The sequence below is a fragment of the Branchiostoma belcheri genome, unplaced genomic scaffold, assembly GCF_001625305.1.
Source record: "Branchiostoma belcheri isolate BF01 breed outbred unplaced genomic scaffold, Haploidv18h27 scaffold4, whole genome shotgun sequence".
Classification (NCBI taxonomy): domain Eukaryota; kingdom Metazoa; phylum Chordata; class Leptocardii; order Amphioxiformes; family Branchiostomatidae; genus Branchiostoma; species Branchiostoma belcheri.
The window spans coordinates 2,406,456-2,478,140 of record NW_017804020.1 but is presented as its reverse complement, the minus strand read 5'-3'; the positions used below and the strand labels follow the sequence as shown (position 1 = coordinate 2,478,140).

The 71,685-nt window shown below is 42.9% G+C and overlaps 5 protein-coding genes and 2 pseudogenes across 5 annotated transcripts in view; 5 read left to right on the top strand and 2 right to left on the bottom strand.

The window, feature by feature from the left end:
- LOC109477060 overlaps positions 1-6,620 on the bottom strand; it is a 12,276-nt gene extending 5,656 nt beyond the window's left edge. The window contains exons 1-3 of the mRNA XM_019778100.1: positions 6,518-6,620; positions 5,902-6,031; positions 4,815-5,032 (exon numbers count right to left, since the gene is read on the bottom strand). Of these exons, the coding sequence (XP_019633659.1) occupies positions 4,815-5,032; positions 5,902-6,031 (348 nt within the window). The 5' untranslated portion in view covers positions 6,518-6,620. The remainder of the gene's footprint in view (positions 1-4,814; positions 5,033-5,901; positions 6,032-6,517) is intronic.
- Positions 2,167-4,117, top strand: LOC109477031 (tripartite motif-containing protein 3-like). The gene has a single exon (XM_019778056.1). The coding sequence runs from the start codon at positions 2,208-2,210 to the stop codon at positions 4,017-4,019; it is 1,812 nt and encodes a 603-aa protein (XP_019633615.1). The 5' UTR covers positions 2,167-2,207; the 3' UTR covers positions 4,020-4,117.
- A 3,949-nt stretch (positions 6,621-10,569) lies between the features above and the next one.
- LOC109477066 lies at positions 10,570-14,033 on the top strand. Its single transcript, XM_019778106.1, has 7 exons — positions 10,570-10,688; positions 11,170-11,299; positions 11,816-12,067; positions 12,197-12,291; positions 12,563-12,655; positions 13,018-13,111; positions 13,813-14,033. Exons 2-7 carry the CDS (start codon positions 11,170-11,172, stop codon positions 13,917-13,919), a joined length of 771 nt encoding a protein of 256 aa, XP_019633665.1. The 5' UTR covers positions 10,570-10,688; the 3' UTR covers positions 13,920-14,033.
- Positions 14,034-15,288: 1,255 nt separating this feature from the next.
- LOC109477063 lies at positions 15,289-19,933 on the top strand. Its single transcript, XM_019778102.1, has 7 exons — positions 15,289-15,391; positions 15,847-15,976; positions 16,590-16,856; positions 17,775-17,869; positions 18,089-18,181; positions 19,023-19,116; positions 19,724-19,933. The coding sequence occupies exons 1-7, from the start codon at positions 15,320-15,322 to the stop codon at positions 19,828-19,830; spliced, it is 858 nt and encodes a 285-aa protein (XP_019633661.1). The 5' UTR covers positions 15,289-15,319; the 3' UTR covers positions 19,831-19,933.
- A 2,821-nt stretch (positions 19,934-22,754) lies between these two features.
- Positions 22,755-31,185, top strand: LOC109477082 (annotated as a pseudogene).
- Positions 31,186-43,917: 12,732 nt separating this feature from the next.
- LOC109476899 (transcription initiation factor TFIID subunit 3-like) lies at positions 43,918-45,778 on the bottom strand. Its single transcript, XM_019777915.1, has 3 exons — positions 45,630-45,778; positions 45,168-45,227; positions 43,918-44,671 (listed from the first exon to the last, which is right to left on the bottom strand). Exons 1-3 carry the CDS (start codon positions 45,776-45,778, stop codon positions 44,344-44,346), a joined length of 537 nt encoding a protein of 178 aa, XP_019633474.1. The 3' UTR covers positions 43,918-44,343.
- Positions 45,779-54,565: 8,787 nt separating this feature from the next.
- On the top strand, positions 54,566-56,122 carry LOC109477040 (annotated as a pseudogene).
- The last annotated feature ends 15,563 nt before the right edge of the window (positions 56,123-71,685 follow it).

Here is a 71,685-nt window from a genome sequence, read left to right as displayed (position 1 = left end):
AGGCAAGATGCTTAAGATTCTTCGAGCATATGGCATACCTGAGCAGCTGGTGGGAGCCATAGCCAGTATGTACCAGGGCACAAAGGCGAAGGTCATCACCCCGGATGGAGAAACGGAGCTCTTTGAGTTGTACGCAGGGGTGCTGCAAGGGGACACACTTGCTCCATACCTTTTTGTGATAGTCCTTGGCTATGCACTGAGGGCTGCTATAGAGGGTGGGGAGGAAGAGCTTGGTCTGCATATAGAGAAGAGGAGGAGCAGAAGAGTGGGCCCGAAGGTAGTCACTGATCTGGATTTCGCTGACGACATAGCGCTTCTGTCGGAGGCAATCCAACAAGCTCAAGTGCTGCTAGGGCGTGTGGAGAGTTCAGTGGGAGAAGTCGGTCTTCGCATGAATGCTGGAAAGACAAAGTTTATGGCTTTCAACATTCCGGCTCCATACAACCTCACAACAAATGATGGTACCAACCTAGATGAGGTAAAGGACTTTAAGTACCTGGGGTCTAGAATGGAGAGCACAGCAAGGGACATCACTGCAAGGAAAGCAGCAGCCTGGCAAGCTTGCAACAAGCTGAAAAACATCTGGAGATCGAACCTCTCACGTGGATTGAAGGTGAGGCTCTTCCTCTCGACTGTTGAGGCAGTCCTCCTGTATGGATGCGAGGCATGGACTCTAACCACCAAGCTAGAAAAGCAGTTGGACGGATGCTATACGAGGTTGCTAAGAACTGCACTCAACATCCACTGGTCACAGCATGTTACGAACAGGGACCTTTACGCCGACCTACCAAGACTCTCTAGCAAAATTAGATCAAGAAGGCTTAGGTTTGCAGGACACTGTCATAGGAGCAGAGAGGAGATTGTGGCCGAGCTGGTACTGTGGACTCCCAAGCATGGGAGGAGGAAGGCCGGCAGACCGGCTGCAACCTACATAGACTGCCTAAGGAGAGACACTGGCCTGGAGGTGGACTACTTGGGTCAAGTGATGGAAGATAGGGAGTGTTGGTCAGCCATTTTGTCTCGAGGCCAGGGACACCAGGACTCGACATAAGTCAAGTCAAGTCTACCCTGTACAACTGTCGAGCAATAAATATATATCATTTATTAACATTCGTGCTCTTGCTGCTGCCATTTCTGTGGGTAAGGCCAAGTTGATTTGATTACATGGATGGCATCCCCTGGGAATGGAATCATAAAACTGACGCAAGCGTGCAAATAAAAAAGTTTGGAAAAAGTTGCCTTCATTATCTACGTATACCTGGTCATGAAAGTTGAACAAAACTTTGGCTGTGAATAAAAGAGTTGGTTGTGTAAAAAGAGTCTCTTTACTCAGTGACTTACCAACCTGATGTAACTATTCACGGATGTAAATTTGTCCACAAATATCTCAAGAAGAGAGAAGATGTAAATCATACTACCATATATTTTAGGTAATATATGTATATAAAACATAGCATAGTTTTCCTATTACTCTCTTGGAGCTAACTTAATTACTGCATTTAGCCCTATTGGGGCATGAATATATGAAGCACAAGACATTTAATATTCAGTAATGAGGTTGGTGAATGGTCACCTGAATGCTGCAAAAAGTTGTGTATGTAGTGAATGTCAGCTTGGATTATTAAATTAGCAAGGCCCTTAAACACACACTCTTTCTGTGCCAAGGCCACAAACCTTAAGCTTAGAGCATTGTTTACTTTGCCAGGTAAAGTCAAACACCTGATCAGTGTAAACAAACGGCCTGAATACAAATGCCATTCAGCCGAGGTGCGCAAGGCCTAGGAAAAAATGCTGTGTTTCCTGTTTCCCGACCGACCCTGGAAAAAACTGCCAACCCTAGCCCTTTTTTTGGGTGGACCCCACCTGCGCGGGACATAAATACTTTTTTGAGCGGATCAACCTTTTCTAGCTCCATGATCTGACACCTGAGTGATAAAACGTTGTAAAACGTGTTTTTTAAACATTGACGTTGAATGTAAAATGCCCTCATGCAAGTATTTTACTTTCAATTGCTAATTTACTGCATTGTACAGTTGGACCCGTATAGACATAAAAAAAATAAAACAAAAAAAAAAAAGACTAGTACTAACCTACCCATTGACCATAATTTTTTTCACGACTCTAACAAGAAACACAACATTGTTTTCCCTAGGCCTAACTGAAACTCTAGACGGCTCAGACGTCACGGGTTTGAAAAACACAGCAAAATGGCGGCTGCACCGTCTAGCTTGGGGACACAAATCCGTGAAGAACTGTCCTGCAGCATCTGCCTGGAGCTGTTCACCTGGCCCAAGGTGCTGCCCTGTCAGCACACCTTCTGTCAGGACTGTCTACAGGACCTTGCTGGGAGGGGAGGGACCTTCCAGTGCCCAATCTGTCGTCGACAAGTCACACTGCCACCCCAGGGGGTCACAGGATTGCCCGACAATCTCATGGCAGCAAATATGTGTGAAAGATTCCAACAGCAGACTACACTGTCAGTGGAAACAAGGGAACAACAACTCAAGTCTGCAAACAGGTGCAGCTTTCACCCTTCTGAGATGCTCAGACAGTTCTGTAAACAATGTCAGATTCCAATTTGCGAACAGTGTTTTGAAGAGGCTCATGACAATCATCTCACAACAACTGTCAAAAAAGCTGCACAAGAAAGGAGTTCCACAGTCCAGGCCTTGATCAATGATGGACGAAATATCATGGAAAGTTACTTAAGCTTCCTCAGAAGTCTGAAGGAAGAAGAGAAAACCCTCAACGAAAAGAAACAGCAGAGAGACAACAGCATAATTCAGGCCTACAACCAAATGGTGCAGAAACTCACCCAGAGAAAAGACCATCTCTTGGTTGAATCGGAGGAAAACCACACAAAAAACTTGGACAGCATACAGACTGAAAGGGACCGATTGTTGGCAGATATCAATGAACTGTCTGCTGCCTGTGATCGAGCAGAACAACAACTGCAGCAGGGAGGGGTCGAGTTTCTCAGTCAGCAAACCGCTCTGACAGAGGTGGTAGGAAAGTACAGAGGAAAAGCAGCACCAACTCCTGTACAAACCCAGCCTGCTGTCTTTCAGCCCACAGACACCCCCGTGCCAGTATTGGGACATGTGACGGTCCAGTCTCTCCCATCTGCACCAATCCCAGCAGCACCAGCAGCAAGGGGCACAGGTCATCACCATGGTAACCAAAGGCAACAGAAGCATCAGCCTCAGAAGGTGACATTTGGTGGACGGGGATCAGAAACGGGACAGTTTCCATTTGGTATTACATTGTCAGATGAAGGGGAGATCTTTATGGCAGACGTTTGGAATCAGAGTATCCAAGTCTTCACCCTGCAGGGACAATTTGTCCGACAGTTCCCAACAGTCGTGTCAGGTGAAGAGAAGATGTACCCACTTGATGTGGCCCTGGCTGGGGAGGGGAACCTGTGGGTGGTGGGGTACACAGACTCTACTAACTTTGCTGTGCAGTACAACAAACAGGGCAGGGCGCAGAGGAAGTTTGACCTACAGAAGACAGGGTGGATGAGAGGAGTTGCCGTGGACACCAGGAGGAACCACATCCTCATCACACAAGCCACGGGAGACGAGAACAACCGACGAGGTGAAGTTTTGGTGTTCAGGCCAGATGGGACACTTGTGAGAACTGTAGGTCAGCAGCAGGGGATGAAGTTCCCACGGTACATCACTGTGGACGGGGAGGGGAACATTCTTGTGTCAGACATAGACAATCATGGTGTCTATGTGTACAACGACGAAGGGCAGTTTCTGTTCCAGTTTGGAGGTAAGGGAAGTGGTGAAGGTCAGCTGAAGGATCCCCGTGGCATCTGTACAGACGGGGCAGGTAACATCATCGTGGCAGACAAGGGAAACAGCCGTGTGGAGATGTTTGACAAGACAGGGAAATTTCTCAAACACATCACTATAGGCATGAAGGGGCCTTGGGCTGTTGCCATGGCAAGACAGGGACAGCTGGTAGTAACTGACTGTGTGGAGTGTAACGTCAGCATATTCCAGAACTTCTGAATAATCTAAGTGAGGTGAAACTTAAAAGACTTGGTTGTTGTTAAAGAGTATGGCGAATACTGGCGGACTCTTCATTTTCATTTCTTCTCATTTTTTTCTAGAATTCTTTTCCTTTGGAATTGATTTTGTCATTCTACGACATAAGTACATTTTCCAATATTTGTTTTTCAATTTCCGACATATATTTGCTTATATTACAGCTGCTTTGTACGATTTACAGTATGGTCAAAAGTTTTTTTTGGAAACAGACAGAAATGCAAGTTCTATTTACATTACGCGTCTTCAGCTTTGGTGGTGGCATGAAAATATGTACAAAACTTGAGTGTGCCGTCACCATGTACTGTCATTCAATGCAGTGCAATACAAAAACCTGTAACTGTCTCCTCTTTCTACCCGACACCAGAGTGTTGAGCTCGTCGACGCCATCGATAGTCGATTTTACAGTCAACATGTGTCTACTACCCATTATCAGCTCCAGTTTACGTTTTTTAGTACCCTATAGCCACAAAACACACTTGTGTATGTGTGTGCACTCACTACGATACCTGTAACCTGGTATCCAGTCTATCGTGGTTGGGGCAGGCTGTTTCCGGGGCTCTCATATAAGTTTTCCCCCGCCCAGTACAACAGACCGCCCCGCAGGAGTTTTACACCTGCAGGAGCTCTGCTAATAGAGTTTGGCACGCCGTGAAAAGCCTACCGGGGGAACCTCGTTCAGGCCGGCGGGGAGGAGATTCAGCAGCCCCGGAGAAAACCCGCACCAACTACGATAGACTGGATACCAGGTTACCATACCTGTCTCCTCTTCCTGCCGGACACCAGAGTGTTGAGCCCGTCCCCGATCCCGTCGATGGTCTGTCCCACGGTCTCCTGCAGCGCCGCGCCGGTCTCCAGCACGGTCTGCTCGTCCACCCACCCCCAGTCCGTCAGCACGCCGCCGACCGTCTCCACCGCCGTGCCGGTCAGCTGCTGGGCGGTCTGGCCGATGATGGGCGTGTAGGTCTCCAGGAGATCTGTGGGGTAGGAAGAGACAGGTATGATTTCATTGGGTATACAAGTCTATGCATGTGCCTGTAACATTGTATATTATTGTATCATAGAAGTTAATCTGTGTTGGTAGTTACATGTTTGGAGTTAAAACTTCAGATCCAACACAAAGCGTTATCTCACGTATAGCTTTCGACCTGGTCTTGCTAAGTAGACTGACCCAGACCTGAGGAAGACCAGAGTGATTGGTCGAAAGCTCTAGATGAGATACCTGTTTGTGTTGGATCTAACGTTTTAACTCTAAACATGTATATTATTGTGTTGTAGTTTTCATGACTGTATTTTTAAATGTGTGTGCCCAGGGATATCTCAAAAACAGATCTGTATATCTGAGGTGAAATAAATAAATAAACTTGAAACTTGGTAGTGTGATCACATATGGCAAGTTTAAAGGCGTCAAAACAAAAATATTCTGGATGAGGATATATTCTGGATGTTGACATTTACTACCACTTCATATATAGCACATTTTCGTCATCAGTTTATACTTTTTGTAGTTTTTGCATTTGGAGTAGCCCCCAAACTACGTGAAGTCTCTCTTTAGTTTTTTGGGCACCACCCATGATAGCTAGAACCAGCCTACGGCACAAAACAAGCACAGTGTCCGTCAGTGACATTCCATATTGACTCTCAGATATCAGTATGCTGTGAGATAGGATTGATTCAACTTACTACAAAGAATGGCCAGAAAATTGCATCACTGCTATATATAGGTTTCAGTACTGTGACAAACAACTTTGAAGAGGTTTTGAGAACACCACAAGTTAAGAAGAAGCAAAGACAGCTCTAGCAATGCAATCAGTTTCAGTTAAAGCGGGACGTAGTCAGTACGTACCTTGGGCCGTCTGCTGTGCAGAGCCGAGAAGAGGGTCGATGAAGGTCTCGTGGATTGTACCGAGGAGACCCGAGATGAGTCCCGCGTTCGCACAGGCGAAGAGCGCGCATAGTACCAGCACTGTCTTCATCTGTAGGACGGGAAGGTAAAATCCTTATGAATGCCATCACTAATGAACAAGGTGTCCACAAGCTTTAAGGCTATTTTCTTGCAAGCAAAGCAATGGAAAGCATTCTAGGCTATGTAGCTCAAACGAAGAAATGCGATCATTCTTTCATTTCAAAATTGTCTGGTAGCCGTGTGTCTGCACATATGGGACGACCATTTTAAGGCATCCAATGCAATTCAGGACGGCAAAAGTAAAAATATTATGGATGAGGAAATCTGTAACACCCATGAACACCCATGGATTTTTGTCCGATAGATATCAGCCATATGGTAAAGAATTGTTTCAACTTACAACATTAAAACGATGTCCAGAAAATTGACATTAAAATATCCAGTTTTGCCGCCCTGAAATGCCATTGGAAGCCTATATATATTATTCTATGCATTGGATGCCTATTTCATTCTATGCAACATAATGCTTGCAGTTTATGTATTGCGTAAATAATACCTTGTCCAAATAGTTCGCTTTCGTACGAGAGAGAGGGAGAGTGAAATCGGCCTGTCTCACGGTTCAGATTCCCGCCAAAAGCTGCCCATTTCTCCGGCGGTTACATTTATAAGGCCACAGCAAGTAATTTCTATGGATGACGTCCACTGGAGACCTTAAATCTAAGTGCGAGAGCGCAAAAAAAAGACAAGAAGGGCCGAACAAAGCAAGATGCCTAGATCTGAAATATACTAAGGGATGACAAATGTTAGGACACAAATTGAATGACAGAACACAGTGTAACAACAAACAGGTCTTTTATTCGTCACGAAAACGGCAATAAATCAGTGGAACAGAAGTTGTCGTCCTGTCCTGTTTCTTTCCTTTATTCACATCTTTCCTTATCCCACTGTCGTGACTCTTTGGTCATTGTTACAACAAGCGGAATCTCTTGTTGAATGCCAATATCAATGCGTGCGCGGACATCATCCATAAAAATTACATGGTGTGGCCTAACCAACGTTTGTGCCGACCGTCCAAAGTTCGCCCTGACGCAACGGTGCCGTACCTCACGCCATCGGGCCGACATCCGAGGACAAATACAGCTGTTTACTTTCACAGTCGGTCTTTCCGGACGCAACATAGTTAGTAGCTCATGTGTCCTTGTCGGTATGATGTACAGCAACCGATGACTCGTAGCTGTATGTAGAATATTGATATACGAATTTCGTCACTTTACTCAGGGGAAAATGAGTATGTTTGTTGTCAGTTCATGCGTTTGTCAGCGTTGGTGGCATGGTGCCGTCACCATGTCTTGTAATAATGTCATAAATATATAAATATAATATTCATTCTTCAAGCTGACCAACATCTCGCACACACAATCATCTTGAGCCACATAGTTTCTGTTTAGAACTTTTAATCAGTTTGTCAATAGCTTGTAGCCGATTTATCAATTATCATGAATTCCTCTTAAACTCTAGATCATAAATGTCTTGTTCAACTGAAGGGATTATCGATTTTGTAAAGTTATATTCATCTTAGTATGCGTTTACCTCTCCATTGGGCAACAAACCGTAGTTTTGATGCCCGATTCCACCACTGTAAGAAACATCAGAAACAATTTAGTCAACATGAAAACGTTTGGGCTGTATGTGAGAAACTTTTTGCTAGGTGCTGGATGTCAGAAAAACTGGATGGGACAGAAAACGGCATCCTCCCTACCATCGACTAAGCTGTCAGGAATATTCTACTATGTTTTACTGCCTGCATTAAACTCTTCCTTCAAGTACATCTTAAAGCATGCGTAAAGGCAAACGTGAAGGAAGAAACCGCACATTTAAGCATGCATTTCTTCGCTTCATTTTTTGCAGTGAAATTTGAATTCTAATCATAAGTTTGTTTAATAGGACAACCCAACCCAAGGTTATACATGGTTTATTTTATCTCACACAACGTGTACCCAGCTGCTACGTCCCACGATCCTGCAGATTCCAATATAGCCTCTACAAGACAGTTTGCCACTCCCAAACTGTTCTCTTAGCGCGGACCAACTCCCCTGGCATATCATCTGTCTACTTGGCAATTTTCAACCCTTTCCTATCGCTTCCCGAAGCCTGGCAGAGGCTAACCACAATACAGTGTTAAACATTACTGCCAAGAAATTTGTTACATGAAGACGTAGGTATTAAAACTTATCCTATGCATTACTTGATTATAACATTGATCAGCCAAGTGCTCTATCGATTGTTAGATTCACTGATAGATAATAACATTTATTTATGGACTGTGCTGACAGAAAAAATCCACCTCCACACACCTGTTAGGGGAGGCTCCCTGAATATCACTGCAGTACCGATAAAATCCGCTGTTTGGTACCTGTTAATTTGTTTTTTTTTAACCATGACAATGCCACAGAGGACATCCTGAACGTGGCCGACCCGTACATCCAGGACGCCCAGACCATTGTGGCCTCCATCCAGAACCAGTACCAGCAGACCTTTGGCGACGATACCATCGCTTAAAGAAACAAGCATCGACGGAAACGAGTTGCAATAAGATACAACATCGAGATCTTGTATCTGAAACGTCTGACGTTTTCAAAATCATATCCAGTTGCTTGAGTAACTGCTTTTTGGCGTATCGTATTACCTGGATGTCGACGTCTAACCTTCATCGACGAGATCTTGTATCGATGACTAAAATTGAGTAAGACAAACGTCTGCTTTTCAAGTGTCATCTTTTGACGATGAGTGTTACAAAAATGAATACCATTGCTAAGACAGGTTACAAGCAATGTCTATGACCAAGTTGAAAATAGATATCTAATTGAGGGTCGACAGGAAGTAAGTAGACAAACAATCTACAAATTGGCTTTTCAAATAAGCGGCTTCCACTGTATTACACATTCTTAGGGACACCTGCCCTTAGTATGTGGTCTTTTCTGAATATTTCACCCACTGTTGTCACCAGACGTAAACTGAGCAACCTGTACTGTTGTGCAAATGGGCCCATCATAGCAGTTTTTCCGGACAACTTTAGAGAGCCACGTGACAAGTCACAGGCCTTGTAAACGTCTATTTCTATTTCATCATCACATGAGGCTCGTCAACAGTGTTTGTTCCTCCGGAACTGATTCCTACTCGATATCTGTTCGTTAATCGTTAATCCTCCGGAACATTCCTACTCGATATCTGTTCGTTTATCTGTGCGTATACTAAGTAAATCCTACAAGCGAGGCCATCAGGGATCCGGCGGAAGCAATCGCCGGTAGAAAACTTGTCCGAATGTTGTCCGAATGAAGGACGCCTCAACAGATGGGAGGAATACACAAAAACGTGGAAGTTTTTTTGTTAGGAACACACTAAGGACATGGGCAATGTGACGTACACTAAAGTTACAATTTATTTTGTTACGCCACAGACAAACAAATCAACAATAATCAAGTGGTTTATACAGTGCACCTCATCCCCTTACCGGATGTTCTAAATAACAAATAACTAATTACTATATATACATATATGAGTACGGAAATGTAATGTTTGGCTTCTATATCTATTTGACGGATATAAACATCACTCAAATAGAGCTAGAAGCGCTCAGTGCCTTCAATATATGTTTGTGTTAATAGTAACATTTTAACATTGTCATCGTAATGCATTCACCTTTGAGTAAAAGATTTCAAAACAAGACAATTTTGTGACTTATTGTGGTGGCTTTCAGACCTTTCTTTCGACTTATTTACACTATGATAGTATCAGCAACAAGGCTCAGTCCTAGAGACGTGTGCTGGGTTTCATGTTTGAATGAATTGCTAAAGTTTGTCAGTGACGACATTACTAAGGTCAAGGAGGTTAAATATAAGTATTTAACCTCCTTGCTAAGGTCGAAGGTGAATGACATAGGATGCCCCACCCGACTGATCAAATGATTTTCTGCTCAGTCATGGTGACCTCGAACAATAACGGATGGTACAGTAAAACGTTGCAGTATGGCCTTGATGAACTTTTATTCACAAAAAATGCGATACCACAAGTTGAACCATTGATTATTAGTTCATCAGATTTATACGACGCTGACATTATGTTTGTGTGTGTCACAAGGTTGGATCATACATAAAAGCCCGTGAAAAAGAAATGTTGGTTGTGAGGAATTTTTGCTTGCAACAGTAGTAATTCTAACGAATACATCGCGATGATTTTAAATCATTGCTATAATACGCCTTGTTAATTCAGAAAACTGATAACGCGTTTTGCTGCCTCCTACTTTTTTTTGTATGTGATACACCAGTGATAGCAACTCGCTGACCATCAAACAAAATGGATTAGGTACGAAGACCATCCCATGGGGAACACCAACAGTCGTGCACATGAGACAGAAATGGGCTTTACTCTGATCGCTAAAACTAGCATCTTAACTTCAAAGTATAGAATTAAAGAAAAAACATCGCATGATGTGACGACATCTAACGTCAGCCTTGACGATATTCTAGGAAGATAAACATTCCGATTTACCTCACTGTGTAAAGACAAACATTATTTTTTCCTCCCTAGGCCTATGAAGGATGTCACATCCTGATTATCACCTGTTCTGTCTCACACAACAGACATAAATAAGGTAGATGTACTGAGGACTGTCTCACAAACCTGCAGAGAGTTCTATCGTAAGGACCGACTCAAGACATTCATACAAGGTAAGCTGTGTTTTCTTTCGCAGTTTAATTCATGGAGTAGTAGTTCTTTCTGTGACTTTTCGTCGTCAATTGTTTATGAAGATTTACCACGTGGGGTTGCCAATGGATACTCACCTAGCCCCACAGAATCTGCTTGGAGATTAGAAGGGTTGACATAATATAACAGGTGACTATCACCTCGTCAAAGATGTCTGAGACCAGACTGTGATGTTTGAACCACTCACACCGGGAAGGACCCATGCTCTTTTCAATAAGTGCAGTGGGATCCTTGGCATGCTCGAGCCACACGGCTCTCCCAAACACGGGACCTCTGGATTTACGTCCATTTCGAGAGGACGTCCCTAACCGAAGCTAGGAACTCACTTACACCTCAGTCAAGTGAGGAAATAGGAGTTTAAAAGTGCCTTTCCAAGAACACAAAACTAATACAGAATTATACAAATATTGATATTATTATTTTGACTCTTATTTTGACTTGTAGATGAAGAAGTTCATCATTTTCTTCGCCCTGGTGGCCTGTGCCCGTGCTGACTTCTGGAGTGACCTGTGGGACGGCGTGCAGACCACTCTGCTCGATCCCATCATCGACACAGCCCAGCAAACCGCACAAAGTAAGTAACCTATAGCCTCTATCAGGCTTCAGAAACGGCGGGAAAGAGTAGGATTTGGCCAAATAGAGAGATAACATGCCAGGGAGCGGTAAACTTTGTACTCCTTTCACTCCGAAAAAAAGATTTCTTTAAGCACGCCTTTAAGCATGCGTAAAGGCTCCGTTTCTTACTGCTTGTACCTTTACGTATGTTTAAGGTATGCTTTAAGACTTTCGTGCAGTGCATTTAGCGCATCCCCTTGCATTATCTATCTATCCAAACTGCACAGCCTTTGAAACGATAGTCTATTATTTCAAGAGTAGACTGTAAACTTAAAGGCTCTTTCAAGAGTTTTGAATGTATAGGAATGTAAGGATAGACTTTCCCATCGCACTGTTCAAGAATATGCCTCACCTTTTTATACTACATCACAGACTTAAACCCCGTTTTTGTACTATGTTCACTAGTGTCATACATTGTACCGCGTACGAGTGTCGTGCCGCAATGAACGTTAACGTCTTTTTCTATCCCCTCCAGCCCTCATCGACACCTACGTGCCCGTGATCGGCCAGGCCGCCCAGCAGTTAATAGGAGAAGCGGTACAAAGTGCCGGCGACTCGCTGACCGACCTGGTCAGCGGGAAGCGCAGCCTGACCGACAGCATCGTGGGTCTGCTGCAGGAGGGCATCCAGTGGCTGGAGCAGGTGGTCATCGGCGCCGTACAGGAGGTCAGCCAGAGCCTGCAGAACACCGTGGCCAACATGTTCAGCGGCTCCAAGAAGATGCTGGGTGAGAGAACTTGTAACTCTTTATTTGTAACAGTTCTTCTGTGGCAAAATAGCTCTAACGTATCTTTCAACTCCGTCAACGTTACGTCGCTGGTTGTTGGAAACAATGGTTCTATTATTATTTTTTCAGTCGGCATGGCCTCCATCAACAAGAAGAGCAAGGTCATGATGAAGAAGCGCGCTCAGATGATGAAGGTGCAGCTGTCCAAGTCTCTCAGCAAGATGGTGAGCCCCGCTTATAACTAGAAAGCAATATGGACATTTTTGGCGACGCCATAGGGGCGGAACTAATAGCATATCTTATCGTGAAAGTTTTTCTACATTTTAGATGGAGCCATGTTAGGAAATACAGTAGAAAGGCTACGTACGTAAATTGTACATCAAATAGGATTGATATTTATAAGTAGACTTACAAATATTAAATGCTACATGATGTGTAGTGTTGAAAATGTTGATACAAAGTTTTCACCTTGCTTCTTCTCTGCTATAACGTCAGGCTAAGGCCCGTGGGTTCTTTGACGACCTCACCGCCGCCGCCGGTCAGCTGTTCGCGCCCGTTGTGGACGCCGCCACGCAGTCCTTCAACCAGGTAAGGCCGCTACAACTTTCTGTCCTCTGTGGACTAGTCGACTCCAAATTTCGAAGAAAACAAGGCGGGCAACCCCAAAGATCCCTACATTTTCAAATACCTTTGTAATCCAGGTAGGGCACGAGTAAAGTAATGTAAATCTTATGAATCTAGCAGGTGTGAAACGACCACTCTTGATAATAAAGTCCTTAGTTAGACTCATGATATCTTACACTTCATCTTTGAGCTAGAGGATCCCGTAAAGAAATGTTTTAAAGCATCTTGAGAAAGAGAATGTTTGCCTAAAATGTGTCAAATGAAAGGAAACCGCTGACTGCTGTGTGATGGCAGTGAGTTAATGTTTCTCCTTCCTCTGTTTCCAGCTTGTTGACGCCGCCACCGCTGTGGGAGCGCAGCTCGTGGACCACGCCACCAACTTCGTCGACAACGCCAGCACCACTTTCCAGGAGACCGTGGGTATGTACACATTTGCCGTCGTGAGCTAATCTCCAGGCAGATCCTGTAGGGCAAGGGAAGTATATTGGCCGCCTGTAACCATTTGCAGCCCCACAATATTAGATACTGCCTGGCCAATTGGATACTGTCTTGCCAATTTGATACCGCATTAGCCTGAGTTCCATCCTGGTTAGTTTACGTCCGCTCCCACAGTCTTGGTGGTAGCGACTGTGGCAGCGGACGTAAACTAACCAGTATGGAACCCAGGCTAATATTGTATTGCAGTCACCCAGAGAATCTGCTTGGAGATATGGCGTGAGCGTATGAAACTCTAAAAAACGTATGTAAAAATCACTGCTCGAACCCCTATCTTTAAGCACACTTTCAACATGCGTAAAGGTACATGCGAAGAAAGAAACGGCCATCTTTACGCATGCAGTGAATCGGGTGTAATAATCACGCACTCTCTCACTGGCAAACTGCTGATTTGTGCCAATGCAGTTCACATTAGTAAGCTATTACGGCTACTGTAACTTTTACCTCTACTTGTTACATGTACATCACCTGTACTTAGCTTGTAAGAATAAATGTACAGTAAACGTCTTTCATTTCACATCGTTGGACGGATAGGTGGACGGTACGTGTGAAATGTAAAGCTCACATTCGCACATTTTATCACATTCAGTGAGGTTACAATATGAACCTTCCCCCCTTACGTACAGACCAGCTCACTGGAGTTGCCCAGCCCTACATCGATGACGCCAACACCATCATCGACTCCGTTACCAACACGTTCCAGGAGAACTTCGGTGCCGACACCACGGCCTAAGTCTTAGCCTACGTAACACATACTGGGGGCACCATGACTGAGAACGCTTGGCCCTCTGGGTCTTAACATCGTTTTGTCTAGTACGCACAATAAAATATTTGTCAGAATATCAAAGCCATTGAGTCATGTTGTTCTTTGGTCTTGTATAAATATACATGGAATATCATGCATGCAGAACTTTATTGCACCACATTTGTACGGGGTGCAATGTATGGTAACAAGTTTTGAACATAGTGCACTAGTATTACAGTAGCTGTACGTTTGTAAAAGATCAGTGCAATTCAGTCCCCCTGTCAAGGGCTTCTGTGATACTACCTTTTGGACGTTCAATAAAACCAGTCACACGTAGTACCTAAAAGGGGTATAGAATAAGACTAAAACAAGTACTGGCATAAGTCTATGATATAGAGTTACCATATTAATTCTGGTCGCTTTTATCCCACATAATATCAGGTTGCCACGTTCGAAGCCTCATATTTAGAAGTTTGTAGATCTTCATGACTGAGAAGCGGCTAAATTGTTATGTGTTGGTCTGATATAGAAATAACATACACAATGAAGCTTAAAGCTTGCTCCATAGTGATGAAGTTCCACTATGAAAGAAGCTTTCAGCGTGAAACTTCCTCATGAGAAATGAAGTATTGAAGACTGGAAGGGTGATTTGCCTCCGTAGTAGCAAACGTGTCAGTATGCAGTGCAAATATCCAGAGGTACTCTGTTTCACCGATTTGTACCCCTTTGTTTCCTAGAAAATTCCGTTTGGTGGGAAAAAAATTCAGTGCAAAAGAGAAACCCTGATAAAAAAGCCTAAAACACGCTAAAAATACCCCCAAAACCCAAACCTCTGCTTGGAGAGTAGAAAAGTCCATCATCACGAAGGGCTCGTCAATGGTGTTTGTTCCTCCGGAACATTCCTACTCGATATCTGTTCGTTAATAGTTAATCCTCCGGAACATTCCTACTCGATATCAGTTCGTTTATCTGTGCGTATACATCCTACAAGCGAGGCCATCGGGGATCCGGCGGAAGCTATCGCCGGTAGAACACACGCTAGCGTAAAAGTTTTCAGAATAGTTTTTGTATACAACAACAAAATGGATTAGGTACGAAGACCATCCCATGTGGAACACCAACAGTCGTGCACATGAAACAGAAACGGACCATACTCTGATCGTCAAAACCAGCATCTCTCTTCAACAAAAGGGTATAGAATAAAAAAACTCATCAGATGATGTGACGACATCTAACGTCAGCCTTGACGAATTCTAGAAGATAAACATAGATAAACATTCCGATTTACCTCACTGTGTAAAGACAAACATCATTTCCCTCCCCCGCGAAGGATGTCACATCCTGATTATCACCTGTTCTGTCTCACACAACAGACATAAATACGGTAGATGTGCGGAGGTCTGTATCACAAACCTGCAGACTGTTCTATCGTGAGGATCGACTCAGGACATTCATACAAGGTAAGCCGTTTTTTCGCAGTTTGATTCATACAGTAGTAGGTCTTTCTTTGTTCGTCCCACTATTTATGAAGATTTAACACATGTGGCAGGATCGACATAACAGGTGACTATCACCTCTTCAAAGATATGGGTTTTTCACATTGATTCATGGAGTAGTAGTTCTTTCTGTGACTTCTGTGACCAGACTGTAAGATTTGAACCACTCACACCGAGAAGGACCCCTGCTCTTTTAGATAAGCGGCGCGGTGCTCGAGGTGTGGCTCTCCTCAAACACGGGACATCTAGATTTACGTCCCTTTCGAGAGGACATCCCTAACTGAAGCTAGTTACTCATTTTCACCTGAGTCGAGTGAGGCGACGAAATAGGTGTTAAGTGCCTTTTCCAACAACAAAACTAATATAGTATTGTAAAATATGTTTTTCTACTTTGACTCTTATTTTGACTCACCTTGTAGATGAAGAAGTTCATCATTTTCTTCGCCCTGGTGGCCTGTGCCCGTGCTGACTTCTGGAGTGACCTGTGGGACGGCGTGCAGACCACTCTGCTCGATCCCATCATCGACACAGCCCAGCAAACCGCACAAAGTAAGTAAACTAGCCTCTATCAGGCTTCAGAAGCGGCTGGAAAGAGTAGGAATTGGCCAAATAGAGAGATAACATGCCAGGGAGCGGTAAACTGTACTCCTCTCACTAAAAACTAAAAAAAGATTTCCTTAAGCACGCCTTTAAGCATGCGTAAAGTTTCCACGTCGCGTGTACCTTTACGCTTGCTTATGGTAGTGTGTGCTTAAAGATGGGATTTCTTTCATGGAATGAATTTACCGGACCAACTCCCCTGGTATAGCCAAATTGCACAGCCTTTGAAACGATAGTCTACTATTTCAAGAGTATACTGTAAAGTCTATTTCAATATGAACTTTCTCATTGCACTGTTCATGAATATGCCTCACCTTTTATACTATATAAATGACTTATACTAGCCCGTATTACATGTACTTCAGTAATGAGGATGTTGAATTTATTCTATGCTCCGTTTTTGTACTATGTTCAATAGTTGTTGTTGCCATACATTGTAGTATGATTGTACCGCGTACGATTGCCGTGCAATAAAATCCTCCTTCTTCTCCTTTTCTTCTCCTTTTCCTTCTTCTTTTCCTCCTCCTCCTTCACCTTCTTTTTCGTCTTTCATCCTCTCCAGCCCTCATCGACACCTACGTTCCCGTGCTCGGCCAGGCCGCCCAGCAGTTAGTGGGAGAAGCGATACAGGGCGCGGGCGAGTCGCTGACCGACCTGGTCAGCGGGAAGAAGCGCCAGGTCGAGCTGCAGACCGAGATCGGGCAGATCTTCCACGATGGCATCATGGGGCTCTTCGAGGGCGCCGCCCAGACCATCCAGTCCCTTCAGAACACCCTCACCCAGACCATGCAGGGCCTGTTCAGCTCCGACCCTGTTCCCGCTACCAGAGGTACAGCCACGGCAATACCCTGGAAGCCAAACTCGTTTTCCGGGCCGCAAGAGCCCTTCGCCCGCTGGTGTAAATTACCGCTACGGGGGAGTCTAGCCCCGGGGAATTTGGCTGGCCTAGCCTGGATGCCAGACCCAAAGCACACTGGACACAAAATATCTCAGTGTGCAAGGGTCTGGCAGGGTCTCTTAGGAAAGGCTCTCGAGCATAAGGAGGAGAAGCTGTGATTGATGACCCCTCACACCACAGGTAGCCTGTTACATGGTATCACCATTGGTCGGTAGGAGACAATCTTGGGCTCAACAGTTAATCATTAACCAGTCAACTTTCTAGATGTATTTGGAGTTTATTTTCCAAAATAACAGCAAAACTTAATTTAACAGTAGAAGAAGTGTACAACCCAGGCTTTCCTGTTTGTTTAGGTAACAGTCCTCTAACACATTAGGACAAAATACACCTTATCTACAGTTTTATCTCATCTGCTGGTGAAGATTCAAAGATCCAGCTGGGACTCTTTAACCAATCATAGCAGAGGTGTAAAATTGCTTCCTGCTGTGCCACCAATGGGGCCTTACGCTCAGATACTGAGCGTTCGAGTGGCAGGTCTATCTGACCCTACCAGACCCAGGCTCACTGAGATATTTGTGTCCAGTGTGCTATGGGTCTGGAACCCAGGCTAGGCTGGCCCTACTAGGGCCGAATACTCCTCGCGGGCTCAACTCCACCGCAGCGGTAATTTAGGTTTGCGGGCGAAGGGCTTCTGGCTGCCGAAGGAAACGGTTAGCGGCCCGTAAACTTGGCTGGCACCCAGGGTACCGCGGCACTGAATCACATCTTTACTCACACCTTGATCGAACATGCTGCATTACGTTGGTTGTTTCTCGTAGTCCATAATCATGATTATCCTCGATTTTTCAGTCGGCGTGGCCTCCATCAACAAGAAGAGCAAGGTCATGATGAAGAAGCGCGCTCAGATGATGAAGGTGCAGCTGTCCAAGTCTCTCAGCAAGATGGTGAGTCCCGTCTGCTAACTAGAGAGATCTGGGCATTTTTGGCGACGCCACAGGGGCGAAACATATTAGTCTATCTTTTTGCTGGTACTTTTAAGATGGAGGCATATTGGGAAATAAAATACGAAGACTGCATATTGTGTATCAAAAGACAGGATTAATATTTGTAGATATGGTTGATACAAAGTGTTCACATTTTTTTCGTTTTTGCTGTAACGTCAGGCTAGGGCTCGCGGGTTCTTTGACGACCTTACCGCCGCCGCCGGTCAGCTGTTCGCGCCCGTTGTGGACGCCGCCACCCAGTCCTTCAACCAGGTAAGGCCGCTACCTGAATGAATGAATTAATGAATTTTTATTTACGTGTCTTGCGACTTTTGTCGCCCAGCCCACATGGGCTTATAAGACACCAAAACATAAACATGAACATAAACATAGGTACAGAAATCATAGAAACATAAATCCAAGTCCGAATCAAAAGGTCAGACTGGAAACATCAAAGCTACAAGTAAAGTCCTCTGTGGTCCAAATTTCGAAGAAAACAAGATTCCTAATTTTTCAAATCCCTTTGTAGTTCAGGTAGAACACGAGTAATCTAAATCTTTTGAATCAATCAGGCGCAATTTTATTATGAAATGGAGTTATATTATCTTGAGTTAGACTCATAATAATATCTTACTGTTAATCATGTAGCTATAGGATATCGATCCATAAAGTAGATGTTTTAAAGTATCACGAGAGAAAGAATGCATGTATAAAATGTATCCCACCACCTTTAAAAGTTCGAGGAAAACGCTGACTAGCTATTGTGTAATGGACAGTGAATTAAGAAATGGGGTCGTGGGGTCGTGTGGCGCAACGTCAGCATGCCGTGCGCGACTCGGAATCAAGAGGTCTCGGGTTCGAGTCCTGACATGCCACCGATCTTGTGCCCTTGGGAAAGGCACTTTACACGACTTTCCTTACAAGACTCAAGTGAAAATGAGTATTGTCTGTCCAGTATTCGTTTCTATGTGCGGGACACAACACCAGCAACAGCTGCCTCTGTTCCGCATGTATTGCACTGTTGCAATTTCAATAAATCCAATCAATCAATCAAATCAATTAAGAAATGTTAGATTCACCTAACGTCGTGTGTTTCTCCTCCATCCGTTGCCAGCTTGTTGACGCCGCCACCGCTGTGGGAGCTCAGCTCGTGGACCACGCCACCAACTTCGTCAACAACGTCAGCACCACTTTCCAGGAGACCGTCGGTACGTAGATATATTATGCGGTCGTGTGACGTAACGACAGAGCGTCCCGTTTTACAAAACTTTAGAAAACGTCTGCGATAATCACTGCTCGAACCTCTTAAACACGCGTAAAGGTACACTGTGCATGCGAAGGAAGAGACCGAACCTTAACGCATGATTTAAGTCGTGTTGTAAGAATTTTTTTGCAGTGAATCGCGTGTAATAATCGCGCAATCTCTGACTGGCAAACTGATTTGCGCTATATCATTGTAGCTGACGTTAGTATGTATAGTTTTAGTAAGATACTACAGCTACTGTAATCTGCTTTATATATGAATTGTACGTATATATTAGCTCGTAAGAGAATACCTTACCTTACCAATTACTAGTCCCATACTCATACCGCTGAGGGTCGGGGTCTATGGTGGCATCAGCCTCCTCCATTCCCGCCTGTCTCTGGTCCTATGAGAATAAACGTACAATGGTTATCTTTCATCCATTCATCCATCATTCAGATAGGTGGACGTTGTACATTGTAATGCTCAAAGTCACTCACAGACCACACAAGTACGAACATTTACCAGATGCAGTGGTGTTAAAATATAAACCTCCTCCCCCCCCCCCACAGACCAGCTGAGTGGAGTTGCCCAGCCCTACATCGATGACGCCAACACCATCATCGACTCCGTTACCAACACGTTCCAGGAGAACTTCGGTGCCGAGACCACGGCCTAAGTCTTGGAATAACACATACAGGGGCATCATGGCTGGGAAAGTCTGGCCCTCTTAACATCGTTTTGTCAAGTACGCACAATAAAATATTTGCCAGAATGTTAAAGCCATTGAGTCGTGTTGTTCTTTGCTCTCCTTACCTACATGGAATATCATACAGAGCTTTATTACACGACAGTTGTGCGTGGTACATTGAACATTGTACCAAAAGGGTATAGAATAAAACGTAGCATCCTAACTACTATAACAAAAGGGCTAGCATATGTTTATGATATAGAGTTACCATATTAATTCTAGTCTGGCCAACATGCCCCCAAGGAAATAATATTACATCACCCTTTAGCTAGGATCTGATCCACGAGCTTTAGCTAGGATCTGGCTAATTCTTGGCCTAGCGTGTTATGGGTCTGTAATCCAGGCTAAAATATGGCATAAAAAGTCGTTCTAGAAAACTTAAAGAACAGTCTGATGCACTAGAAGTACTACAAAAGTGAAAAGAAATAAAAAGTCAAGATGAGTCAAGATGTGTATGTTGTTTCACTCGAAATATTCCACCACCTGATTTTTACATTGACAAATTTGAGACTTGGAAAATCACTAACGCTATCATTATGTTTATTCCGTTTAGATAGAGCCCTGTATCAAAAGGTAAGCCAACACAGGAACAAGCCTCGTGTTTGTTATCTGCTTGTGTTGTAGATTAAAGAACTGTGAGGTCCTTTAGGCATAGGAAATGATGAAATTATCATACAACAAACAGTACTGTGTGACTAACGCTCACTGCAGTAGCATCTTTTCTCACTAAGTCAGAAACATCCAGTCTGACTCAATGACTCAATAGTGGAAGCAAGAGTTACAAAGGCTACCTCATTTTAGGCCTTGAAAGTTGCAAACATTACTTTGAAACCACTTGTGAGCTCCCCCAGTAAGTATTTACTTCTTATAGACCACACCCACTTGGTGTCAACAGCATCAGTAGATAATTAGATTACGGTGCATCACCGTGCAAAAATAGTGGTCAGAAATTTGATAACGCGCGTCAACAATAAACATTGTTCTCCGGAGGTGGAGATGGGAAGATCGGAAGGGACAAGACACCTGCTGTTTGTGAGATCCAGGGATAAATACCCGGACTCATCGGACAGTCAGTCTCACTCATCACAAGTACGAGACTGACAGACATTTGGTGACATTTGGTTGTATACGTATCGCCAACTTTCATCAGGAATAGCACCTGAACGGCCTGAGTTAGGACCATGAAACTTGGAAAAAGGTGGAGAAAGCATAGCGAAACGAGCAGGAGCTGCCATAAAGAAATATGTCCAGACAGTAAAGCGGGTCGAGTTGACACGGGGAAAAGATAATATAGTTGCGCCACCTGTCGTGACTGTTTTGAGCTGCAGAATCACCCAGGGTGTAAGGTTGCACACCAGTAGTACGTCACTACAGGGGTGCCGATTGCAACAGTTGCTAATCATTACCTGTAGGTCTTCAGTCGGTCATGCCGAGTTAAGAGAATAGGACAACATCCTGACAGAAATCTGGACCAAATCAAGACAGGTTTTAATTTCGGGCCAACTCAGACATCTAAACTCTGCCTGGGCAGCTTGCCATCTTTCTTTTCCATTTGTCTCTTGCGAAGGTAAGGTGCTTTTCTTATTATTCGGAGCAATTCTATCATCTTAAAACAGAGCTGTGCGTACTTAAAATTAGCGCTAACATCATCTGTATCATGCCATTAATAGTAACGTCATGTGTGTCATGTCTGGATGGAAAAAGTTGTTGTATCGTGCAAGACGACCGGGTTGTCTGTCTACTTTCGTCGTTTTTTTTTTCGGCGATTTCAGATCACTGATTTGCTTCGGTACTCCAGTGGAATATATACCTGTTTGCAGGGAATTGCAGACTTCCGAGTTTTTTTCAGAGTCATTCGCAAGTGGAGTTTTTACGTAATCTAGAAAGGGACAATTGCAGCTATACGTTGTAAATTTTAAACAAGTTCATAATTACATGTATGCACAGAACGTTCTATGCAACAAACATACGCGTGATCGGCCATTTTTTCAGATCATGTAGACATTCCCACCTAGTGAGGAAGCAATGTAGTGATATTTTCCAGAAGAACTGCCTTACCTTATCTCCTTGTGTTGAGGACCTGACGACATTTAAAGTTTCTCAGAAACCTGACTAAGGCTACAGCAAGTAATTTCTGTGGATGACATCATAACGCGCATTGATTTTCACCTGAAAACAAGAAATTTTGTTCCCCTTTGACATGCCGATAATGGGCAAAGATGTCTGTTACCATGGCGGAACGTGGATGGCAGATAGATATGAAGAGAGGAGACAAGGCTCTGATTTATACATGTTTGTCCTTCACTTTAATGCAGTGCTGTATTTCATCCTTTTTGATGTGTGATGTTCCCACTGAATCAAAACCATCTGTACAATGATTGAAAAGTCAGTGACAAATGGATATTGTAATAGTTGGCAGTAAACATAACACAATACATTTCTTGTTTAACAAGGTTAAAATGTGAAAATGTAGCAATCTTGTTTTTTGGCCCTCCTTGTTTTTTTCGCCCTATCGCATTAGATTTGGAGTCTGCGGAGGACGTCATCCATAAAATTTACTTACTATGGCCTTTACCAAGTGTTGAAGACTGCCACTTTAGTCTTTGGGCCAAAGTACGAGTCACTTTTTCAATTGATACCAGCTTTGAGGTAGAATTCAAACGCCAAGTCGCACTGTGTGGTCGTAATTCAATGAGGTACTCTTGTTTTGGCAGCGCAAATAAAAGTCGCGAGACGACAAACTTCATTTGCATTGACAGTTTGCGTTGGCCGCATGTCGACAAGATTGTTCAAACATAACTGGTCTTCGGAACACCCTGAGAACAAATAGACAATGACCCGCTTTTTCCCAGTTCACGTGACTCAAGTGAAGGCTTAAACGTGCCTGAAAGCCAGTAGCGTCCGTCTAACTATTGGAAGAAGGCCAGAGATTTTTAGACAGCTAAAAATCTAGTAAGTACATTTCAGTCCTTTGTGGAAGGTAAGTAGCCTCTACCAGGCACCGCGGATCGCTGGAAAAATAGTAGAAATTGGCCGAAATAAAGGGATAGCATATCAGAGAAGATCCAGGGCCATTGGATATTCTATGGACTGGGATCTTCTCTGGTATACTATCCCTTTATTTCGGTCAGTTTCTGCTATTTTTCCAGCGATCCGCGGTGCCTGGTAGAAGCTAGAAGGTAAGTCTAAAGTTTAATCGCTCTACAGTCCCCCTCAGCACAAATACTGATGGACGTTTCAGTATATAGTTTGTGTCGCATGTTCATGTAACCGTCCAATGCCTGTTTTTTTTTCGGCGGGACTACTAGCAAGGCGTTGTGATACTAATATAATCTCCAAGCAGATCTTTTGGTGGGGGTAAGACAGTATCAAATTGGCCAGTCTGTAACTTACTTGGGTGGGGAAATGGTTACAGACTGACCAGTTTGATAATGTCTTACCCCCACCAAAAGATCTGCTTGGAGATTAATACTAATAGTACATCGATGAAGGTTAGGCATCCAGGTATATGAGATACTAACACGAAAAACTGCTACTCAAGCGGCTGGATATACTATGAAAACTGTCAGACGTTTCAGGTAGCAGTCACTACTTTTCGTCAGTGACTGTTACGATGTTGTAATTTACAATCACTGCAAAAGGTGTATGGAAATTGTTGGCTACCATGACCGCGGCCGCTCTAGATCTCATGCATGCAAGCAGCATTTTGAAAACTATCAGACGTTTCAAGTAGCATCCACTACTTTTCGTCAATGACTCATCAGTGATTTTGTGTCTATTATCACTTGAAAAAGGTGTAGGGAAATTGTAGGCAACCTTGGCCGCTGCTCTCATGCAATTTTCTTACGGCTCTCGGTGGCAAATGTGCTGATGTTGTCGCACATAGGCGCACCAAATCCGTAGTGTGTTTTTGCACACAGTTAGACAGATTAGCCTAAGAGGCTCAGTGGGCGTCACTCCATCGTGCAGGGACCTCTCATGCAAGTAGAATTTAAATTAAAACCTCAGTCTTCTTGTTTTGTCTTCACAGACTTGGCAAGGATGAACTTGGCGGCGTTCTTTTTGCTAACAGCCGCACTGGTCGCGGCTAGTCGGGGCCAAAAATGTCTCTGCCCAGACGCCGGCGCGGGGGAGGGTGGCCAGGCGGCGGGTGTGTACAGCCTCCCTGCCGGGCAGACGGTGTGCGTCGCCCCGAAGGCCTACACGACCCCGGCCGGTGAGGAGGAGACGGGGGAGGTGGAGCAGCTGCGGGAGGAGGTCAGGTCGCAGGCCGAGGTGATCGCCAGGTTGGAGACGGAGAGATCGACGATGCAGAACATTCTGCTGAACTACAGCACGTCAGCCATCACTCTGCTCAACCGCTTTGACAGCATGGCCGAGGTAAACAAAACCATACCACACATTCTGACGTCCTCATATAAGACCGAGAGAAACAAATGATTTCAAACAGATTTAGAAGATCATCAAAGGACTATGTTAATACTATAAAGATCACAAAACTCACTCATTACGCAAAACGTGGGACAATTCATTATCCACTGCCTTCAAAGAAGAAGTAAAACCCCATAACATGATTTACTATTTATTTTTGTATTATATTTTGATTTGTATTTTGGTTTGATTTTGTATTATATTTTGGTTTGATTTGTAATCCGTGACCCCGCCCTCACCCTCGACCTTGTTGAAAAGCGGTCATATGTATGTACCGAACAAGCTTTCGAGTGAAATAAAAAGGCTTACTACTACTACTACTACTACTACTACTACATAACATAAAACGACGTATACTCACACTAGTATATAGTAAAGCATTTAATAGTACAAGTTGATCAGACAGTAGTTTTCTTTGACTTAGTATAAGCAATTAGCCTTCGGGCATGATTTTCCAAATAAAGATTTTGTTTGATTCTATGAACCACTTTTTCCATGATGAAGCTTTTTACGGATAGATCAAGTTTTCCCGAATTCAAGATATCCTACGGAAACTTTGTGTGTGTGTAAATTGTGCCATAAAATTGCAATGTGTAATGAAGACCCGGGTGTTATCCTGTACTTAGGTGATAGCTCGCCAGGCGGCGCGCATAGAGGCTTTGGAGAAGCAGCTCCAAGAGAAGTGTAACCCTGGAGTGATCGCGTCCCCTACCGAAGAGGAAGAGTCCAGTGAACTACAGCCGAAACCAAAGCCCAGGCGAAGGCCTCCTCCAAAAGCCATAGCGCAAACCCGAAATAAAGGTCGGTATTCTTTGACAGGATTATTATGCGTTTGGAGCAGCCGGGGCGTGGTTGGCAGTCAACTTTGACTCTAATTTAACTCAAATTCGATTCAAATAGAAAGAGGAAGATAGGCGTGGCCTGAATCTGGTCAGATTGCTCTAGTACGTCAGCCAACCTTTGGTCTGCTGGTATTCGGAGGAAGGTCGGGAATGTGTGACAGGTGCTATAACAAAGTCAAAGTTTTTTGCACAACAATTGTAATAGGTACAAAGTATGGATAGCTACTTCAGAGTTGATACATATCTAGCTGATATCTACTCTAACGTCTACACTAATGCTTATAAGTTCTATGTATCGAAACTAACACTATAAACTTGTAAGCATTTTCCGCTCCACCCCAGACTGTGCACAGGTGTACCAGAGCGGCCGGAGAAAGTCGGGACCCTACACTATCCACCCTCCGGGGCGAGCGTGCAGACCATGGTCTGGTGTGATCACGAGGCAGAGGGGGGCGGCTGGACGGTCATACAAAGGAGGTCAGTGGGTCACTGCGCAAATCCTATACCTCACAGCATGCGTAAAGGTGCAGGCACAGGAGGAAATTTAACCTTTACGTACAGGAAGAAATTGAGCCTTTACGCACAGGAAGAAATTGAACCTTTACGTAATTACGCACAATTTACGGCGTGCTCAAAGAAAGGGTGTCTTGTGGTGGTGTTGCATATCTAGATACAAATAGATATATTTTGTTGGTTATGTTTACTGTTTTCTTCTTCTATGTCGACCAGAGGGGGTATTAATTCTATAATAAGATCTTGTATTGTCCAGGTTGAATGGAGAGGTGAACTTTAACCGGAACTGGACGGAGTACGTGCGGGGGTTCGGTTACCCCGACACCGAGTTCTGGCTGGGTCTGAAGCACCTCCACGCCTTCACCACGGCTAAACGGTAACTTTTTTTTTAGGTTAAGATGGCCAACTTCACTCGAGGATTATGCCCTAACCCTAAACCTACATGTACTGGGGGTTCTACTGCGAGCCAATTGCAAATTGTATTGCAGGAATCAAGAAGAATGTAAGATCATCTATCCGACTGGTCACACCCATGATCTAGTAGTTGCTTCCTTGGTTCGAATAAGAAGATGTGAAAAAACTAATTCATTATAAATCACTTGTAAAACGATCATCATTAACAGCTGATTTACAATTGATTCAGCTGCTTTTTTTTTCAAAATTCATATGTACTGTATTCATACTTTTCATAGCCATACCATTTCAAACACCGCGGGTTTTAATAGCGCAAACAGATGAATTACAGTTTGAACTGAACAAGAATACTTACTAGTAGTCTAACCTCAAACTACTGCTCTGTTTACTCTTTCTCAAACGCACTCATATATATGGTGACTAGCCCGTCCAACTTGCTACATAATGTTACCCAACTTCACAGGGTGTCTGCTGCAGCACCAGTTACCAAGGTGGCAGACGTCTGGTCTAGGTCATTGACCTTATTTGTCTACAGAAGCGAAGAAGAAGAAGAAGGAACCGAGCAAAAACAATATGTTTCTCTTCTTCGAAGACGAAAATCTTAGCCTGAGTACCATCCGGATTTTCGATCCGCAACGCTCGAAATAATTGATTTTTTTCGAGCGTTGCGGAGCGAAAATCTGGATGGTAGCCAGCTAGGCTACGAAAATCTGACAATGAAGAGAAAATCTGCACACAGGTACACGTTACGGATCGAGCTTTACGATTGGGACGACAACATGGCGTACGCCGAGTATGAATCGTTCAAGGTCGGCTCCGACATGCAGAGGTACAAACTGCAGGTGGAGGGGTACAAGGGCACCATCGGTGACGTCATTTCCGGCGACAGGTTAGTGCCGCCATTTTGTTTCTACGTCGAAGAAATCTGAAGTATGACAATGATTTCATGTTTTAATTACAATTTCCTCTACAAGCAATAACCTAGTCCCGAGCGTGATCATCACGTCAACATTGCTTTGTAGCTTATCACGAAAATCTTTTATCTGAATCAACATTGACAGAATTATTGTACATTACATAATTGTGTCTCCGAGTGCCGTTGTGGTTATCCCCTTCAAGATGAATTGATATGATGATATATTGTGCGATCGTTCTTGACAATGTTTTGGGCATAAGATACACAGATCTATTCCACTTTCCGTTGTATGTGTCGACATGTCGACAGAACGAAACTCATAATGTATTGTGCACAGCACTTCAGCAGAACGTATAACATCCCGTCCATAGATTTCAAATGTTGTTTTGGAAAAGATATCGTCTGCAATGGCAACATTTTGACCAAACATCTAACGGAATAATCCGTGAATCTGTCGACTTGCATCTCAAGATGTGATATCTTTTCCTACTCTCCAAGCAGAGGTTTAGGTGTGTTTTTTTTTGGCGTGTTTGTAGACTTTTTTATCGGGGTTTCTTTTTGCACTGGAATTTCTGTTGGGTAAAAGAAAAATTCCAGTGCAAAAAAGAAACCCAGATGAAAAAAAGTATAAAAACACGCCAAAAATAACGAAAACCCAAACCTCTGCTTGGAGAGTAATCTTTTCCCGCCTTTTTGTACTCCCGAGTAGATACAACAGCAACAACCAGCCCTTCAGCACCAGGAACTACGACAACGCCGCCAGCTGCGCCAACTACCGGGGCGGGGGCTGGTGGTTCAACCAGATGTGCGGGTACTCCAACCTCAACGGCGTTTACTATGAAAGGTACGTACGCAATAATGCCCTTTTAAACTATTTCAAGACCTACCGTCTACAAGATTGGAAGCGTCTGGAAAGAGTAGAAAATGCTAGCCTCTACCAGGCTTCGTGAGGCGGCAAACTGTACTCTCTAAAGGACCAATGCAACTCCCCTGGCATGCTATCTCTCTATTTGGCCAGTCTCTACTCTTTCTAGCCACCTCTCGAAGCCTGGTTGAGGCTAAGAAAATGCCAGGGGAGTTAGTTTTACTGAAGTACACTTTGCCGTAGACTTAACGTAACAACGTTATAACAACAAGGGCAGCAAGTACAAAAAATATATCGTGTTTCCAGCCTTACGTATACCAGAAGTTACTGAATGGGGGAACTACAAGGATAAATAAATGAAAGAGACAGCCACGTAATTTTACCACGTTAATGCATCATATGCACAATGCAGGCAATTACTGAAAAACTGCTGAATTTCAGGGCAATATTTCATCCTGTCACCGTGCCTTTAAGCGTAATCTCCAAGCAGATATTTTGTCAGTTGTAAAGTTGACTAGGCAGTATTCATTTCATAGGGAGCTAAATACAATTTGTCACTTGGCTGGCGTAATAAACAGATACCAGTACAAAAAGACAGCCCAATAAAAACGCCTAAACACGTCAAAATAAACGTTAAACCGCGACGGAGGCCGCCATAGACTACTCCCATATACAACACCCTCGCCGTCACTACCTTCCTAAGCACCTGAAGAATGGTGGTGGATGTCATCTGAAAGCTTCTGTGACGAGTCGTGTGTATCGGTCAAAATTGCTTCGTTTTACTACGTCAAAATAAGCCGAAACCTAAGACCCTAGCCTGCTTGGAGAGTGCTTCAAACCGATGATATAGGAATTTCTGGTGAACCACAGATAAATGACGTGGTAATACATCCGACATGATGAATGCAATCATCAGGCGGTACCCCGTAATTGCCTCTCCCGTCAGGAAATGAGCGGGAAACTGTACTCTATTAACGTTATGGCCGGGGGGAACGGCCGACAGGAAATGAGACCCAAATTCTGACAGAGATGATGACTTCTGTTAGTAGATGATGGAACGAGAAAGTAAAACAAGAAATGTCTTTTTAAAAAAGCTGGCCGGGGGTCACGATAGGATCCCAAATAGCTGGTTGGGCGGGGTTAAGGGTTAATTAGCCTCTACCAGGCTTCAGAAGTGGCTGCAAAGGGTAGAAATTGGTCAAATAGACAGATAACATACCAGGTGGTGAGTATATGAGATGACGATGTGTCACTCAAATGATTGATCACCTTGGGCTAATGCTAATAAGACTGCACTTAGATGCACAAACGTAATATATCACGAGTTCTTTCTAAAGGAGAAGAGATATTTTGTAAGATTTTATCAGGGGTAACGTGTGGTAAAGAATTGCGCTACTTCTTGTTTCATTCAACCAGTTTCATTTCCCCCTCACATCTTCTTGGTTTGTGGGCCTTGTGGGCCCGCCCTAAAAAAGAATAGACCGATCATGAAGCCCCGCCCACCTCCATCAAAACGCAGAAATGCAAATTAAAATGCAAATTGAAGTGAAAGTTGAAATGCAAGTTGACGGACATGAAGCCACTCTCTCATTGGTCGAGCCGCTAATTGCCCTTCTTTCATTGGTTGAACGTCAAACTTACAAACCAACAGTTGTACCAGGATCTACCTGCTGTCACAGACAAAATACGAGAACGCAGGATGAAAATCGCCGGTCACTGCATTAGACACCCGGACATCCTGGCATCAAGTCTCGTTCTGTGGGAACCGTTAAAAGGAAAACGGAGCAGAGGGAGACCCAGAGTAACATTCCTGGATAATCTGCGCAAAGACACCAACTTACAGGACACCAGGGAGATAAAGAAGGCCATGGAGGACAAAGTGCTTTGGAGACAACTCTCAGGATTGGTTCGAGCGGGAGCTCGAACTAAGTAAGTAAGTAAGTAATTGTTTGATGGACATTCGGGTTCGGTCTATTAGGGTGATGGGCTCGGAGACAAACGGGGCTACATTTCCTTTCGTTCGGATGAGACTCGTGAGAGTGATGTGCTTCCGTTGCGTAAGATTGACGACTTATTCTCAGGGTACTGGTTGCAACCTAATTGAACGTAAAATTTATCTGGAACAATTCATCTAAAAGACTGATGGGACATTGCGGTCTACCCGGTTCGCTAGTATAACAGGATGCAGGCTGGTCTCTCCTATAGCTCAACATAACTACAGTACTTGTATGGTGTATACAGCACGTAGTAATGCAATTTACACTTCAAACAGGCCTTTTACCAATGCAATTCCAAGGCGGCAATACAAAAACAATCTGTCTGATATATAACATTTTACTGCCATTTTCGTTATCATTTCACTTTTGACATAGCCCAAAAACAAGCTACGAAAATGGTAGTACCAAGAAATAGCAAGAACCAGTCAATGATATGAAACAAGCAACCTTTTTCCGTCAGTGACGTAATCGCATTTTTACCGCACAGATATCAGTATGCTATGAGATAGGGCTGATTCAACATTAAAGAAAATGACAAAAAAATCCACGAAAAATGACTCGAAAAAGTCAGTTCACTGCCCCGAAATCGCTTTGGCTGCCAAAAATTGGCAATCACGTTCTTGGCACATGTTTTGTTGCGTTTAAATTTATTCACATGTTGATCATTCTTCTGTCTAGGAGCGACGGGAACTTCAACAACAGGATCTACTGGGCTACTGTGGCCTACAGGATCAAGCGCACCGAGATGAAGATCAGACCAAGTGCTTAGATATATACAGAAACACGACAAACTAGTTACCATGGTGACAGACTGGTTACCGTCTGGTTCAGGTCATTGACCTTATTTGTTTGTAACAGAAGAAGAAGAAACAGAGCAAAAACAATATGTTTTCCTTCGGTAAACACAAATATCACATTACTAGAAGCAAGGAGGTTTGAGTCACCTTGTTAGAAAAGAGAAGAAAATTCATTTTCAACTTTTGATGCACTGCATAAAATCCATTCGTTTAGCGTGCGTAAAGGTGCCGTTCCTTCCGTACCTTTACGTATGATTTAAAATACGCTTAAAGATTTGATTTTTGCAGTGCTTAGACAATCGGTTCATCTATTTGAACGTCCTCTAAACACGTCTGATGGAATATGTACATGATAAGCTCGTTCTAGCGCTATCACCATGCTCTGAATCTGGTACTACACATATCGTACTGTAGACATAATGGAAAGTTGCCCAAATACATGCCCGAGGGCTAATTGCAGTTACAAGCAACATAAGAAAGGAAATACAGTGGTATGTGAGACTATATCTACGGCTAACATTCTTCTATATTCTACAACATACATGGTACTAGTTTTACTGGGTTTGTCTTTTTAGGCAATGGAAGACGAATTTATATCCACTTCTTCTATAAGATGTGGGTTCTTTGAGTTTAGTAGTAAAATTGCTTTTTTGTGGTAGGGAATGGTGAGGAAGAAGGGGAGCATTTTGGACACGGTGGTAAATAATTGATTTCTACATAAATCTGTATTTAAGTACAGCGGGGTTCCTTTAATCTCAGACATTTCCAGCTACATAGAATTCAATAAACGTATCTTTTTCCATCGTCTGAAGGCTTAGGATGCAATATTATCGGATCAATATCTGTAGATATCATGTGATGGAATATGGAACTCATATGTAGAGTAATTATTCATATTTGGTCTGCGGACGTCAAATTTTTCACACTGACAAGCTTGCTGTTAATGATGATACAGCAAAAAATGAGATACCTGCACATTGGAGTGTGTTAAAGAATGCACTGTCCGAAATCCGATATTCAAGCATGTCTTAAAGCAGGAGTAAAATTTGTTTTTTAGTTGGGCCACACCAACTAAATTTTACAATTTGTTCTGGAGACCCTAAATCTAATGCGAGAGCGCGAAAAAAAATGAAGGGCCGAAAAAAGCCAAATGCCTAGATTTGAAATACACTAGGGGATGGCAAATATTAGGACACATATTGAATGAGAGAACACAGTGTAACAACCAACAAGTATTTTATTCGTCGTGAAAACAGCAATAAATCAGTGGAACAGCAGTTGTTGTCCCGTCCTGGTCCTTTCCTTTAATCACATCTTCCCTTATTCCTCTGTCGTGACTCGTTGGTTATAGTTACAAGAGGCGGAATTTCTTGTTTTTTTTTCTGGGAACAGGCCAAAATCAATGCGCGCCTGGACGTCATCCATAAAAATTACTTGGTGTGGCCTCGACTGAAATAACGGGACTTAACGTATGACTTAAGGCATGCTCAAGTATCGGATTTCAAGGCAGTGAACTATCGATATGGGTCAACAGAGACACATCGTTAAATTGAGATAACAAAAAATCGAACGAACAACGCATTTTTCGTTCCGATTCTATGAAGTGGATTAGAGTTTTACTGGACCAGGTGTTTCTTTGAAATCCCTTTGTTCGATTTGTCAGTTTGCAGTAGCCCTCGGCGATGTAAAGGAAATGTATTTGGGTCATCGTTCGTTAGTACAAAGATCTAATTGTTTAACGTATGTTCATCTGAAGATAAGATAAAGGTAAATGGGTAGGTGGCCCGTACGTTGTTAAAGCTCGCTTTGGTTATAAGTGGGATATTGTCAGAAGCAGATAGCGTTGTTTTGCCCACGAATGGAAAAAGTACATTCACTCACTAGTTTTCCCCATGCACATTGCACAAAATCCTATCTTTAAGCACATGCGTAAAGGTACACGCGAAGGACGAAACGGAACCTTTATGTTGAGGTCACATTTCCAAACCGGGGCCCGACCGGGCTGTTTCGATTAACGAAAAATAAACAATGTATATCAAAAATATACGCAAATAGTTCCCACTATTAATTTTTTTCAACTTTTTTTGTGCTTTGTTGTCTTTTATATCACACTTTTCGTTCCCGTTGTGGAAATGTGACCTCAGCATTACGCATGCTTAAAGGCGTGCTTAAAGATGTTTGTCATTGCCGAAGTATTGTTGAGTGGAACCAAGTATATACAGTAGGGGCATCAGCTTTAAACAACGTTTGCATTTAGTAGATGTGCAGAGGATATAAATTAGGTGTAACAAGTCATGTCGCGTGCCTGTGAAGCTGGTACGTTACGCGGAAGGGCGGTTATACCGGCTATACAGATGTAGATACCCAGCGGTTTATCAATCTGCATCGCATCTAAATATAGACTCATATTACACTTGGGCTGATAGTTGGACTGATAACGTAACTGTGCGCTTCTATATCGATCTAACTACAAAACCCCGGTTCTGGCCATTTGGTCGCGTTATTACAGATCATATCTATCGGCTGATTTCAAAATTGTAATAACCCTCAAGTAGTTGGCAAGATAGTAACTGACAAGTGCGGGGCATCTCCATGAGCGAAACATGCAAATGGTAGAAGTCACCTTCACGCAACAGACGATAGCTTAACTGTCGTTATGCCGTAAATGGTGCTGATTATGCTAACTATAGGAAGCGCGCAATGTGAGGAGGTTTAGGCCAAGACTACTACCACGATTATCGAATCAAATTAGAGTCGAATTTGAGTCAAATTTAATTCTCAACCACGCCCACGAACCACTGTTACTACTCCCGAACACCAGCCAACCAATGTCCGAACTTCCCACCCAAACTCGATCAACAGCTAGCTCAAAACCAGTTACTCCATCGAACGGAACAATCTTCCAATGGGTCTATTGATAGCGTGGCAGTTACAACCACCGTCTGGTCTTTCGAGATACATTACAAATTGGTCCCTGAACTCAAAGCACTAACGATCCAAGTACCCTGGATATGTTTGCGTCCTGTGGCGTTACGTACAGGGTACGTGATCGATAGGTCACCTGTGTGCAATACTGGAACCCACAGCGGAACTTAATCGTTACATACTTGACGCAGAAGTGGCTTCGACACTACCACGACTATCGAATCGAATTAGAATTAAATTTGAGTCAAATTTGACCCACGAACACACTCCGACCTACACCCGACCACCAGCCAACCATGGCCGAACTTCCCGATCAATAGCTCAATACCTGTTACCCCATCGAACGGAACAATCTTCCAATGGGTCTATTGGTAGTGTGGTAGTTACCACCACCGTCTGGTCTTTCGAGATACATTACAAATTGGTCCCTGAACTCAAAGCACTAACGATCCAAATACCCTGGATATGTTTGCGTCCTGTGGCGTTACGTACAGGGTATGTGATCAATAGGTCACCTGTGTGCAATACTGGAACCCACAGCGGAACTTAATCGTTACATACTTGACGCAGAAGTGGTATTGATACTACCACGACTATTGAATCGAATTAGAATAAAATTTGAGTCAAACTTGACCCACGAACACACTCCGACCTACTCCCGACCACCAGCCAAGCATGGCCCAACTTCCCGCCCAAACTCAATCAATGAGCTGAAAACCTGTTACTCCATCAAACGGAACATTCTTCCAATGGATCTATTGATACCACCACCACCACCACCGTCTGGTCTTTCGAGATACACTACAAATTGGTCCCTGAACTCAAAGCACTAACGTTCCAAATACGTACAGTGGATATGTTTGCGTCCTGTGGCGTTACGTACAGGGTACGTGATCGATAGGTCACCTGTGTGCAATACTGGAACCCACAGCGGTACTTAATCGTTACATACTTCAGGCAGAAGTGATCTTGCTGGGACGATTATTAGCCACGCAGGGAAATGCGAGTGGGGGAAATATGGAAAACACCGGAAAAAACATTGTAAAGAAACGATCTGCAAGTAGCCTAAGTGTTACATAATGACGAAATTGTTTGGAAGATATAGATGTGACTCAACTCGTGGCTTTTGTGGGAGAGATTGGCCACACAGTACAGGGAAAGGCGAGTGGAAAATATTGAAAATACCGATTGGTGAGGGAAAAAAACAATGTAAAGTAAAACGTTTTTCAAGTAGCCTAAGTGTGATATAATGAGAAAATTGATCGGAAGATATCTAACTCAACTCATGGACTTCTCGTCAGGCAGACAATCCTAACCATCTTGCCAACTATCGTCTATTTTCGTTTTAGCGACAAGTTTATCAAGCTGAAACATCTTTATCACAATAGTGGTCAAGGGCAGTCTAGCAACTCCCAGGAATGATATCACAACTTATGGACAGGTAAGTCTAATCGGGCGGGCAGAATTCCAACAACTCAGCGCTTTGTAACAAAGTGATGCCCCGATAACATCTCACAACATTACCTGCAGCAAGTAGCTGGGCGGACGGCCCTAACTGAAGTAAGGTTCTCATTTTCCCAAGGACGCAACAGTTGGACTTGTCAGGGATTCGAACTCAGAATCTTCAGATTCTGAGTCAACAATCCTAACCACAAGAACACCTTACCACCTTTTGTCTGTTTTCGTTTTAGCGACAAGTTTATCCAGCTGAAGCATCTATCATGATGGTTCCACAGCCGATGGGCAGTACGTCTAGCATTTCCCAGAATGATATCACAACTTATGGACAGGTAAGTCTAATCGGTCGGGCAGAATTCCAACAACTCAGCGCTTTTCAGCAATCAAAGTGATGCCCCGATAACATCTCACTCCATTACCTGCAGCAAGTGGCTGGGCGGACGGCCCTAACCGAAGTAAGGTTCTCATTTTCCCAAGGACACAACAGTGTAGCTTGCCAGGGATTCGAACCCAGAACCTTCAGATTCTGAGTCAACAACCCTAAACACAAGACCACCTTACCACCTAGCGTCTGTGTTCGTTTTCGCTAGAGACAAGTTTATCAAGCTGAAGCATCTATCATAATGGTGGTGTCATGGGCAGTCTAGCATCTCCCAGAATGATATCACAACTTCTGGACAGGTAAGTCTAATCGGTCGGGCAGAATTCCAACAACTTAGCGCTTTTCAGCAAAGTGATGCCCAGATAACATCTCACACCATTACCTGCAGCAAGTGGCTGGGCGGACGGCCCTAACTGAAGTAAGGTTCCCATTTTCCCAAGGACGCAACAGTTGGGCTTGTCAGGGATTCGAACCAAAAACCTTCAGAATCTGAGTCAACAATTGCAACCCTAACCACAAGAACACATTACCACCTACCACCTACCGTCTGTTTTCGTTTTAGCGACAAGTTTATCAAGCTGAAGCATCTATTATGATGGTTCTACAGTCGATGGACAGTCTAGCATCTCCCCAGAATGACATCACAACTTATGGACAGGTAAGTCTAATCGGTCGGGCAGAATTCCAACAACTCAGCGCTTTGCAGCAAAGTGATGCCCCGATAACATCTCACACCATTACCTGCAGCAAGTAGCTGGGCGGACGGCCCTAACCGAAGTAAGGTTCTCATTTTCCCAAGGACACAACAGTTGGGCTTGTCAGGGATTCGAACCCAGAATCTTCAGATTCAGAGTCAACAGCCCTGATCACAAGAACACCTTACCACCTTCTGTCTGTGTTCGTTCTAGCTGGCGAAAAGTTTATCAAACTGAAGCATCTATCAGTGTGGTTCTTGTCGATGGACAGTCTCTAGCATCTCCCAAGAATGATATCACAACTTATGGACAGGTAAGTCTAATCGGTCGGGCAGAATTCCAACAACTCAGCGCTTTGCACTAAAGTGATGCCCCGATAACATCTCACACCATTACCTGCAGCAAGTGGCTGGGCGGACGGCCCTAACTGAAGTAAGGTTCTCATTTTCCCAAGGACACAACAGTTGGGCTTGTCAGGGATTCGAACCCAGAACCTTCCGATTCTGAGTCAACAACTCTAACCACAAGAACACCTAGAACCTACCGTCTATGTTCGTTTTAGCGACAAGTTTATCAAGCTGAAACATCTATATCATGGAGAGTCTAACATCTCCCAAGAATGATATCACAACTTACGGACAGGTAAGCCTAATCGGTAGGGCAGAATTCCGACAACACAGCGCTTTGCAGCAAAGTGATGCCCCGATAACATTTCACACCATTACCTACAGCAAGTAAGTAGCCGAGGGGCACGTGGGATAGCATCTACCGAGTAATAGTTCTCCGATGGAGATCTTACCATCACTCTTGCCTTAAAAAGGCGATAACTAATGGATGATAGTGCGATGATCATTAGCGGTGAAACGTATACCTGTTGCCAGGGGCACCTACCCTGAACACGCGCGAAAAGCCACACATCGTAAATTTACAGAACGTTACACTAGTGCTAGACACATGCTTGTGTGTCTTGGTGCGGACCAAATTCTTTTACTGATCTTCAAGACATGTACTACCTTAAAGCATGCGTAAAGGTGCCGTGTCTTCCTTCGAGTGTACCTTTACGCACCTTTACGCATGCTTAAAATGTGCTTAAAGATTTGACGCTTGGTTGTTTTGTAACTTTATGTTACTCTCCAAGCAGAGGTTGGTGGGGGAAGATCGCCACCGTTTTATATATGCCTCGTTTTTTTTGTCGCGTTGGGTATGTATTGTTTAATGTGTTGGTTTCATTAATTGTTTTCATGTGTAACTTATTGTCACAGGGCATTCCTGAAAAGCAGAGTTTTTAGATAGCACTGAGGTCTCTACCCTGTTTAAATAAATCAGAGAAATAAATAAATAAATAAAAGATACGGTTTCGTGCGGTTCTAGCGCTGAGTTGACAAGTAACGTATTTTTAAGAGAGATCTTCAACCCCTCCTAAAACGTCGTGACTAGTAAACATCATATGTTTCACGGAGGTCTGAGATCTCCGAACTCTTGTTACATACTGCATGGGGCTGAAAAAAATACTTCATCATTTCATAACGTTACTTCATGACTTTAAGGCACACTCTCTACGTGGCTATAACAAAATCCGGCTCCTGATATATAGTACATTAGTGATGGATGACATACAATTCCCTACTAACATAGTTTCAGGGCCATTATGGACTGCAAAATGAAGACACATAAACTGCCGTGCTCCAGTTTTTTTCACCATTACTGTTATGGTGTTTTAAATCACCTAACATTAATAATGTGGGTAAGCACCACATTACTAGTATCAGTGTTGACAGGATACCCATTTAGTCGATAGTACGTGTGTTGTGAGTGATCAAAATCAGTGCCAAGTACGATACATTGTAGATATCACAATAAGAGATACCAGGCAGTCTCTATTATAACCTCCTATCATTCAGGGAGATACATCGTATTCGGATAGTCCGACTACGTCAGATATGTGATTGGAAATGAATGACTGACTATAACAGTTACTTGAAATCAACATGCCACAGGTCTGTTTTTTTTTTTTTTCGATAATGTGACACAATGGATGAAAGAAAAGTAGCTGACGAGTCCTGAAAAGAGTGTTCCGCACAATCCTTTGGAAACTTCATGCCCTTATTTTCCTAGAGTTATCAAACTAGGATTGAGGTGTTCAAAAGGAATTATCGCAGAGTGGGACTCGTTGTCACCAAGTACAGTAGGGGTATTGTCATTAGATAGCTTTAAACAATGTTTAGAGTTAGAAGTTCAAAGGTTAGATGTAACAAGTCGATCGGTGTAATGTAGCCAGCTGCCGCCGCGCCGCGTGCCTACGAAGCTGGTGTGTTACGCCGAAGGGCGGTTTTACCGGCTATACAGATAACGATATCAGATATCATATCGATACTTTGAAACATTTGGCCAGCACAGCCGAATTGTAGAAGAATTCGATCGCCGAAAACTTTGCCGACTTTGCGCCGACCTACTCTTAACTATAGTTGGGAGGGGGGCACTCGGCTAGTGTTCGGGAGTCCAAATTCGTGAATGTGTGACAGAAACTTTTAAAAGTACACTCACCTCCAGACACTGCAACAAGGAAGAACGGACAAGTTCACCAAGAAGTTGGACCCTCCAAGTGCAGACGACGTCCACATTAGAATCACCAGAAACTCAGACATTTTCAGGATGATTCGGAGTTTTCGAACTCTGGAACCAGACGATACATACAGGGACTCGACCGTTCCGTACTTTGGCTGACTTCATATGCAAATCTGAACACTGTCTGATATGTAAAACTGACGGAACTTGATTGGAATTTGAACACCTTGCTTTAAAAATGTTTATTTGTGATCGTTTGATTCTCTGACAAACAAAAGTTAGAGAGACAGGAGTTTGGGATTCCATCCGTTGTGTTTGTGTCAGAAAAGTCAAGGGCGATTCTGTTGTTCGATAGAAACTCCCGCTTGGACAGGGCCGATAAGAGGACACTGTGACATTTAGGTGACCTTCAGGCCTTGACCAGTGACCTCCCATGGGATCAAAATCTTTACAACGGACAGTGACCTGCCGGATAGTTCTTCAGAACTTCAGATACATTTTCTCTGAGGTCTCGTTGATTTACGGTTTTCTCCGATAGCGGTGACATCTGGCCTCACCGGAGTTCTGTTGCAGTTTGTGCGTTTGACCTTTGTGGTATATCACAAGTTTTAGAGCTCCATCCCTGGATCACAATTACCACTACATACTAGGATAGCGAAATAAACAAATAACGCATAGCTTCAGTGTACTGTGAACCAGTCATAATTGACATAACAAAAACAATGCCTTTAAAGACTATTCTCATCCTGTGACAAAGAAAAGAGCCCATCTCCAGCTATCTCGGCACAACACAGGGTCCCGTGGGACACACAGTTAATGCGATCAGATATGTGCTCTATTATGTAATATTCATATAATGTAATAAAGGAAACCATATATCTCAGTAATTACGAAAATATCCCTAAAAGTGATTGCTGTATATATAAGCTCTCCTTTAGCGGATCGACTCCCCTGGCATGTTATCTGTATATTTGCCCAATTTCTACCATTTCCAGTCGCTTCTGAAGCCTGGTAAAGCTAGATTTTGTTATCTGTGGTCCATTCGACTCGTAGGCTCGCTCTACCTATTTATGACCCAAAAAATAAGATACCTCGCTTAGCTTGTTTTTGGCCTATTTCAAACACTTGAAATGATGACGAACATGTGCTAAGAAATGGCTGTAAATATTAATATCAGATCAGACAGATTTCTTCATCCAGAATATTTATGTTTACCGAAGGAAAACATTCAATTTGTTTTTGCTCAGTTTCTTCTTCTTTTCCAAACAGTGAACTCAATGGCCTGAACCAATGCTGTGTCTGTTACCATGGTAATCAGTGTTGGGTTACATCATGTTGCAATTTTATAGCAGGAGGGATTTAGACTCCTGTCTGACCATATATATGAATGTCTTTGAGTAAGAATTAACAGAGCAGACCATATGTGAAGGTAAGCATTGTGCATTTGCCTTGCAAATGTTACTTCTACTTTGTTTTGTTTTTCCGCTCTGAAAGGGCATTGATGTCTTTAAAACCCATGTACAGAAAACCTTTATATGCTCGCCAGCCAGCCTGTTGACTTAGCCTCCGTAGCTGGCTTATAAATACATGTAGAACTGGGGGTTTGGTGGTCTTCGGCTGTTTACTGATTAGCCCAGTTCTAAAAACGGGGGTAATTCAACCAGGCCGGCTATGTTGTCTATATGCAATCAGAAAATAGCACATAAAAGATCCCAAAGACCCTGAAGACCCCAAACCCCTAGTTTTTATCATGCTATGGAGGCTACTGTTGACTGTCACCCTAATCACTCCTGACACACTGACTACCTACATGCCGGGTAACAATTGTCAGGACTGGTCCTCACGCTACAGGGAGGCGACAGTGCCACAACCTCTGAGGAAAGGTCAGCGCACCTGTCTGAAGCCCCTGTCACACATCATATGGCTTTCCGAACACCCAATGCACGAAATCCTATCTTTAAGCAGCACACTTTAAACGTGCGTAAATGTACGCGCGAAGGAAGAAACGGAATATTTACGCATGTTTTAGGTGTGTTGTTGGGGACTGGTTGGCAGGTGGTTGGGAGTAGGTCAGCAGTTGTTGTAACTTGGTTGTCAGTCAAATTTGACTCAAATTTAACTCAAATTTGATTTGATTTGTATCGAACGTTAGATCTGGCCACTCTGTTCCCAAACCACAGTCAACCTTGGTTGGTTGGTTGGTTGGTTGGTTGGTTGGTTGGTTGGTTGGTTGGTTGGTTGGTTGGTTGGTTGGTTGGTTGGTTGGTTGGTTGGTTGGTTGGTTGGTTGGTGGTCGAGGGAAGGTTCTAAATGTGTGACAGGGGCTTGAAACCTTGAAAGTACTTCAACGTTCACTCAATACAGCTGTGGTGTCACCCAAAAAGGATGGATAGCTTTTTTCACAAAGGTAGATCAAAACTAATATACGGTTTCACGTGTCTGCCATGATTATAACCCTTAAGGATTTCAAATATACGAGTGGACGCCTTGCCCTTCTCTATTATGCATAATATGATACACTCAAGCAACTGGATATGATTTTGGGAACGGTCAGACGTTTCAGATAGTATCCACTAGTAAAATGCAAGTAAAGTGAAGACAATTTTTTTTGGAAGTCGAAAAGGGAACAAAAGTCAGATATGTCAAGACAAGATAATGCAAATTAGTCAGAAAGCTCATGTTATGCAGAACAGGAGCTTAAGTGTTGTCTGTCCAGTTGCTTGAGCAGCTGCTTTTTTGGTGTATGGTATTACCTGGATGTCTAACCTTCATCGACGTATGCATAATATGGGGCCAGTTTGATGTTGGGTCTGCTTGCTTCTCGGTGATGGGTGCATGGAACACCGGAGTCATGTCAACACGCAATCCGGTACTTAGTGGGGAGGGAAACTGTCAGGACTCGATGTGAAGAAACTCAACAAAAGTGCTAAAAGCCCTGCCCTCGCTGAATTATTAACCCAGACGTGTTCAATTATTTAGCCGTCCGGTGTGAGTGTAGAGACTGAAGTAAGTTTTAGAGTAGACACGAAAGAAAACTTTTGCTTAATGTTTCTTCTGAAGTAACTCAAGGTATTGACCCCCCCCCCAGGTTTCATCACTGGTAAAAAGCACTTCCATCAAAAACAAAAAAGATAACCCGCTTCTACATTATGGTATTATACCTCCAAAGGACCAAAGTTCACTCACTGCATGAAATCCTGTCAATAAGCAAACCGTTAAAATACGTAAAGTTGCGTAAAGGTGCCGTGTTTTCCTTTGCGCATACCTTTACACATGTTTTAAGGTGTGTTGAAAGAACCTGTCACTGTAAAAAAAACTATTCTTCAAGCACGCCTTAAAAGATGCGTAAAGGTGCCGTTTCTTCCTTCGTGCGTACCTTTACGCATGTTTAAGGTGTGCTTAAAGATAGGAATTCGTGCAGCTAGGAGTTACTATCACTTGTTAAATCTTTCTTATCTAGATAGCTTTACACTTTCTCACTCATACTCACTTACCTGTCATCTCTATCTCTGATATGTACCTTCAAACGGATAACGATATTTACGATAATGCATTTTGTTACCAAGAGGCATGTCTTGTGTAATGTTGTTTCTCGGAGCTTTCATATCTCATGTTTGATAAGGCCACAGCAAGTAAATTTTATGGATGACATCCTCCACAGACTCCAAATCTAATGCAAGTAGGCAACAAGATGGGCCGAAAAAAACAAGGTTCCTACATTTTAAAATTTTGACTGATTCAGTGGGAACATCACATATACACAGCCACCATCTCATATCACTGCATCAAAGTAAGAAACAAAACATTACATCAGTGCCTTTTCTTATCTCCTCTCTTTATAGTTATCCTCCATCATCCTTCCGGCATGGCAACAGACATATTTGCCCATTTTCGGCATGTTGACCACTGTCAGAAGGCAACAAAATCTCTTGTTTTTTTTCCAAAATCAGGCGAAAATTAATGCGCGCTGATGTCATCCATAAAAATTACTTGCTGTGGCCTAACCGCCACTGTAACAGCACGCGTACTCCATAGACCCCCAGGCGTTAGGATGAGTGCGTTCCATATTGCCGTATTACTTGATGACCTGTTGGAGAGTGCTTCCCGATTGGTTTGGAGTACTTAGGCCAGGTTGAGTTGATTATGTGGATGACGTCCTCTGGGAACTCAAAAACTGACGTGAGCGTGCGAATAAAAAAAGTTTGGCAGAAAAAAAGTTGCCTTCATTATGAAACGTAGGTGGTCATGAAGGTTGAACATATGACTAAGCACACAGAGTATGGTATGTCCAAGGACATTATATTCTGTATAATGTATGTCGAATAATAGAATCTTTATTTTCATGTCTTGACATTTTCTTTTTTTTCTGGAATTTATTTTGGCATTCTACGACATTAGTATTATTTTCCAATATTTTTTTACAATTTACGGCAAATATTTGCTCATTTTGAAGCTGCTTTGTACGATTTACAGTATGGTCGATTTTCGGAGGAAAGGCACGAAAATTCATGCGCGCGGGACGTCATCCATTGAATCAAATTAACATGGCCTTAGGCTTTGATTCTACGTGATCCCCCAAGCTAGTCACTCTCATGGTTCCTGTCTCCCCGTACGTGTGTTAGGATCATACACACATCATTCATCATGTTGACTTCCCAGATTTGACGTGACAATAACTTCATGATTAACGAGATGTGACCAAAATGACTGATGTGATGGGTTCGTACCCATAGCTCTGGTGTAGCGGTGGGGCTTTCTTTGTCTTCCGCCTTGAACAGTTATTAAATGTTACTTCTAATTACTTTGTCATCAGCGAGACGGAGGTTTTCCACCTGGGGACTGCAGAGGAGGGTTTGGTGGTATCCCGTGGTGCTTTGCAGTCAGGTCACGTCTGTTGCACAGTCGTATGATTATGATTACCTCGCCAGTATATCACACTTCTGCAATACTTTTATTGAAGAAAAATCCATATTCTTTAAGCACATGCTATACCGAAGCTCAGACTGGGTTTGTTAATTAAAAGTTTTTATTAATACCTTTGTCTCAGTTATTATTGGATGAGTGGTGGCTAACATGTGACAGTTATTGTCGTGATGACATTGTATGGAACAGAAACAAGTAACACCATAAATGAAATGTTTACCACTTTGTGGTATTACAGATTGTTTTCTTTTATCCATGATGACCATAGCATTCATTATTTCAATTTTGGGGGCTTTTCTTTAAGCGTGTGCGCTTTCTCTGCAAAATGATTTGTTTAACGAGGTCTTAAAGCATGCGAAAAGGTGTAATTTCTTCCCTCGCGTGTACCTTTACTCATACTTTAAAGACAAGATTTCGTGCTGCATTCTATTTGGATTATACACTTTTATAGCAGTGTGTAGTTAGCAAATGTTACGAACCTACGAATCCTGGTTACGCAAAAAGCTTACTAAGAGAAAAAATCATGTTCTGTGAATTGGACGCCATTCCTTCTTCGAGTAGTAGACACGTTACTCACTGCAAAAATCCATTCTAGAAGCACGCCGTAAAGCATGCGTAAAGGTGTCGTTTCTTCCTTCGCTTGTACCTTTACGCATGCTGTAAAGTTTGTTTTAAGATAGGATTTCGTGTAGCGAACGTTACTCGCAGATGATGCCGGTCACTCGTCGTCGTCGTCCCCGTCCATCACGGTACACTTCTCCGGGCAGTAGAGATAGCGGTACGGCTTCTCCTTCTTGCTCTTCCCCTTCCCCTTGCCCTTGCCTTTGGTGGCGTTGGGAGCGAAGTCGAACGCCGTGTCAGACCGCGGGGGCCCAGGTACGGGCGCGGGAGGGCGTACGGCAGGGCGTACGGGTACGGGAGGGCGTTTCGGCACCAGGGGAGGCCCAGCCGGCACGACGGGGACGCTAGCGCCGCCGAGCGGACCCGGAAGCGGCCCGGGCGCGTAGTGAACCGGTAACACGATGTGTCCGGTACGTCCGGTGTTCCTAAAAGAAGAACAAGAAATTTTATTGCCGCTGCAAAGATCCATTCCTTGTGCCATTTCTTCCTTCTTTTTACATGCCGACGGCACACTCAAGTTTTTTTTCCTTCAACTTTTTGCAACTCAGTTTTTAATGCCGCCGCCAACGCAGACAAACGCATGAACGAACAAGAATTCGGAGATCTCATACCTCCATGAAATATATAAGTTAATTCTGTTAATACTTACTCAAACACATTCATATAGTATATGGCGACAGGAGTGTAAATCCCTCCTGCTATAAAATTGCAACATGATGTAACCCAACACTAGTTACCTTAGTGACAGACGTCCGGTTCAGGTCATTGACCTTATTTGTTTGGAGAAGAAGAGAAGAGGAAAAAGAAACAGAGCAAAAACAACATGTTTTCCTTCTGAGAAGGTAAACATAAATGCTGCTAATATAACCTTTTACATCAGGCATAGAGTAAATGGAACAGTTTAAAAGCACAAGTACATACGTGTTGGTGGGTTTCTTTTCCTTTTTCTTCTTGGGTTTGGCCCAAGGCCATATCCAGGGGCTGTGAAAACAGTTTGTAAAGTTAAGCAACTTGCTCATTACATTGCATCATTCAAAGTGTTCCTGTTACTGGGTGTTTGACAAAACAAAACGTGGTGTAGTGTAGAGTTTTTTCAGATCAAGGAAATACCAACTTGTGAATGGAATAAAACAACATATATATGGATGTTGATATAATTTCTAAGCTGGAATATATAATATTACTGGTGCTAAAATACTGACCGCAAAAAAATCTTTCAGCAAGCCTTAAAGCGTGTGTAAAGATACCTTGTCTTCCTTCGTGTGTAGCTTTACGCATGTTTTAAGGTCTGCTTAAAATAGGATTTCGTGCTATGTTCGCTAGCTAGCTAGGCAAAGTAAAGGTTAATCTTATCAAAGTTGTGACTTAAATTAAAAGACATACTCGGATTTTTCGGCACTATCTTCGTCCTCGTTGCCTTTGGCCTTCGCCTCTTTGGCCTTCGCCTGTTTGGACTCTTTGAACATCCAAAAGGCATCCGAGGTGCCGGCCAAGAAGATGGCAACACCAGCGAGTAGCACGAGCAGACGCATGGCTGGAGACCTCTGTAGATATACAAAGTAAGAAGATAAAGTTGATGTCGCACATTCAGAACCTTCCCCTGACCACCAACCAACCAACCAACCAAGGTCGGCGGTAGGTCGCAGTCCCGGTAAACCGCATTTTGCTTAGGCGTAACACACCAGTTCTGTACATGTAAGTACAAGCTGTGTAAGACCAGACTGTAAGGTTTGAACCACTCACACCGGGGAGAATCCCTACTCTTTTCCATAAATGCGTGGGGTATGGCTCTCCCAAACACGGGACCTCAATTTAATGTCCTATCCGAGGGACGACGCTAACTGAAGCTAGGTACTCATTTCCACCGGAGTGAAGTGAGGAAAGTCGTGTCAAGTCGTCCCATCCGGCAGGATTCGAACCCGGGGCCTCTTGGATCCGAGCCGAACACTGGCGTTACCCCACACGACCCAACTTGAATCAATTTTGAGTTAAATGTGAGTCAAGTTGGACTGCAAACAAACACTGCTGACCTACTCCCAACCACCAGCCAACTAGTTCCCAACCATAGTCGAACATGCACTCCGCAACGTTCGACTGGCGCAGCCGAACAGTACATGAAGCCAACCTCGCCGAACACCAGCCAACCTTGCTCCCGACCTACACCCAACCATGGTTCTTCAGTGTTTGGGAGACCATATTCGTGGCAGGGGCGGTATAGACAGTTGTGTACAGACATAGTGTCAACGCAAGAATTATATCCTTCTGCCACTTGTCAAATAAAGTTGAAAGAACTTTGAACAATTGTGGCGATCAACTACTTCACGACTATATATAGATCTAGTACCAAGCTGTTTGTAGCAAAGAACAAAATACGTACCTCGTGTGTAGACCAATGTGGGTAATATTTGGAGAGTACGACAATCTAGTAGATAAAACGAAGACTACGGCATTTAAGAAATAAGGAAATACGTCTAGAAGAACCAGACAAGACTCGTCTTACCTCAAAGACTCCCTCCCAGATCAAACGTTCAGTGGTCTGCACTCCAAATTGGCCTCCGATTCGAGATATGATTCTGTGAGTATTTCTTTGCCGTGAACCTGCCTTTTATACAGAAATGTCGCGCAACTTTCCCGTGAGAAAGAATTTGTTATTAATTCATAAAACTTTCAGCAAAAATCTCATTACATGAGCGGTCACAATAGTCGATCTCTTCACTGTCTTAATTTTTCTGTGATGCAAATATTACATTTTCTAGTTGTTATAATATTGAGTCACAAGAAATTGTGTTTGCTAGACCACACAGGGACTATGTGTTGACATCAAAGAGTTTGAAATTGAACTGTAAAACTCAGTCAAGCGTGGATTACAGCCAGTCGCTGATAGCTATGGCGTTGACATTCTTGTACCTGTAGCTAAGCTATGGTTTTGGTTGATTGAATTAAAGATATACACATTGCAACTTGCTTCGTTTTTATGATGAAATGTTTATATTCATGCCATTGATGTGTAGGTTCATGTAGGTCTGAAGAAATCTATCTGATATTCTCATTTACTGCAATTTCTTAGCACGTATTCGTCATAATTTCGTACTTGAAACGTTTGAAATATTTCAGAAACAAGCTACGCAAGGTGTCCCTTTATTTTTGGGTACCACCAATAAATATCTAGAACAAGCCTGCCATACGAAACAAGCAATCATTTTCCGTCAGCGACACCGCATTTTTACCTCTCAGATATCGCAGTACCAGTATGCTATGGGATAGGGTTGATTCAACTTAGGACATGTTGATTTGATTGTATGGATGACATCCGCGCGCGCATGAATTTTCGGCCGTTTAAAAAAAAAGACGTTTTCAACCATACTGTAAATCGTACAAAACAGTTGCAAAATGAGCAAATATATACCGTAAGTTGCACAAAAAATATTGGAAAACGATACCAAATGTCGTTGAATGCCAAAATCAAACGAAAAAGACCAAAATTTAAAGAAATGAATTTGAAGGGTAGATTATTTGCCTTACTATATCCTGTGTCATTTGTTCAACCTTCATAACCACGCAGATTTCATAATGAAAGCAATGTTTTTGCCAAACTTTTTTTATTCGCACGCTCGCATCAGTTTTGGGCTTACCAGAGGATGTCATCCATATAATCAACTCAACATGGCCTAACTACGTAAAAAATGATCAGGAAATCGACTTTGAAAATGTAGTTTTCCTGCGTTGCAATCGCTTCGGGTGCCTTTAAGAATGTAATAATATACTGATACTCTAATCTGCCTTCGGGTACTTCCTAAGTATAATCCTTAGCGAAACGACACAGCGGATTTTTCAATTTGCTCTTGGTGACGTTTTTTTTTAGCCCGATATGTCTCAATCCTTCTAAACGACGTCATCGCCAAATCCGTCATGTTTTTTATCGATGATCAGTCACCCAGGCCTAACGACGTGGTCTCATTCTGTCAAGCGGTCGCCAGTTCTTTCAAAGCCCGTAGACGTCTATTAGGTCGTGCCCCAGATGTATACGTACAAGCGCTAGAGTTGCCTTTGTGACTGTATATGTCTCTGCATTTCTATCAAAGCAGTTCTGTCAAAGCTTGTACACGTCTATTAGGCCGTGCCCTAGATGTGTACATGCGTTAGACATGCTTTTGTTGGTTGTATATCACTGTAACATATTTACAGTGTACTAGAAGACCTGTTTTATATCGCCCCTTGTTGCATTTCTATCAAAGCAGTTCTTTCAAATTAAAGCTTGTACACATCTATTAGGTCGTCCCTAGATGTGTACAAGCTTTAGGCCTGTCTCTGTGACTACATGTATATTATCACTGTAACATATTTTCAGTGTACTGACAGACCCTTTCTAGTTCCCCTTGTTGTATTTCTATCAACGCAGTTCTGTCAAAGCCTGTACACGTCTATTAGGTCGTGCCCTAGATGTGTACAAGCGTTAGGCCTGCCTCTGTGGCTGTATATTATCACTGGAACATATTTACAGTCACTGACAGACCTGTTTTATAGTACCCCTTGTAGTATTTCTATCAAAGCTGTCAAGAAAGTTAATTATACATGTGTAGTCGTGTTAATGATGAAATGGTGTAGTTCTTTCGGTGCATGAATTTTGATCTTTAAGCATACCTTAAAGCGTGCTTAAAGGTGATGTTTCTTTTCTGGAAAAGAGGTACACTTACGCATACTGCATGCGTGCAGTCATGTAAATGCAGAAATGATCTTTAAGCACAAATTAAAGCATGCGTAAAGGTTCTGTTTCTTCACTCGTAAAGTGGTACCTTTACGCATATGTTAATGTATGCGTAAATGTAGGATTTTTTGTAATGCTTGAATCTCATGTTCACGTTTGGGTATATTATTAAAGCTCTAACAGGGGCTATATTATGACTTCAGTATACTATCCCAGTAAAACACGTTTCTTTATTAGTAGGTTAATAAACGTCTATAAGTCATCAGCGATCACACATTGAAGGACTTAGCGGCTTTACGGATTTCCTTTGCAGGATAAAGAATTAATTCCTCAACTAGATCTCTTAAAGCCTTCGGCTGACCGCAAAGCTAATTTTAGCAATTTGTGAGTTGGTTTGAAAAACTAGATCACTGTTTCAAGGAGTGGAAGCTTTCGCTTGGACTAAAATCAGACCATGATGTACAAAATGACTAATAAACTGGTGGACGTACCAAATACTAAGTACCTAATACCCGCCCAGAAAAGAACAAGAAATAGCCATGCCTTCAAGTACCAGAGTTATCAAGGTGTCAAAACTTCATTCTTTCCTAGAACTATCGCAGAGTGGAACTCGCTGCCACCAAGTACAGTAGGGGCATTATATCTATAGACAGCTTTAAACAACGTTTAGAGTTAGATATTCAAGGGTGTAACAAGTCGTTCGGTGTAATGCAGCCAGCTGCTGCCGCGCCGCGTGCCTGCGAATCTGCATGTGTTACGCCGAAGGCTGGTTATACCGGCTATACAGATACAAATACAGATACAGACCCATTCGCACGGATTGAAAAAGCAACTACATATTACGTGCTGCTATGCTGTTAATGCAATAATACTTTCCCCCCGAAGGCTGGCTTTGAAAAGTAGGACATCTTTATTAGTTTAGGACACTGTTGACGCATTGACAAAAAAACGGATGAAGAAATCTGTCTGATATTGACATGTACTGCAATATCTTCGTCATCACTTCATACTTGAAGCGTTTGAAATAAACTCAAACTAGAAAGGTAACATTTGCAAAGCAAATGCACAATGTTTACCTTCGCATGTGGTCTGCTCTGTTAATTCTTACTCAAACACATTCACATATAGGAGTATAAATCCCTCTTACTATAAAATTGCAACATTATGTAACCCAGCACCAGTTACCATGGTGATAGACGGTCTGGTTCAGGTTATTGACAAGCGGAAGAAGAAGAAGAGGAAACTTCTCAAAAACAATATGTTTTCCTTCGGTAAACATAACAAGGCTACGTGGCGAGTCCCTTGATTTTTTGGTACCACCAATAAATAGCTGGATTGCAATTTTTTTCCATCACGGAATTCGAATGCAGACGTGGGATAATTGATTCATTACAAATACTGTACTAGAAAGTGACCAAAAAATTTGACTTTAAAAATCCAGTTTTACTGTTCCTTCGCGTGTAGCTTTACGCATACTTTAAGCTGTGCTTAAAGATAGTATTATCATTATAGCGTGATACGGCGGAAATCATATTTTAAATGGGTCGTGAGAAACGTGACGATAACGTAAAGTGAAAGGTCGAAGAATGGGCCTTTAATGGTTACCAATAGAATTAGGTCAAGCAACTTTTTCCATTAGTCGGCAGTAACTTTCCGGCTTGATTGAAAAACAAGGGAACTAAATCACTGCACGTGGCCGAAGTGGGTCACAGGAAACGATAAAATAAGTGCCTCCGCATCAACTTGATTTGAATTTCATATCGGAAGAGCTGGAAATGTTTTTAACGGCTTAGCACAGGTGCATAAAACGTAACCCCTGTCACACATAGACGAATATGGCCTGCCGAACACTGCCTTACTCCCTCAAACCATGGTTAGGCCACACCGACTTAATTTTATGGATGACATCCGCACGCGTTGATTTTCGCCTGTTCTCAAAGAAAGAAGAAAGATCACAGGCTCTATAGGCCTGGGTAGTCAGTCCATGGTAGTTAGCAACAAAACAGAGCCGGTGGTAACTCTGGAGGATGGATCCCAGGCTAGCGATCGAAGCTCCACGACTCAAGATCTTAGTACATACGTACAGGGCCGATTCATAAATGCCGCAAAAAGCCAGCATGTGCCGGCTTGTCGTGTACGCCGCTATGTACGAGCTGCCGCAAATTCACAATACCTGCTTTGTATTTGGCCGGATTTTTTTATTCGCCCGCGCGCACTAGTTTGGAGGTCTTCCGAGGATGTCATCCATAAAATTAAGGCCATGTGGCCTTAGGAGTACACAAGGAATTGTTAGCTACATGAAAATGTACGTATTGTTTTGTCTGTCTGTGCGTATGTGTGTGGGTGTGTCTGTCTGTGTGTGTCTGTGTGTGTGCGTGTGTATTTCCACATGCTTGTCTGCATAAATTGAGAAGGCCTTTATCGATTGCGATGATATTTGGTATTATGGTAGGTCTTAGGAGAACAGAGGTCAAATTTGGGCCTCCTGGCGGCTGACCGTAGCACTGCAAAATCAAAGAAAACTTATATATTTTCATGTAGGTATGAGATCTATGCATTCTTGTTACTCAAGCAACTGGATAAATTTTGAAAATATATCATTTTCAGAGCTTGCATTAGGATAATATCTTTATGGAGTATTGTGATAAATGTTGCATTAAAGTGTTAAAGTGATGAAATATGGCATAATGGTAGACTTGGCTTTGAAGTAAGTCCAGACCTTTCGTTGCGATGGCTGTGCAATAAAATTACTTTTTGCGTAGTCGCGCTGAATTTCTTCTCGTTATCATTTTTTTTGCAGAAAAGCCACCGTATCTCCATTATGGTTTCTTATCTCCCCCAGGCTAGCCTCCGCGGTTGATTGAATTATGTCTGAGTGCCTCTACACGACCCCCACGGGAAAACAGATCTTGACAATAAAAATGATGGACCGTCGCGGGTCATTTTCATCAAAGTGCACCAGACAATTTTCTTTCATTACAGATTGTTTTTCTTTATTTGTTATTAACGTCGCCTAATGCAATTTCAGGGCGGCAACACAAAAAGATTCTGGATGAGGAAATCTGTTTTTTTAAATATTCCAACATTTAATGACTAGACGTGGTGACAGCACACTCAAATTATATAAACTTATTTTATGCCGACACCAACGCAGAGGACGAATATAGGACAAGACAATACTCATTTTCACTTGAGTTAAGTGAGGAAAGTCGTCTAAAGTGCCTTTCCCAAAGGCACAAGATCGGTGGCGTGTCAGGACTCGAACCCGGGACCTCTTGGTTCCGACCCCACAATTTGATTTGATTAAAGTCACCCAATGGAATTTCAGGGCGGCAGCACAAAAACATTCTAGATGAGGAAATCTGTTTAATATTGATATTAGCACATTTTTGTTATCATTTCATACTTGAAGCGATAAGAAATAGCCCAAAATACAAGCTACATGAGGCATTTCTTTATTTTTTGGGTACCATCCAAAAATAGCTAGAACTAGCCTACGATTCAAACAAGCAACCGTTTTACATCAGCGAATAATGCATTAAACAAAAGACCAGAAAATTGACTTTAAAAATCCAGTTTTGCCGCACTAAAATTCCTTTAGACAAAAAAAAAACAAGTTAATTGTAATCAGATTTTTAAAAGGCTTTTTTTGAATGTCACTTTATTTATTTGTAGAGCAGCTCAAAGGTTATGGGGAGAGTCACCAATTGAGTGGTAGACACCATACATTAATCTACAAGTATTCCCAGTAGTAATGTACGCAGACAAGTCGACCCAGAACGCGTAACGATACCTCAGTTCTACCGCTGAAACCAATATAGAAGTCACCCCGTCACTCTGAGTGTATAGACAAATGGCCACGCTTGGGGCAGTTCTTACTAGTTGTGTATTCACAGAAGGTTAGGCTTACAAGAGCGTCGATTGTTTTTCGTTTTTAACCCCATCGCGGTTCGATAGCATCTACGCACGGTCGGTACTAATCTTTCGTCCGAAGGGAGAGTTGGCAGGCATGTTCAGCTAGCTAGCCTGGGTACCAAACATTTGGTCGGCTTGGAGGTGAGCTACCTACCCCGGCCTTTATTACTATTAAGCACAGGCGAGCTATACCAAAGGACCTATCTTCAGTAGCCTCCATAGCATGCCAACAACTAGGGGTTTCGGGGGTCTTCATGGTCTTTGGGAGCTTTTATGTGCTATTTTCTGATTGCATATAGACAACATAGCTGGCCTGATTGAATTACCTCCGTTTTAGAACTGGGCTGATCAGAAAACGGCCGAAGACCACCAAACCCCCAGTTCTATAAGCCTGCTACGGAGGCTATATCTTCAGCTGGTTTCCCTGTATCCGCTGACTTCTTGTATTACGCTGAGTCTTCTATTGCGGTAATTGGGGCCTGGTTTGGCGGCCTTGAAATGCTACCAGCCCCGAAGAGACAGCGCTGAGCTCAAGGGGGTTACCAGGCTATCAGCTAGCTGGTCCAGCTGGGATAGCTGTCGAAGTACGTTAGCGCAAAAGCTGTCCCTATAAAAGCTCAGTTCTTAGCGTCTGTCAGAAGACATCACTGCACGAAATCCTATGTATCTTTACTTAGCACAACTTCAACATGCGTAAAGGACAGGCGAAAGAAAAAACGGAACCTTTACGCATACTTAAGACGTGCTTAAAGATTGGATTTTTGTGGAAATCTTGTTATGATAAGACATCTAAGGTAAAGGCGTATCAAAAGCTTACAAGCAGACTCCTATCTTTTAGTTAGCACAGCTTAAACATGCGTAAAGGTAACCGGGAATGAAGAGACGGAACCTTTACGCATAATTAAGACGTGCTTACAGATTGGATTTTTGTGGTAATCTTGTTATGAAGACATCTAAGGTAAAGGCGTATCAAAAGCTTACAAGCAGACTCCTATCTTTTAGTTAGCACAGCTTAAACATGCGTAAAGGTAACCGGGAATGAAGAGACGGAACCTTTACGCATAATTAAGACGTGCTTACAGATTGGATTTTTGTGGTAATCTTGTTATGAAGACATCTAAGGTAAAGGCGTATCAAAAGCTTACAAGCAGACTCCTATCTTTTAGTTAGCACAACTTAAACATGCGTAAAGATAAGCCTAAAGAAAGAAACGGAACCTTTATGCATAATTAATTAAGACGTGCTTAAAGATTTGATTATGTGGTAATCTTGTTATGAAGACACCTAAGGTAAAGGCGTATCAAAAGCTTACAAGTAGACGGTTCCATCACGGTGAATTACGGTGAATTCCAGAGAACCATTTGTGCATGAACCATGTGCATGAACCTTGGCATATACGACTTTATGAATCACAACGCTTGAAACACCACACCACGACATACATTATATACATTGCCATTTGCGCGGTTGTAGCGGTATCACGGCTATAGGCGTACACGGGGCATCACTAACCGTATTTGCTGACAAATTTGACGTTACACCGATGCGCCAGGGCTCATTATCGGTGCGGCAATGAAGGGCTCCCCGCGGAGTTACGCCTGATCAGCGCGCTCAATCACATTCATACGGTCCGAATTGAGCAACTTTGGCAGTTCGCGTCACATGACTCGGCCGGTGCGCCCGATACGAATTGAAAGTACGTCTCTCATAACCAGGTCGGAGCTTCAGCGAAGTGCACACGTTCTAGTAGCTCCTCGTGTGTTTCCTTTTTAACACTATGGACGGCGCTGAAGAAGAATTAGCAGCATCTTGCTCTGTCCAGCAACGACCTGATCGTTCTACAGCGATGCAGAAGGCAAAGTTCGTGAGGAGAGACCACAGGGTAAAGATTAACGTGGGCGGGACGCTCTTCGTGACGTCCCGCAAGATCTTCGACCGCTTCCCGGACAGTCTGCTCGGCAGCGACGAGAAGGACTACTTCTACAACGCGGAGACGGACGAGTACGTGTTCGACAGGGACCCGGATATCTTCAGGTACATCCTGACCTACTACCGCACGGGGCATCTACACTACCCCGAGAGCGAGTCCGTGAAGGACTACGATAACGAGCTCATCTTTTTTCGCCTCATGGCGGAGGACATCGTCGGGGCGTGTTGTCGGGAAGCGTACATGGAGAAGAAGGAGGCCCTGGAGCAGATCGAGTCCTCGGCGGCGAACGGTGACGGCGGCGCCTCTACGGTCACCGTGCGTGCGAGGCTGTGGAGTATCCTGGACGACCCGTTGTCAGGAACGGTCGCCCAGGCGGCTTTCTACGTGACCGGTTGCATGATCGTCGCCTCTATCGTAGCTAACGTCGTGGAGACAATCTGGTGCCCGAAATTCGGCGTCCTAGACGAGTGGCTGCGCTGTGGTGACAGGTACAGAATAACATTCTCCGTGGTAGAAATCACCTGCGTTACCTACTTCACCATTGAGTATTCCCTACGACTCTTTGCGGCGCCGAACAGGCGAGAGTTTGTGAAGAGCCCGCTGAGCGTGATCGACCTGGTGTCCATCGTACCGTTCTACATAGCTCTGTGCATCCCCGAGAACAAAGAGCTGAACGGCGTGTTTGTCACCCTGCGTGTGTTCCGCGTCTTCCGCATCTTCAAACTCTCGCGCTCGTCCTCGGGAATGCAGCTGTTGGGGCAGACTCTCAAAGCATGCATGCGGGATCTGGGCTTCCTACTCTTCGCCTTAGCCATGACAGTGGTCATCTTTGCCACCATGATGTACTACTGCGAGAGGGGCCGCCCCGAGTCTAACTTCACTAGCATCCCTGCAGGCTTCTGGTACATCGTGGTGACGATGACAACGCTAGGGTACGGCGACATGGTGCCCAACACCATCGTAGGGATGCTGGTGACCGCGTTCTGTTGCTTGAGTAGCGTGGTCCTCCTGACGTTGCCGGTAACGGTCATCGTGTCAAACTTCAACGCCATCTACCGTCCGGAGAAGGTCTACCGAGGCGACAAGGCGCTGCTAACAGGCGGGATGGAGAACCCTGAGAGAGAGCGGTTCAACCGGCAGCACCAACACCTCATAGACTGCCTGAGGAACACTGCCCGGCCAGGGTTCTACCTGACGCGGCTCCAACACAAGGGGAGCCGGGACCTCCACCGCTCGGACGCCTCCTCCTCAACCCCCGCGTCCTTCCAAGAGCTCTCCGTGGAGACCATTCTCGATGATTACGACGAAACAAGTTGTTGAAATCGGTGGGGGACATACTTTATTTTGTACCATTGAAAAAACTGTAGATAGTCAAAAAAAGACTGTAAAGATGTTGAGAGGATTTGCGGTTTCTACATGCTTAAAAACAATTACATAGAATCTGACCCTTGCTGTATGCGGCTACGGAGCTCATCTATAATGCATGAAGTTGTATTTAGATGATAGACTGCATTAATACTGATTTATGCATCATTTGCGGTTTCGCTACAACGATTGAAATATCAAACCAATCAATCAGACCAGTACACGTATGCGTGTTGATATTATACAGATACGAACACCAAATTTAAAGGGCGTATATTTAGATTGCCGACAATTTACCAAGAAAAAAGCAATAACGATAAAACAAAAGTTAAAGGCACATGTAACGCATGAAAAGACCGTGGTGTAACGTTCAGCACCAAGGACAGGGACAGTGTTCATCATTTTACTTAATCTGACTCTTGTATATCTATCGTGTATAATAGTATCATCTCAGACACAATTAGCATTTCCTGATATATAAATAGCATTCAATGCGTCAACTGCCAGACAAATTATATACCGTTATATCAACACTGCACGCAATCGTATCTTTCAGCAAACCTTAAAGCATGCGTAAAGGTTCCGTTTCTTCATTCGATCGCCTGTGCCTTTACGCATACTTCAAGGCTTGCTTAAAGATGCGAAGTGCAGTGCCAATACACTGTACATGTTGATATCAATAAATATCTGCCCAATTTGTGTACAGAGACGGCGTGCTGTTCGCTATAATGTTATTAATGAGCAGAACCAAATTACCTTCGCGCGTCAAAGGGAGCATGTTCAATATCACGGCAACATTCTATCATCTCTTAACGACATTTCGATTTGAATCTTTCTCCCGTGGTGCCTTGCTAATTTAGGTATTGGTCGCAAACTAATGTAGAATCTAATGCCATTAGTTTTTCAAGTTTACCATTCGATTCAAACTTTGTAAACCATGTCAGATGGGGTAGATCGTTGATATCTAAAGGATTTGAGCCAGAGGGGAAAAGCTATAAAGTAAAGTTTCTCATTTGTTTCAAATTCATTGCGAAACACGTCCGCCTTAGGGCCTAATTACACAAAAATCAATGTTTAAACTAGAGAAGTAACCTTTGTAAAGCATAATGTTTACCTGTACATGGTCTACCCTTTCCAACTACGTACTTCTCGTTTTATTCTTACTCAGACACATTCTTATATGGTGACCAGCCCCTCCAACTCTGTCCTGCTACAAAATGTAACCCAACACCACAGGGTGTCTGCTACAGCCCCAGTTACCATGGTGACAGACGTCTGGTCCAGCTCACTGACGGCCATATGTTTGGAGGAAATGTAGAGGAAGAAGAGACAGAACAAAACGTTATGTTTTTTCTTCTACGAAGGTAAAAATAGTAATAACTACCACTGAATAGTTCTCAATCAATGTCGACATATAGTAGGCACAGCAAAAGGCAAGGACATGAAAGATTGAAATATGTCGTACATGAAAGCTAACGGACATCAAAGAGACAATTTTCCAGGGACGTTTCGTCTCGTACGCTGGAACTTTGGCGCCATCGAGTATGAAAGTGGCCGCTCGCTTGACGCTTTTAAAGCACGCTTGTAGATGGTCGATGTCCAGATACGGGGTTTAGTTATTAATGGCTCCTTTTTCGGCGCCAATGCTCGGCGGTAAAAGAGAATACATCATTTTAAAATGGTGGAACGATTATAGCAAGCCTGTGACTGTTGGAATGTGTTCAGATAGCCGAGAATAGTTTGGCCTTGTAGTTGATGGAGTGGTAGTGACGTGCGAAGGACGCCGAGTTGTTCCGGATGATGAGGAATGGGTGCCCCGGGGCCAACTGCGTCAGTCTCTCCCCGCGGACGACAACACAGCCGCGCCTTGACGCATGGAGCAGAACGTTAGCGCTCCAGCGAGCAGAAGCGATCGACACGTTTACCGTCCAGAACGGGATTCGGCGTTTCATTTCGCCGCTATCTCTGCAAACGCAGCCCCGCCTCCGTGAATGTCACCTTAAAACGACTGAAATGTCAACGTTCTTAAGGAATGATACGAGTATCTGTCAGCCGTGTGTGGTGGAGATCGTTTCGACAAGCGTCTCCGTTCCGCGTTTCCACATTACTCTCAATCTTACTCAGCCGTTCCAGCGGTTGGTGAGCCTATTTGATGGGGGAAACAGGGCTTGAAAAATGGAAGTATTGGTTTTGGTATGTCTGTGTGTGCGTGTGTGTGTCTGTGTTTCACATTACTCTCAATCTTACTCAGCCGTCCCCGCGGTTGTTGAGCCTATTTGATGGGGGGAACAGGGCTTTCCAGTAGTTTTTAACTCCATGAAAAATGGAGGTATTGGTTTTGGTATGTCTGTGTGTGTTCGTGTGTGTGTCTGTGCTTCAGCATGTCCCTTAGGTCAGGTTGTAATGGATACGGTTTAAGCACGTCTACATCTTGTTGTGCTCGCAGTTTTCACATTTGCTTTTTTTTCAATACATGACCTCCTTTACAGCTGGTGTTGTTTCCTTTGGTATCATTTGGCTCTAATATCCTGAAAACCAAATGAATCCGCCAAGCCCACCGTGACTTATAGCTGCGAACACACAAACACGACCGAAAACAGTACCCTCCCGCGGAAGCACATCTCCTTCCCCGATGGTAAAAAGTGGAAAGCCATGTTTCCCCGTCAAAAAAGACCACACAAAAAGCCGGCCATGATATGGCCATCGCGACTGATGGTTGTTTGGGAGCAGAGTTCCAATGGTTTATCCCGAGGTTATTTCTCAAATCATTGGCTAAACTTCATACAAGTTTCCTAGTCTTCCGGCTATAACAATGATTTCTGAGGAAAAAGGTCCATTTCAAAGTCCAAGGAACATACTTTACGTAATAACGCTGAACTCTTCCAGGCATTCATGTCAGAAAAGTCCATCTATGTGACATATAAGCGTTGTGAAAATGAGGGGACTGATAGAAAACAGATCCCTGTCCTATTTGAGTGGACATTCCTCACATAGATAGTTCACAGCCATAAACTGAGGTCCCAAACTCATGAAAACTTCGAATTCAGCCAAGGGTAACCAGGAAATGTGAAAAGCTCTTGCATCCCAAAACTGGATCCATCCAAAACATCGGAACGCATGTTGTATTCTAAAATGATGTGTTCCATTCCAAAACATGAGTTTTGTAATCACATGTTTTGGTTCTAAACTAAACCCTAATCTGAACACATACATACACAAGAGTACAGGAGGACAACAAGACAAACAAACAAAAAAACAAAAAAACAAAATTGACAGGCAAAAAATAGGGGCCCTAATTACACTGCGCTCTCATTGGTCATCCGCAATAACCTAATTAACCAACCCCATATAAGGCACGTACTGTACACAGGACTCTTTATGCTCGACAGAATTTTGGAATATTCCAAATCGTGGCCCAGCCATGCCACGATTTGGAATGCAACGAAGTGGAATGCCTGTCGTATTCCAAACGATTGGGAATGCAACACGGTCATTTGGTGCATGGGTCGATATCGAAATCCCTGGGCGCAAGTCACAAGGTCTTCACATCTTGACCTAAGTGGAAATGAAGTTTTCTTTAATTGGAGATCCTGTCAAGAAATTGCCCTTCTTAAGGGGACAGATTCTCTGCGGAAGGTAATTTTTCCTTTGGGTGATAAATATTAATAATGAACTAGAAAGGTAACATTTGCAAAGCAAATGCATAATGTTTACCTTCGCATATGGTCTGCTCTGTTAATTCTTACTCAAACACATTCAAATATCTGGTGACAGGAGTCTAAATCCTTCCTACGATGAAATTGCAACATTATGTAACCCAACACCAGTTACCATGGTGAGATACAATCTGATTCAGGTCATTGACTAGGTCAGAGGTCATTGTTTGGAGAAGAAGAAACGTAGCAAAAACAATATGTTTCCTTCGGTAAACATAATTATGGATTCACAAAAAAATCCCAGAGCGCGGACTGCGGACTCACTGGAAAAAAATTAATTCTTAAAGTAGGCCTCTTCCTTCGCGCGTACCTTACGAATGTTTAAAGTGTGCTTATAGATAGGATCTCGTACGGTGATTTTTCCCGGTATGTATCAATCTGATACAGAGTGACACAGGGATTACTCTAAGTGTAGCTGAGGCTATCGCTCTTGACAGAACTGGTTGGAGGAACCTGACGGAGGGGAGCAAGGGGCCAGTACCTGGCCTGGGCACTTAGGCAGGTAGGCAGGTATCAATCTGTTCATTTTTTTCTTTCCCGCTGAAGACGAATTGAGCCGAGGTCACCCTGGAGATCAATTTTATAGAGCGCAATGAACTGTTGATGCTTTTAAAGTTATGGGGTAACCATAAACAACACATAAAGGGGGATATACGCCAGCAATTCTCCACCGCAGAGCTTAGGAATGGGCAGCTTTTCTTAAGCCCCTGACACACATTCAAAACCTTCCCCCGATCACCAACCAAGGTAGACTGAAGTCCGGGAAAAGTCTCACCAGATTCAGGCAATGCCTACCATTCTACACTAATCGAACCGATTTTGAGTTAAATGTGAGTCAAATTTGAATTCCGAGCGCTGCTGACCTACTCCCAACCACTAGCCAACCATGACCGAATCTTCAGTACACTTCCAAAACGATGTCAAAACACTATTGTGTTATGTTGGCTGGCGTAACCGAACAGAAGCCAACGTCGCCGAACACCAGCCAGAGCCCGACCTTGCTCCCGACCACTGGTATCCAGTGAATCGTGGTTGGGGCGCGTTTTTTTCGGGGCTGCTGAAGCTCTTCCCCGCCCGCCTGAGCTAGGTTCCCCGGTAGGTTTTTCACGGCGGGAGTTTTATTAGACCCACCTACAGGAGTATCACTCCTACGGGGCGGTCTGTTGAGCTGGACGGAAGAAAACTATTAGAGCCCCGTAGACAGCCTGTCCCAACCACGATAGACTGGATTCCAGGCTAGGGCCTTCGCTGAACAATTGCCAATCAAGGCGTACATCCTTGCATGAGTAACGAGCACACGACTCTCCTCATTCAATTACCTCTTATTCAGGCGCACCTGCATCAGTCATCCCATCCATGCCGACCTTTCGTGATCTTCTTCCCTTTCATTTCGTCGGAACCTCGCGGCCACATGCCATAATTGTTGTGCACCAGACGTTCATGTGGAAATAAAGATAGCAAATGGGGCCGTAATAGTACCGGGGAGGAGGGGGGGGGGTAAGTTTCAGGATTAGACCGAGACGAATTGTATAATTTGAGGAAAAAATTCCATTTCGGAGGAGCGTATTTTACGTAATAACGCAAAACTCTGCCAGACATTCCTGTCAGGAAAGTTCATGAAAGTGGCGTGTAAACTAGAAAGGTAACATTTGCAAAGCACATGCATAATGTTTACCTTCGCACATGGTCTGCTCTGTTAACTCTTACTCAAACACATTCATATGTATGGTCAGACAGGAGACTAAATCCCTCCTACTTGAAGATTGCAACATTATGTAACCCAACACCAGTTACCATGGTGACAGACGTCAACAAATCAGGTCATTGGCCAGGTCAGAGGTTAGTGTTTGGAGAGGAAGAGGAAACTGAGCAAAAATAATATGTTTTCTTAGGTAAACTTAATTATGACGAACTACTAGGGTAACATTTCTAACAGTAGCTAACCATGCGCTGTGGTAGATACAGATTGTTTTTTGTTTATTTTCTGGAGTCTGTAAGGGTGATGGTGTAAACAACTGTGTGGTTCTCTCCCTCTCTCTCTAGATCTCTCTCTCTCTCTCCAGATCTCTTTCTCTCTCTCTCTCTGGATCTCTCCCTCTCTCTCTAGATCTCTCTGTCCCTCTAGATCTCTCTCTACAGATCTCTTTCTCTCTCTCTCTCTCTCTCTCTCTCTAGATCTCTCTCTCTCTCTAGATCTCTCTCTCTCTCTCTAGATCTCTATCTGTTTCTACAAACTTTATGCACAGTTTGCTTTTGGCTAGGCAGACATTTGAGTTTTCTTTCTGCACCGATATGTTATGAGCAAACTACTAGTGCCCCTATGAACCCCAGGCTATCGCCACCATTCCCACACCCAGCCGCCATGTGTGGCACATTATCAACAGTCTGGACCATATAGTGTTACATATTGGGCCACAAATACCGATGTGTCTCCTTCAGAATGATAACACACACGGACTTTTGCACTACATCGGTGCCTGAACGACTTTTAAAAGCATCGTAAATCAACGAAATAAATGAAATTAGACTCTTTCAGCTATGACCAATAGCCTGCGATTGTTACGGTCTGCAAGTTTGAAATGTCACGACGCTGCACTTAGGTCGTAATAAATGTACCATACCCGCGCATACTGTGATAGCTGAGAGCAATTTTTGCTGCCTACATTCTCAATCTCTTCAAACTTTATGTGTGTATGTATCGTCCATTTTCCATTGCAATAATTCAACTTCCTGTTTACTATAATGTATATGTGCTCAGGTCTATAGAATAAGTGAAACTTGTAACGTTGTACTGGGCAGTTTCATCTAGAACTCTAACTGCTCGAAACATACATGTAGAAGTCCGTAGCTACCTCATACGAGCCTTAAACGACACTTGCCAAGCTAACCAGCAAGCTACTTACTACAAGGCCTGATAGGGTGCTAAAGTAATCCAATCTGTCTTCTGCAAAGCACCGTTTTCCGTTGTATAAATCCAACTTACTATGACATATATGCACTTAAATTTACAGAAGTGAATCTCGTTTGGCTGTACTGGGCAGGTCGAATGCAGTTTCAGCTATATAGTGGTCTATAGCTATCTCATACGAGCCTTCTACAACACTTCTCTAGCCAGCTACTGACCAGAAGGCATAAAAGTGTGCTAAAGTACTCCAATTTTACTTCTGTAAGCACTGTGTTCTCCGTTTTCCGTTGCAACTTACTATGGTGTATATGTACAAGTGAAACTCGTATCGTTGTACTGGGCAGGTCGTACGCAGTTTCAGCTATAGTTGAACATTGACTGCGCGAAGCATAGAAGTCTGTAGTTACCTAATACGAGCCTTATACACCGCTTCACAAGCCAGGTATACTGACTAGAAGGCATAAAATGGTGCTAAAGTAGTCCAATCTGTCTTCTGTAAACACTGTGTCCCCCGTTTTCCGTTGCATTAATTCAACTATGATATATATGCACTCAGAACTGAAACTCGTTTGGTTGTACTGGGCAGGTCGTATGCAGTTTCAGTTATATAGTGTGTAGCTATCTAATGCTAGCCTTATACAACGACTCTCTAGCCAGCTATACTGACTAGAAGGCATAACAGGGTGCTAAAGTACTCCAATTTGTCTTCTGTAAGCAGTGGAATCCGGCGTCTCAAATTGGCCCTCCTGCTCATCTGCAGCCCAGAGCTTCAGGACTAGATAGTCTTTAGCTGGATATCAGGACGCCTGCACCCTCTACTTGTCCCACTGCCAGAAGCAAGGATCTCAACACAAAACCCACGCACCGTGACACACATTGACTGTCTCCAATCCCTGGCTACATTTGACAAACTCCTACTGCCCCAGGGGAGGCATTACCGCGCACGTTAGATCTGACCTCTCTCTCATCGACTGCCGCAGCGCTGATGTCCTCACGTTGCCCCGGTTCACGTAGGCCACAGTTTTTATGGATGACATCAGCGCGCGCATTAATTTTCACCTGATTTTGAAAAAAAAAAAGAAACTAGAAGGTTCACATTTGCAAAGCAAATGCATAAGGTTTACTTTTGCATATGGTCTCCTCGGTCAAATCTTACTCAAACACATTCACATATATGATGACAGGAGTCTAAATCCCTCTTGCTATAAAATTGCAGCATTACGTAACCCAGCACCAGTTACCATGGTTAGAGACAGTCTGGTCATTGATTAGGACAGAGGTCAGTTTTTCCCTCTGAAAGTGGTCACCTTGCCGAAAATGGGCAAAGATGTCTGTTGCCACGCCGGAACGTGGATGGCAGATAAATATGAAGAGAGCGGACAAGGCAAGGCTCTTCATTTCTTTTATGTGTGATGTTCACTGAATCAAAACTATTTGTACAATGATTGAAAACTTTTATTTTTCAGTGACAAATGGATTTTGTAATAGTCGACAGTAAGCTTATAGGTATCATTTCTTGTTTAACAGGGTTTATGATGTCAAGATTTGAGAATGTAGGAACCTTGTTTTTTAGCCCGCCTTGTTTCATTTTTCGCCCGCTCGCATTAGATTTGGAGTCTGCGGAGGATGTCAGCCATAAAATTTACTTGCTGTGGCCTTACTTGGAACTTCCTGACGGATTGCCGCGGACTTCATCAACGATGCAAAAAGGCGCGATAAAATGTTTGCCGCCGAGGGGTTGTTCTCAAGAAATGGCCGTTACTAGTTCTTGGCGGTTGCAACTTCGTAGACATATTCATCTTGTGGACTGAGAATATTCTATCGTATGGGTCAGTAGGAATATTTTGAGGTTTTATTAAAATTTATCTATTTATCTATTGATTGTAAATTATTTCAAAATGGGCCTTTGGCTCGATACCATGTACAAATACATATATTAAAATATTTACAGGATTTCCCTATTATTTCGTCCTTTCCTACCTATTTTTCTAATTCTCGGACAAAATGAGGAATATGTTGTGATGAGACACAAGAGACCATGTCATTATATAAGAAATGCCTATCTTTTTAGATTGGTTACAATTGACCATTTATCCAAGTCATGTCAATTACGAGTATTTCGTATATGTTAAATTTTTGCCCAATGGTCTAATTAGACAATTTCCACACAAATTAACTTATTCCGGTCAGCAAATAGTAGTACGTAATTAGGTGCTGCATTCTCTAGGGGGACGTGCGTCTTCCTCACTGCTCAATGAGTGCGATTACTGGCATCTGTCTGAGCCCCAATTAAGTAGACTCTTCCCTCCCATGGGCTCAAAGAAAGCAAATTAACACACGGTCTTATATAGCTTCCACCTGGTCATTTAAGGCATCCAATGCAATTTCAGGGAGGCAAAACTGGATTTTCATAAGTCAATTTCCTGGTCATCGTTTTAATGTAGTAAGGTGAAACAACCCTATACCATAGCATGCTGATATCTGTGAGGAAAAAATGTGATGTTACTGAACGGGAAACGGTTGCTTGTTTCGTATCGTAGGCTGGTTCTAGATATGTATTGTCGGTAGTCTCGGTACTAAAAAATAGACTACTCGCGTAGCTTTTTTAGGCTATTTCAAACCCTGAGTCAAACCCTTCAAGTATAAAATGATGACGAAATTGTACTAAGAAATGGCAGAGAATGTCAATATTAGACAGATCTTTTTGTCTGTTTTGACTCCTTAATATTGCATTGGATGCCTTTAAATGGCAACGACAAAGTTACCCATTCTCAGAGGTAACCCCTCATTGTCGTTTGTCAACAACTGTAAAATATTTGATGTGGTTTTCAAGACTTTATTTTGCAGACAGGACGTTTTGTTTGATTTAGTTGACTGATTTTGATTTGTACACCAGCTCATTATGTACCTTTGTCCCTTCTTCTTATTATTATTATTATTACTTTGTTTTATTGTTTCCTTGTATGTGTGAGGAGATGGCTGACATAAGTTTCATAACTTTTTGCCCAATCCTCGAAAAATAAATTTGAATAAAATAAATAAGAAATGGCAGTAAATGTCAATATTAGACAGATTTCCTCATCCAGAATATTTTTGTTGGCTTTTCCACCGCACAATTGCCTTTAAAAGTAAAATTACAACTGCAAACAGCGAATTTTTTTCATACCACATCTATACTACCGCTATGGTCTGGCCACATTCCCAACGTTAGCGATCTTTATCAACAAAACGGGAACAGTGATATTTCAAAGCTGTGTAATAGGATTAACTTGATTCGATCTGAGAGCTCATTAGCTTGTCTATCGGATAGAAAATAAATCCTTGTAGAGTCAGATTAAACCTTTTTTTCCGGCCTGGCTACCACAACCTGATACTAGTACTTGCTTTGTTATCATCATTATTATTATTATCATTTCATACTTTTAAAAAGCACTTGATATAGCCCCAAAGCAAGGTACATGATAATCTCAAAGCAGAGGTTTGGGTATCGGGTTATCTTTGGCTTGTTTTTTGGCTTTTTTTCGGGGTTTCTTTTTTGCACTGGATTTTTTTTTGGGGGGGGGGGGTAAAAATTGAAAAACCCAAACCTCTGCTTGGAGAGTAGCTATATGAGGCGTCTCTTTATCTTTTTGGTACCGCCCATAAATAGTTAGAACCAGTCTACAACACAAAACTAGCAACCGTTTTCCGTCAGTGACATCACATTTTTACCTCACAGATATCAGTATGGTATGGAATAGGGTTGATTCAACTTGCTACATTGAACGACTGACCAGAAAATTGACTTTTCAAAATATAGTTTTGCTGCCCTGAAATTGCATTGGACGCCAAAACAAAAATATGAATTATGTAGCGGAGGGGAGTAAGAAATTATCGGCCGGTGAGGAAGGGCCATCGCGGTTGAATAACTCTTATTACACGGTCGTTCTAATGGCGATCGAATGTGCAGCCGCTAAATTATAACGTGTGTCCCCAGGGACCCATGTTACTGTGCGGAAACTATCAATCGTCAGGAAACAAGCCGGACTACGGAGAGATGGAATCAACTAGAATACTAATTCTATTTGTCTTTTTTACGTGACTTTTTGGATCGATTCTTCCATTGCACGAAATCCTGTCTTTAAGCACACCTTAAACATGTGTAAAGGTACACTTCACTGACGAAAGGTAGTGGATGCTACCTGAAACGTCTGACCGTTTCCAAAATCATATCCAGTTGCTTGTCGATGAGTAAATGTTTTTGACGTATCTTATTACCTGGATGTCTGAACCTACATTGATATGTGCGTAAAGGTAGACTCGAATGAACATTTACGCATGCTTTACGAGGTGCTTAAAGATTGTTTTTTCGTAGAGCCCGATGAAAACTCAAGACAGCGTAGCTTTAGATCTTTGCGGTAATTGTCCTTGAAGTGATAAAGTATGCGTAGAGGTACACTCGAAGGAAGAAATAGAACCTTTACGCAATAATACGTGTTTAAAGATTGGAATTTTTTCAGAGCCCGGCAAAAACTCAACAGAGAATAGCTTTAAAACTTTGCGGTAATTGTCACTGACGTGATAATGTATGCGTAAAGTTACAATCGAGCAAGGAAACTGAATCTTTACGCATGCTTCAAGAGGTGCTGAAATAATTGGTTTTTTTTCAGAGCTCAACGAAAACTCAAGACAGCACAGCTCTAGAACTTTGCGGTAATTGTTCTTGAAGTGATAAAGAACAGAGGAAAAAAACAAGGTTTAAAAGCTGATAAGGGCTGCAGCACCAAGCCCTCAGGCGTTGGTCTGTGTAATACGGGCGGTTTCTTTTCGATCTACGCCGATCGAAGCGCTAACAAAGCAAAACCCCAGCCAGTTGTCGTCTACCCGGGTCGACTGGGGTGTCTGCCGACCAGACACGCCATTCATCTTACGGTGTCGGTCAAATGCCTTTATCCAGTGGTTGGGCCACAGCAAGTAAATTTTATGGATGACATCCTCCACAGACTCCAAATCTAATGCGAGCGGGAGACAAAAACAAGGTGGGCCGAAAAAACAAGGTTCCTACATGTTAAAATTTTGACCCAATCATTGTACAAATGGTTTTGATTCAGTGGTTACATCACAATCATATACACAGCCAACATCACATATCACTGCATCAAAGTAAGAAACAAAACATTATATCAGAGCCTTTTCTTGTCTCCTCTCTTCATAGTTATCTGCCATCCACTTTCCGGCATGGCAACAGACGTCTTTGCCCATTTTCGGCATGTTGACCACTGTCAGAAGGCAACAAAATTTTTTCTTTTTTTGCAAAATCTGACGAAAATTAATGCGCGCGCTGATGTCATCCATAAAAATTACTTGCTGTGGCCTTGCAATCATATCGGATTTGTCTCTTGTTCATAGAATTCACGGCGTAAAAAAATCCACATCGAGTGATTCCTACAATCCAGTTGAAGGCCCCCAAAGTAATTTCAAGGTAGTAAAACTAGATTTTTACAGTCAATTTGCTGGTCGTTCTTCTTTATGTAGTAATTTGAATCAACCCTATTCTATAGTATACTGTAATCTGTGGGGCAAAAATTCAATGTCGCTGACAGAAAACGGTTGCTTGTTTCGTATCTTAGGCTAGCTATTTATTGGTGGTACCAAAATTAATATGGGGACTCTTCGCGTAGTTTGTTTTGCGGCTATTTCAAACGCCTCAAGTATAAAATAATGACAATATATGCTAAGAAATGGCAGTAAATGTCATTATCATATTTCCTCATCCAGAATATTTTTACCAGCATGAAAGTTCATCTAAGTTGGTAAAATACATGAAGAAATTAAACTGTTCTCCAACTCAAAAACGAAATTAACTCACCAGACATTTTCGACTGAATCGCTCATCAGTCTTCTTCACCTTTATGACCCACGTGCTGTGGACACGTGACTTTTCGCCACGCGTGACGTCATCGCTGGGTCAAAGTTCGTCGAAAGTCGGTATCGCCCCCCGTCACGGTCCACGAACAGTCGAAAATTTCTGGTGAGTTAATTTCGTTTTTGAGTTGGAGAACAGTTAAGTTTTCTTCACAGAATATTGTTTTGTGTTTAGCGTCCCTGAAATCGCATTGGATACCTTTAAAGGAAAAACAATTTCACGGTACTTGCAGTTTGATGGTGCCACGGCACTTGTACGTACCTATAGTCTATGGATTATGGAAGCTTGTATATCTTGACGTACAAAAACTGCTGTACTTTAGATGGTTATCCTGGGCAATAAAAACCGACTCCCTGCTTGTTGCGTGGCATTCCAAGATTCGGAAATGGACTAGGAAATGACAGTAGCTGGTCTGATCGTGATCTAATTAACAGGAAGCTAGCAAGAATGTCTGACCAGAGTCCTCTTAAGTAGAGAAAGACAAATGACCGGACACTGTATTTGGAAGTCCTAGATAAGTCTTGGCGACGGTCTGATCTGATAATGGTTCACATGAAGTACAGTACAAGTATGTGTCTCGGCCGGGCACTTAACACTATAGCACCTTCTGTATTCTTGTTTTGTAAGGAGGTAGAGCGGTCAACCCAACATGTTACGTAATGAAGTTTAAACTGTAATTTTCAACACAAGAAATTAAACTTAGACATTTTATTACCCGAATTTTAGACTGTGCAACTCCAGTGAATGAGCGACTCACCGCTTCTGTGACGTCACGCTACTGCAAATGACTCGGTGAGCAGTGTAATCTCCAAGCAGATCCTAGGGTGGCAACAGACAGTATCCATTCGCCACAGAAGGTGGCGTATTGGACCCTCTCTGGCAAATGGATACTGTCTTTTGCCACCCTAGGATCTGCTTGGAGATTAGAACAGTTAGGTAGTTAGGTTGCAGTCTGTGGCGCCCCCCGTCTTTGTTGAGAGATGGCTGCAATGCCCCGATGTAGATAGGTCGAGCAAAAAAAGTCAAACTTACTTGTACCAACATATAGATAAACTTTCAAATTGTTATGCAAGGCTAGGTGTAACTACAACGAGTTTGACTCAACTACTGCATGTGTAGTCGAAAGATTATTTCGATTTTCCAAATGACCTGGAATACATTATTGGCAAAATTCGGAATTTTAATTTACCCACGTCGAGCTATTTCTTCATCCTTTGATTGAACATTGACCTCATGACCTCCATTCATCTATCATGCACAACAAAGGGAAGATGTGCGATCACATGCATTGATTCTGTAGGTTCTGTCTATACATATAGATGTCAGGGTAGACACTCCGACTTTGGTAAGTCGGCGATTCTGCTGGCAAAAAAAAACTGCCGACCCTAGCGTAAATTCTTCAGGCTGTTCGACCCTTTTCCAGCTCCATGATCTGACAATCGGTTTCCCAACATTGACATTGAAAATATGTGTTTTCATGTAAGTTTTATTTTGTTAAACTTTATTGTATAAGTTGGATCATTAGAGGTCGCCAAAGTCTTTAGAAAGGGTAATTCATACCTACTGACCCTAATTTTTTCAGGGTTGAAGCAGGAAACACAACATTTTTTCCTAGACCTGAGTGTCTCTGTCAACAGAAGCTCCAAAACTCCGATCGGAGTCTCTGCCGGTAGAGATCCCAATCCGAATATTTGCTGGTACAATCTGCAATATTATTGTTCAGCATCGTACACGTACAACATTAAAAGATATTATATACTAAGGTTTTATACCAAGCACTGCAGGCTATTTAAGTGATATCAGTGGCTACAAGTAATGTGATTGAATGTTTAACTTTTAGGATGTTGGGCAATGGTAAATTATAGCAAAAGACCTCATCCTCTACGCGGCAATTCTATCAGTAGAGATCCCGATCGGAGCTCAAGTTTCTGTTGACATTGACTCCAATCGGGATCTTTTTTAGTAGAATTGCCGATCCTACCATATTGGAGTCTTTACCATGGCATATATACATGCACACAGTTATGCGGTTTTAGTTGCACGAGTGTGGAGGTACTCACTTTTATTGTTCTTATTTTATAGACGAAGAAACCGACTATGATACAACTAGTAGGTATCCGAAAAAACAACAACCTCGACCTAGCTAAGAAAAAAAAAGGAATACCGGTAGTAAATATTTCTACAATAGCTATCTAGAGGCAATTATCACTTAAAAGTAGGCCAATGTTCCTTTGATGTATTGTTTTAACGATAAATATATATTTAGCTCGATAGTTAGAATATTCATCTGCACAATTACTGCTTTAGTAAATATATCGAACAGCTGTTCAGGTAATAAAAGTGCTTCACAGTACGACAATTACGTCTGATATATGAGGTCGTATGTTGTAATATCTTTAACAATAAAGAAATAAGTCCCTATTAACTCCTACCTGAGCAAAACGTATTGTCCTAATTTGATGCAGATTGCCCAATAAACCGATCCTGAAGCCCCGCCCACCTCCGTCAAAACGTAGAAATGCAAATATTTGACGGACATGTAGCCGCTCTCTCATTGGTCGAACCGATAATTGCTATTCTCTCATTGGTTGAACTTAATTCTGATGGACATTCAGGATCGGTCTATTGAGTCTGATATCGGATGGAAGTGAGCAAATAATTGGCAATTTTCCGCTGGTAGATTCAAAAGGTCAACGTTCGAATTAGTATTTTACAGGCAGTGGCTTGATGAGTTTGACCAATCGAACTTTGGGGTTAATGTCGCTAATAAAAGTTTATTGTCCGTGAAGGTGAGATGTGTTGGGCACGGGTCGATTTATGTTTTAGTGGCGTTTGGATAGTAAGTAATAAAACGAATTCTCATCGATTTTAAGAAATATATCCTGACAAAGGCACTTGTCAGCTAGAAAGGTAACATTTGCAAAGCAAATACATAATGTTTTCCTTCGCATGTAGTCTGCTCTGTTAATTCGTACTCAAATATATTGATATGTATGGT

What these genes read in the sequence shown, in the direction of transcription:
- LOC109477063 (XM_019778102.1), top strand. Translation starts at nt 15,320, where the DNA reads ATGTGCGGAGGTCTGTATCACAAACCTGCAGACTGTTCTATCGTGAGG. An exon ending in AGCCCAGCAAACCGCACAAA is followed by an intron (nt 15,977 to 16,589) that starts GTAAGTAAACTA and finishes CATCCTCTCCAG; the next exon opens with CCCTCATCGACACCTACGTT. An exon ending in CCACCCAGTCCTTCAACCAG is followed by an intron (nt 18,182 to 19,022) that starts GTAAGGCCGCTA and finishes ATCCGTTGCCAG; the next exon opens with CTTGTTGACGCCGCCACCGC.
- LOC109477031 (XM_019778056.1), top strand. Translation starts at nt 2,208, where the DNA reads ATGGCGGCTGCACCGTCTAGCTTGGGGACACAAATCCGTGAAGAACTG.
- LOC109476899 (XM_019777915.1), bottom strand. Translation starts at nt 45,778, where the DNA reads ATGCGTCTGCTCGTGCTACTCGCTGGTGTTGCCATCTTCTTGGCCGGC. An exon ending in GATAGTGCCGAAAAATCCGA is followed by an intron (nt 45,228 to 45,629) that starts GTATGTCTTTTA and finishes CTGTTTTCACAG; the next exon opens with CCCCTGGATATGGCCTTGGG. An exon ending in GAAAAGAAACCCACCAACAC is followed by an intron (nt 44,672 to 45,167) that starts GTATGTACTTGT and finishes TTCTTCTTTTAG; the next exon opens with GAACACCGGACGTACCGGAC.
- LOC109477066 (XM_019778106.1), top strand. Translation starts at nt 11,170, where the DNA reads ATGAAGAAGTTCATCATTTTCTTCGCCCTGGTGGCCTGTGCCCGTGCT. An exon ending in AGCCCAGCAAACCGCACAAA is followed by an intron (nt 11,300 to 11,815) that starts GTAAGTAACCTA and finishes TATCCCCTCCAG; the next exon opens with CCCTCATCGACACCTACGTG. An exon ending in CGGCTCCAAGAAGATGCTGG is followed by an intron (nt 12,068 to 12,196) that starts GTGAGAGAACTT and finishes TTATTTTTTCAG; the next exon opens with TCGGCATGGCCTCCATCAAC.